General features: G+C 34.3%; 3 protein-coding genes across 4 annotated transcripts; 2 read left to right on the top strand and 1 right to left on the bottom strand.

Moving 5' to 3' along the window:
- Window positions 1-27,962: 27,962 nt before the first annotated feature.
- Window positions 27,963-32,324, top strand: LOC148779360 (uncharacterized). The gene is made up of 4 exons (XM_088852709.1): window positions 27,963-30,990; window positions 31,083-31,210; window positions 31,297-31,372; window positions 31,462-32,324. The coding sequence occupies exons 1-4, from the start codon at window positions 29,259-29,261 to the stop codon at window positions 32,226-32,228; spliced, it is 2,703 nt and encodes a 900-aa protein (XP_088708835.1). The 5' UTR covers window positions 27,963-29,258; the 3' UTR covers window positions 32,229-32,324.
- Window positions 32,325-41,816: 9,492 nt separating this feature from the next.
- On the top strand, window positions 41,817-44,998 carry LOC18433708 (trihelix transcription factor ENAP2). The gene has a single exon (XM_006843789.4). The coding sequence runs from the start codon at window positions 43,730-43,732 to the stop codon at window positions 44,726-44,728; it is 999 nt and encodes a 332-aa protein (XP_006843852.1). The 5' UTR covers window positions 41,817-43,729; the 3' UTR covers window positions 44,729-44,998.
- Window positions 44,999-46,344: 1,346 nt separating this feature from the next.
- On the bottom strand, window positions 46,345-55,367 carry LOC18433709 (uncharacterized). 2 transcript variants are annotated; one of them, XM_006843790.4, is made up of 8 exons: window positions 54,941-55,367; window positions 49,169-49,316; window positions 48,670-48,820; window positions 48,458-48,583; window positions 48,226-48,306; window positions 47,813-48,005; window positions 47,459-47,723; window positions 46,345-46,874 (listed from the first exon to the last, which is right to left on the bottom strand). In XM_006843790.4, exons 1-8 carry the CDS (start codon window positions 55,118-55,120, stop codon window positions 46,648-46,650), a joined length of 1,371 nt encoding a protein of 456 aa, XP_006843853.1. In that variant the 5' UTR covers window positions 55,121-55,367; the 3' UTR covers window positions 46,345-46,647. The 2 variants fall into 2 exon arrangements, with proteins under 2 accessions (XP_006843853.1, XP_020522504.1); XM_020666845.2 differs by having other exon boundaries at window positions 46,345-46,871.
- Between the last annotated feature and the right edge of the window lie 16,722 nt (window positions 55,368-72,089).

Here is a 72,089-nt window from a genome sequence, read left to right as displayed (position 1 = left end):
ACAAAACTTCCACTTCAGCTTCACAGGTATCCAACGATCCCATAAAATTCTAGTTGCACATCTCCACTTCGCCCACCCAGCTCTAATTCATATGCCACATCTTCCTCAATCTTTATCCAATCTATATAATTCTATCTTTTTTGTTTGATGCCCATGTTCAAGCATTGAGTTTGTTAGTCACAATTTTATAAATGCTCTTTACTATTAATTTAAAGTCAATTATTCTACAAAAACAAAAGAAAAAGTAGACATAACAGTACAGTTAACAACATCGTAAAAAAAAAAAAAAGAATAGATAGCAGCCTTGCTCATTCTAGAGGTGATAGTCCCAACCACTAGTGAATATTACTACTACTTTTCTGCTCAAATGGTCAATAGAGTTAGAATTTCCTTTACTCCCCGACATCTAAGCCTAACTCACAGCACCCCTATTAGCACTTTAAATTGGACGTCCATATCACATTCTTCGTGCTTCACAATTTAAGGGTGACGTTCTCTAGTAGCAAGCTCATCATTGAACATCTCAGACACCTCCTAGATCAAGTTCGCTCAAAGTTTAGTAGATGGAATGGTGAGTTCTTTTCCAATGGAGGAAGATTAACCCTCACTGGATCCATACGTTGCAAAAACACAATATTTTTATTTGTGCATTATTTGCTCTCTATGTTCCAAAGTAATATTGTCTACAATTGATACCAGTACGATCCATTCCTTCTAATCTTGTGTTAATGACCTCAAGAATGCCAAGAGGACTCCTGAGACAATGTGCCACTCTAAAGAGCAGGGCAGAATAGGTGTGTGGGAAACTAGTTGATGAGTATATCGATATGCTTAAATTGATCAGGGTTTTGCTCTTTAGAGATAGCCTGTTGGTGGAGTTCATCAAATTGAAGTATGTCAAAAACTGCTGCTTTATGGACTTCGAGTTCCATGCCTAGCTGCTAAAGATACCCTGTATCAACTACATTTTTTACACCTAGCACTGGCAGAATCCCTGCAAGTGGATGGAGATGGGTCATCAATCGCCCTTTCTAGGTAATTAGGGGTTCAAGGATCTGCATTTGTGTATTTTAGTCATTCTAAGGTTAGTTGCGAGCAATCCCAACTTTTTAATTTTATTGAAGGGGATGACCAAATTGGAGCTTTCTAATTCTCCCACACTATAGGAAGCCTTCAATAGGTTTGGAAGGATCCATCTCCCTGGACACGCTTCCCAGGATATTCTTACCTGGGAATTTGTTTCTCATTCATATAAGGTTGGGAACCATATAAGGTTGGAAGTATACTTCTGTCTGATCTACACAATGGTCAATCGTCATAAAGAGAACTAAATGAAAATGCGAAGTAAAGAAAAGGGTATATGAGGGAACATAACGAACATGAGAAAACCTCGATGAGAAGCGGGAAACTCAATGCCCGTATGATAAAGAGGATCATTTAAAAGTATAATGGGTTATGATCTAGAAGACACTACCCTTATGAGAGAGAAAGAGAGAGAGGACCAAAAAACTCAAGAAAATTGGGAAATAAGAGTGCCTTTCTACTCAAGGGCATAAATAAACAAATAAACCAACAGAAACACGACAAAACCTGTAGAAAAAAGGTTAACTACCAAGAAGAAAAATCTACAAAAATACTAATGGTATGCCTTGGAACAATTCTCCAATCAGTACTATTACGGAAGAAACCTTACTTTTACACTTGGAAATAAGATATTGAGGTTTCCTTAATGAAAGAAATATGGAAACCATTGTCTAAAGTTCTAAACCATGAGGGTATAATCCCAACCAACAAAAACTTACATGATTAGTTATAAGGACAAAGACAAAATTTCCTTACCATTAATGATGTCAATGGAACAGTACAAAACGAAAAAAAAAAAAAATTTGTCACGATAACAGCATCAAATGCATTCCTAATAAAATATTGATATTTGTTATCGCTTTCTAAGGCCTGAAGCATCTTCTATACGTTTCTCTCTCACTTCCCATAAGGCATAAGCTTTAAGAAAATTTTTCAGGTGCGTCCTTATCCCTTCTTTTATGGATAAACAACTAAAATTGTATTAATGCTGTAAACTTATACAATTTGGTTTTGTAAGACAAGAACCACCAATGAGTATAGGTAACTATAAAAATGGTGACAAAGAAGTAATGAGGGTCTGTTCAAGGGCTATAGAAAATTGTGGAAATGGTCTGAATGTGTGAAGGATTGTCGGTGACAATGATAGAGGTGAGAGCAGCCCTTGCATGAGCTCTGGAGTCTGCCTCGGGTTGGCTTCACATCAAGTGTGCTGAAAGGGCACCTCTTGTCGTTCACAAAGATGGAACATCTGCTCAAAAGATGTCGTTGAGCCTTCAAGGGCAGGGGGCAGCTTTAGAAGCCAATAGATAATGTTGAGGGAGTCTCCTTTAAAGAGGATCGAGAAACCCAGCCTCTATTGAAAAGAGATAAGCCACAAAGAAGTGTCAATGACTCTGCGAGTGAGGCTTCCACAATGCCAACCGGGGCTTGCTTCCTCCTCGGGACCACACGATGAACATTTATTCGCAAGATGAAAACCTCATTATTTGACCTTGTCCACTGCTAAACCTTTGCGCAAGATGGCAAGCGAAGAGAAAGCTTGCACCTCGGGTGGGCCAAGGGAAGCCATGCTCTATTTCTACCGATGGGTTGGTAGTGTTGTTTGTCAGGGACTTGAAGAAGGAAGAAACCAAGAAAGAGCCCTTTGAGGGGGGGTCCAAACAATTCTGTCAACCTGCAAAAGGTTAAGAAGAAGACTGCTAGCTGAGCTAGAACGAAGACATGCTTAGAAGCCAAGCTCATTAAATGTGGGATGTAGACTCGACGTGCTAGGGGGGTCTGATGTACTATGCATCTCATAGCAGACAAATCACTTCCAATGCGGCCAATAAATGTTAAAAAGTAAAAATTATAAAAGGGTGTGGTTTATATATGGTTGCAACCTTAATCTAATTAAGGCGCACCTCCAAATTTCATCATAACATGTAATTTTGGTGTAAAAAATTCTTAGAATTATCTGAAAATCCATTTCCATTTCTAATTATAAAATTTTACCTCCAAAAATGGTTAAATTCAAGTAGATCTATAAACATATGAAAATCTTGAAAATGGACGGTCTAGATAATGTGTTGCAAGATGCACTATTTTTGGGACTCAATATCTTTTTTGTTCATATTCATTCATCTTGATGTTGAGATGATCAATTAGAGGGTTTTACAACATTAAAACGAAGGAGCATCTTTAATTCTACATTTCAAGGTTGCAACTTTATATAAAAATTTTCCATCAAAAAAATGTAAAAAAAAAAATACAAAGATACACAAGAACATGTGATTTATAAGTCAATACGCATTTTATTTAGTATGTCTCTAATATATCCACTAAGTCGTTGATATCCTATTGCTAGAGTAACAGAGGAACTTTCTGTCACTATCCTCTAATGTTAGTAACATGTATAATGAAGTGATCCATTCCATTGCATTATTAATGGAAACTGAAAATGTCAGATACTAAAAAATCTAATTTCCTCAAATACAAAATATTTGATTTTGGTCTCAATATCAAACCCAAAATCAAAAGAGAATGTGATTCTCGATTTCAATCTTCCTGCTTCTAAAAAACCCTCAATTACTTGATAAATCTTTACACGAAATCCTTCAAAGCAAAGCACAAAATCAACTTGAATGATCGCCCAAAGATACCACAAAACTTTGTCAAAATCTTCAAATTCAGAGAGAAAGTTTCCTCACTTTAATCGCTTTAGAACCATGGAAACATGTTCTATGAGGCTTTTAGAGTGCCCCCCCCCCCCCCCCCCCCCAAAAAAAAAAAAAGAAAGCAAAAACCTCCCCTTTCCAGAGGGTAAAAATGATCACATTGTTCTGCTCATGGGCATTATTTCCACCCATGAGCAAGGCAGTACATATGCGGGCATATCACCCAACATCATGTGCCAATGTGAAAGCCATGCATCACCCGGCAGGCGCATCATGCTAACCTACATAGGTGGGCATGTGCAGTGTGGACAAGGGCACATAGACTATGATGTGGTAGCAAAAAGCAGTATAAGGCTGCACCTGATAACTATAACAAAAGCTGCAATCTCAGTGACGTCTTGATGTAGAAGAGGTATCCAAACTAGAGTTCCAGCCGCTCAAGTGGCATAGAAGGTGCGTTCTGATTCCTAAACATCGTCCCAGGTGTTTCCCAATACATCTTCTAATGTTCTGTAAACATTTCCTTATTTTCCATGTCCCCAAGCTCATTTGTGGGTTTGTTTCTAGCCTCTACTTTCCATTTCGCTTCCCAACTTTTTCTCCCACCAGTGACTACGGATTTAATGCACATATTAAAGCACATGATGAATCTTAAAAACATGAAAATAACCATGAAAGTGGTGTCAGTCCTGGTTGGACATGTGTAGCAAGATTGTATGCCCCTCGAGGTGCATGTTTCTGGCATGTTACTTAACATGAACACCATGACTCATCAAGAGAGAACAGCTCCATCAAATGAATGTAACTCACAATAATGTTTGAAGTTAAAGAAAACAAAGAAAAATAATCGCCACGAGACACTATTGGTTCCTCGAGGAACTCAACTGCCTGAATTTCTCAAACCAATCTTTGATGAACGGATTGACTATCCTTCCAAACCTAGTAATCTTCCAACCGGGCCTTCCAAAATTACCTCTTAGATTTATCAATTACAAACTTTGAACCAGAATTTAAAATTTAATTATTGCATAAGCATACTTAATTAGAGGGTTAGCGTTAATTGCCTAATTCATTGCAAAATATGAGCACCTTTTACTTTGGTATTGTACTATATGTTGTTTGGTGTAGAACCTGGCTCTATCCCAAGTGGTGCAACATGTTAGATACAGCTATGTCCCACCAACAAAACAACAACAGCCAAAAAGAAAAAACAAACAAAACCCTTATCTTCATTTCAGATGAAGATCAATCTAACAAATAATTTCAGTTTACAATCAAACCATGTTAACCATATGAGCACTAAAAACTTGCAATTTCCAACAAATGAAGACACTAAATTTCAATAGAACACGATAAACTGAACATAGAATTCATTTCCCCGTTACAAAAAAAAAAAAGGCAAAAATAATGAGACCAAAGAAAACAATAAACTCAATGAAGAAAGCACAGGAGCTACTCAAACCACGTTAACAATATGAGAACTAAAAACTTGCAATAGCCGACAAATGATGACACTACAATTCAATAGAACACGAGAAACAGAACATAGAATTCATTCCCTGTTTAAAAAAAAAAAAAAAAACAGAAAAAAAGGGAAAAAATAATGAGACCAAAGAAAACAATAAACTCAATGGAGAAAGCACAGGAGCTAAAACATCTAGCACTACTACTCAAACACTAACGAAATCACAGTGTGTATTGTATAATAGAATAAGACGTTCTCATTGTATTCATATTACTACAATTTAAAAGACACATTTATATACTTAGTTAGGCTCGGCATACAATGATCCACCATTAGTTGGAGAAAAGAATGACACAGCAGAGAAAAATAGGCACCTTGAAGCTCTGCGGACCATTACTTGAGATGACTCAGGAGGAACTCCCACACCGCCATTGCTCTGCTCTGGACCAAGATAACGAAGTCCCAGCCTGAACTTGTCCATGTAAAGAGTCAAAATCAAAAAACATAAAAGAGGAGGGGATTGAGTGCAGGCGAAGACTAGAAAAGAAGTGGTAATCAGACTTCGGACATGGAAGTTGCAGAGCAAGCTCCTCAATCTAATTTTTAGTTTGTTGAAGCAGTGAAAAGGGTTTTCAAGGGTTTTACAGCGTTGGCGCCCTGTCTATCTTTTTCTTTATAATGTGAAAACGGGCTTGGGCTTGGGCTTGGGCTTGGGCTTGGGCTTGGGCTTGGTTTGTGTTGTTTATGTTTCCAAGATTAATTTTTCCGCTGCCCTACAAATGAGGTGTGAAATAAACTTGTAAATAAAGTGATTGCTCAAAGAACATGGTTTCCATGAGTCCATGTAGAAATGACTCGAATGGGTCACCTCTTAAAAGTCTATTTCTTAGATGAATTTTTTTACTTAATGTTTAAAAACTATAATCTCTAACATGAAGATCATAAATATGAAAAAATAAATAAATTTTGAAAATTAAAAATAATAATTCTATTAAAAAAACATTTGAAGCGGTTAGTTTCAATTGTTTTTAAATGGACCACCAATTTACATCCATCTTTAAGATGGACTTTGTGTACTGGACCGTTTATTATAGAAATGCAGTCGAGCCCGCAAGAAACAATTTTCCTTGCTCAAAAAGGACCATTTTCTTTCCAAGGTTTTTTTTTTTTTATTAACTGTCGAGTTGAAAAAAACACAAAATATTTGAAATCTACGAACTTTTTTTTTATCAACTGTCGAGTTGAAAAATACACAAAAATATCATGCAATTTGGAATCTAAAAATGAGTTTGTAACTTAGCACTGCTGAGTAGCCCCAACCAATTGATATTTTCTAATTGAATATTGTTCGTGATTTGGAACTCGAAATAAGCCGTTGCAAAGTCCATCTCGCATGACATCAAATTGCTTGAATCCGGGGTTATCAAAGTGTAGCGCAGAAGGCCCAAAACATCATCCAAGAGCCTCATGACATTCAACTTTTAGTATTATTCCAGTCGCAAGATCTTAAAAAGGAATCACAGATATTTGAACCTTAGTCGTGATATCATACTTATATGGTTTCATTTGCATGACCTTAAAAGACATCATTATCACACATACTTTGCCCTAGTTGCATGACCTTGGAACGCAACCTACAAAAAGAAGAGGAGAGAATATGGAAGAAACAAAAAGAAAACAAATAAAAAAAATGAAAGATAGATGTGGTAAAATCGAAAAAGGCATCAAGTGAAAATATTAACAAACTGGCTGTAGCAAAAATCCACAAGGGTGCTATGGCTAAAAGTCGAAAGACAACATACATGGTGCAAAAACCATGGGTACAAGTACCGAAGTGAAAAAAATACCTGTGTGATCTTTTACTGAAGAATAATATTATTTTATTTTGTTTTATTTTATTTTTTATTTTACCTCTTTTGTTTTGACAAAATATCACTTACATGTGGTCTTATTACAATAAGAAATACTTCAAAATAAAATCCACATGGCAATAAAACCAATAACTTAAAACTTGATGCCATTGAAATAATTATACACTTTGCTTGAAAATAAAAATAAGATTGTAAAAAATAAAAGAGAAGAGTACCGGAGATTACCTCCGCCGAGTTTATTACACCCCACATTGAGTCACCATCATCCTATGACGCGGGATCGACGATCTTGCTTCAATCTCAAACCGGGAAAACAAGTTTAGGCCAAGCCACACTAATAGAACATGAACCCCTTTGATCACAATCTCAAACACTAAGTGAATTTCCTAGGCAACCTAGTTTGAGAGATGTGGATTCTCTTTTTACTAAACTCTAAAACCCTTAGCAATAAATCCATAGTTGAGAGATAGGATAGAGAAGAACTCAATAACTTAAACCCTTAGGTTCTTTCGCAATATGGGAGAGAGATAAACTTTTCTTAAAAAAGAGAGAAATTCTAAGTATGATATGAGAGAGAAATATGGAATTAGGTACAAGAGATAATGTGTAGAGATTTTAGGTAGAGACAATCCCTTTTTTATAGGCGTGAACAAGATTAAGGTTACTTAGGGTTTTCCTTGGCTTGCCTCTTCTTGTGAGATTAAACATAGACCGTCGATCAAGGGTGACTTGTGGGGTAAGAGATCTGAGTCATCCATTCCATAAATGGGTCATCAACAATATGAAAGGTGCATGAACCCTTATTCCCCTTTTCTAAACTATTTTTCCGTCAATAAAAAATAAGTTAAATTAATTTTAATTAAATTTTGTGCATTCCATAAAATAACACATCTCTACACATATTTTCCTTAAAATCGATCAAAAATATATCAAGTCAATATCTACTTCCATATTAAGTCAATATATGGTCAATACATACTCAATCCATAATTTGACCACATGTCACAATTTAAAGTTACCAAAACATAAGGTTACATGGACCACAAAACAAAACTTTCCATAAAGTAAAAAGTACTAAGAGGTGGGGCGTGCCACCCATGGGCGACACATGTGGGCCCCACCTTCTAGAAACATGGTGGGCCAATGTGGACAATGGGCCCCTATGATTATTATTTTTAGGCATTTAAAATTAACAAAATAATTTCTAGTGAATATGAAAACATTGTAAAATTCATATATTTAACTTTATAAATCCAAAAATTATACATAAAATATCCAAAAGTTCATAAAAATTCAAATAATAATTCTAAAATAATCATTATCATAAAACAAACGCAATTAAATCAATTTGATGGGAAATGAATTCATATGGTTTAGGAATTGAATCAACAATTATGGGGCACTCCACATTCAACTGTAGACTACAGACCACATTTGCTTTATCAAACCGACCCAGTGTTTTTCATGACCCACAGTCCAAGCAGGGGCTCATTAGTGGGCCACCAAAGTCTAGCCGATGAGCTAAGGGGTCACAATCTCAATCCATGGATTACAGGTCCTCCCCTAAAGAAAAGTCTAGGTCACTAAGGGCTGATGCGACCACAACTCTATGATATATAGGAGGATCTCTCGCACATACATACGTTTCACCATAAAAGGTGGATTTCTAGCTTTCCCGAACGATCCATCGATATGCATGTCGTGTGATGGCACAAAGATGAGGTTTTGGCCCCCGTCTCTATAGGCTACCATCACACACAAGGATCATACAGTCCCTCGGCTCACTCATCCAGGCATGTTCTCTGACCTCATCAAGGGCTAACCCATGAACCCTCATCGGTTTGTTCTTTATGCCCAGGTAACATGGGTTTTTCCCAACCGATTGGCCTAGATCGTCATGCACAGTCCGGTATCTACAAGCATCGTTTGCATGGTATGGTCCACAAGGGACCACACTCCCACTGAGTTCATGTTCCACTATATCATTTCATTTTACAAGCACTCATAAGGCCTTTAAAGGCCACATAAACCCAATATCTCCCACTTGGCATTTGAAGGCTTTACGTTTTCTCTGTCTCACTTTCTCTCATCTCCATCTCTCTCTCCCAATTACAATCTATCTCTCAAACATTTTTCACTTATTCTCTCTCAATACATTAAACATAGCTTTCTCCATCAATCCTTTTATAAAAGGATTTATAGAGGCAACGTCTTTCTCTCTTTGCTGCTCTGATCGTATCCCAAAAGTGGTCGTAACTCATCTTTCACATCGCATCGCGAATCATGGACCTATTGTCGCAGAAGACCATCACGTACCCTCATCATATGGGATCATATGTTTATGGGCTCAAAAAGTTCTTCAAATAAGTAGTGCCCTTTTGTAGCCATTCAACCAACAGCACACATCTAGGTTCCATGGGTGAACAACATTGTAGTCTGTTGTTCCATCTGGCTTGTCAAATACTAGCAGGTGCTCCTACTAAAATATTTCGTTTATCTAGATCTCGATCTTTCCTATTTTCACCTTATTCTTAATGTGATAAAAACATAGTTTCATATGCTTGGAGTTCTTATGGAATCGTGGCTCTTTTTACATGCATATCGCCGCTGTGTTGTCACAAAAAATCCTTACTGTCTCACAATGCACGGAGTCAAAGTCAAGTCGATTAAAAAATTTCTTGATCCATACGGCCTCCTTGGCCATCAAACAGCACGCCACGTAGTTTACCTCTATGGTGGATAATTCCACCAAATCATGTTTCTTTGATTTCCAAGAAATTGTACCCCGTCCAAGCATGAACACATATCCAGATGTAGAGTTCGCATCATCTGGATCCGTGAGATAGCTTGCACCTGTATATCTAAATATCCAAGCAGCTAAAAGAAACGTGAGACTATAGCAGCTCTCACTCAAGTATTGCACATATAACATATATATTCTCAACATTCTTATGCCTATATCATGGTGTAGCATAACAAGATTCATACAATATGTAATTCAATACCCGTTTGTTTCACAATATGTAAAACATTCATGAATCACAAAGGTTCAACCACACTAGCCATATTGGTAGTAAATCCATACAAACCAAGTTATTTAATCAACACATGTGTCAAGGAAGCCTAGCATGATGACATCCTTCAACATTCCATATGGTTTAAGGTTTTAGGTAATCGAGGATCTTAAATAACTAGAAATATGGGTCAAGACAAATGGGTATTTAAAAACTAGTGCATGACAGTTTTTTTCCAATTTTTTTTATAAATGCTGTCAAGACACAATGTCTTTCTCTTTAATAAAAAATATTGACTTGGTATATATATATATATATATATATATATATATATATATATATATATATATATATATATATGCATTCACAAGCAATAGTTATATAATAATATAACAATTTAAAATAATTTTCATAATGACTTAGTGGACCTGGCAAGACTAACAAAACCATATTCATATACTTAGGTTTTTTTCAAATCATCCAATTTTAATTTTAAAATACATGTTTAGCCTTCATAAATTATTTTACTGCATTCATCTTTAATTTCCTACCAAGTCAAATTCATGGTCACAAAAACAAATCATAAATACCATCTTATAATTTTGTCCAAAATAAAGGTTATTAAAGCATTGACAAAATATATATTTTTTGGGCAAATATGGAGACTTTATGAAGAGATCATCATCACATACAACACATCATACTATAGACATTATTAGGAGGTTAGTCGTGAAAACTGAGATCCATCATAACACTCCCTTTGTGCTTGTATATTTGAATAAGCCACACATATCTCTCGTGTTTCATACTTAGACTTAAAGCCCTCGATCAAACATCTACATGTGTATCACTACCTTAAGTAGTTCATACTCAAGCACAATGAGGCACAAAAAAAAACACAAGGTCTTCAAAAACGGCTCTTTCAAATTTGTTAGCACCTATCACTTAATGTCCATACACTCCATACATATTCATATAATAGTCAGCCAAAATATAACCAAAACATATAAAATAAAAAGATATTGAATCCCCTTTCCCTATAAGACCTTACCATGTAATGTGAGATAGATTTCATACCTCAAAACCATGTAATGTGGTACCTGGGCTTTCTTGATTCATTGTTTTTATTTGTTTGACGAGCTTTTATGATCTTGTAAGAGCACGCAATTAATGGAGAATAGATTGATCATCGGTTTTACATGTCATGAAGTGTCTATCTTTTTGACACTTGGATTCTCCCTGTCTCACACCATGAAGAAATAATCTTCTTCATCTCATGATTTCAAATATCACAATTTCGATTCTCCCATTGATATTTAGTATTTCTATGCTACTACCAAGTCTCTCTATATATCCCATTTCGGATAAACTAATATGTTTTTATAGGTATTGTTGTTTCTTTTTCTTTCTGTTATTCCCAAATCGAACATTCTTCACATAGAGTGTCCTATCTTGTCAACTCTATATTACATCTCTCTGAAGTTGTATTATAATAAACTATACTCATGACATACTATAAAACCATTTAAAATGAGCCTTAAAAAGGTATCTATAATTAAGAATCCAAAGACGTGCCTTAACATATCACATCTTTTAATTTACTGCAGCATAGAACATGAGTATCCCACAATGCAAAAATGATATCTCGCAACTTATAAAGAGCTTCTCTCTGAATCCTTTTGAGTACTGAAATAAACTCAAAAAATATAAAATAATATTCAATTTCATCCCTAAATCACACTATTTAGTGAGTCTACATTTTAGTGACTTTTAGGTCACAATGCAATTTTCTCAACAGAAAATCAGGTTGAGTACCTCTTAATAAAAATTTTGTTTCTCTCAATTCTCAAAGAATTTCTTCCTGAAATCTTTAGTGTTGAAAACTAGACTCAAAATTAAACTACAACATCATAGTTTGAATCCCAAATAATATTTTTCTTTAGATAAATAAGTGACATTCACGCCATAAAATAAATTATACTACAGAATTCCAAGATGAACATTATCCAGTAAAATTGTCTTTTCTCTCTACTCTCATGGAGTTTCCATTTCAAACAAATTTTGTTTGAAATTAGACATATATTGATAACACATATATTTCTATAAACCTCATATGACTTTGTTAAGTAGGCTTGATAAATATAGATATTCATGTCTCAATGAATAACATATCAAATTGCAGAAAATTTAGGATGACCTCTCTGCAATCCAAAATTTTATTCCTCTCTTCCCATAGATATTTCTCTTTCAAATAAATTTTATTAGAAAATAGACTTAGAATGAAAGTTTAAAAATTTAATGTGGATCGTAAAATATTATGTTAAGTATAAAAATAAAATCATGACTTCAAAGTCATGGAAATAATTTTCGTTGCAGAAAACAACACTTGCACATCCTTCAATAAATTGCTTATATCTTTCAAACCACAAGGACTTTATTGATGAAACCTTTTTTGTTTGAAAGTAGACTCAATTTTGAAAGACATAATAAAATTTCAGCTATAAATAAAATAATATGATTGGTGGAAAAAATCACGGAACTCAATTGACAGTTCTTAGATTTTATAAGGTCAAAACTGACATCCTTCATTGATGATGTCATAACCCTCACTTCCCTAAGGATCTCCTACTGAAATTTTGCAGCTAGATCCTAATCTCAAATACACACAATAACACTGAAGTATGCAATCAAAAAATACATTATTATATTCTTTATATCTCTGATCCAAAATAGCCCAAAATACTCATTATGCAGAGTGCCTTTTCAGTATTTGAATATTCCAATAATTATTTAACCGGGGGTGTATTACTTGACAACAAAAGTCATTAGCTTTCTCATATCTCATTCCCAAGCTTGATCTAGACTCAATAAATAGAAAATACAACTAATGGCATCAAGTATCAATTGCTCTAATACCAATGAAAGAAAGACCTATGTGATCTTTTACCGGAAAATAATAATATTTTTTTATTTTATTTTTTTCACCCCTTTTGTTTTGGCAAACGATCACTTATATGTGGTCTTATTACAACAACATATACTTCAAAATAATATCAACAGAGTAATAAAACCAAGATCTTAAAACTTGATGCCATTGAAATAATATGCACTGTGCTTAAAAATAAAAATAAGATTGCAAGAAATAAAAGAAAAGAGTGCTGGAGATTACCTCAATCGGACTTATTACACCCCACACCAAGTTACCACTATCCGATGGCGCAGGATCGACGATTTTGCTTCAATCTCAAATCGAGAAAGCAAGTTTAGGCAAAGTCGCTCCAATAAAATATGAATCCCTTTGATCACAATCTCAAACCCTAGGTGAATTCTCTTAGCAACCTAGTTTGAGAGAGGTTGATTCTCTTTTTACTAACCCCTAAACCCTTAGTCATAAATCAATAGTTGAGAGATATGAGAGAGAAAAACTTCATAACCTAAACTTTTAGGTTCTTTCACAATATGAGAGAGAGAGAGACTTTTTTTAAGAGAGAGAGAAATAAATTCTAAGTGGGATATGAGAGAAAAATATGGAATTAGGTACAAGAGATAAGGTGTAGAGATTTTGGGTGGAGATAATACATTTTCTATAGGCTTGAACAAGATTAGGGTTTCTTAGGGTTTTCCTTGACTTGTCTCTTCTTGTGAGATTGAACATGGACCGTCGATTAAGGGTGACTTGTGGGGTGAGAAATCTGAGCCATTTATTCCATAAATGGGCCATCAACATTATGAAAGATGCATGAACCCTTATCCCTCTTTCTTAAACCCTTTTCTCATCAATAAAAATAAGTTGAATTAAATTTAATTAAATATTGTTCATTCCATAAAATAGCATATCTTTACACATATTTTCCATAAAATATATTAAAGATATATCAAGTCAATATCTACTTCCATATTAAGTCAATATATGGTCAATACATACTCAATCCATAATTTAACCACATGTCACAATTTAAAAGTTACCAAAGGTTCATTAAAGTTACCAAAGGTTCATACTCAATCCAAAGGTTCACAAAAATTCAAATAAAATTTTTAAAATAATCATTATCATAAAACAAACACAATTAAATTAATTTGATGAGAAATGAATCCATATGATTTAGGAATTGAATCAACAATCAGGGGCACTCCACCATCAACTGTGGACTACAGACCACACTTGCTTTATCAAACCTACCTAGTGTTTCCCATGACCCATAGTCCAAGCATAGGCGCAATAGTGGCCGATGAGCCAATAGGTCGCAATCTCAGTCTGTGGATTACAGGTCATCCCTTAAAGATGAGCCAAGATCACCAAGACCTGATTTGAACATAGCTCTATGGCGCATAGGGGGATCTCTCGCACATGCATACGCTTCACCCTAAAAAGTAGATTTCTGGCTTTCCCGAACGATCTATCGATATGCATGGATAAGATTTTAGCTCCCGTCTCTGTAAGCCACTATCACACACAAGAGTCACACAGTCCCTCGGCTCACTCATTCTGGCATGTTCTCCGACCTCATCAAGGGCTAACGCATGAACCTTCATCGGTTTGTTCTTCATGCCCAGGTAACATGGGTTTTTTCCAATTGACTGGGCTAGATCGTTAAGCACAATCTAGTATCTGCAAACATTGTTTACATAGTATGATCCATGAGGGACCATACTCATACTGAGTTCATTTTCCACTATATCATTTCATTTTACAAGCACTCATAAGACCTTTAAAAGCCACATAAACCCAACACGAAGAAGATATTGGGTTATAGTGAAAACCATCAATGTCACGTAGCTATTAAATTCAAGTGAAAACCTGAATAAGCAACATAATGGTCTGGATCCTGCAAGGATCAACCTGAAGAAATAGACCGAGTGGAAAAGGGAGAAGAGTAAAAAGGAAGCAAACGAATATATATATATATATATATATATATAAGATACTAGAAAATGCCTATAGGCGAAAATGAACAGTGATTTCGCCTACCTTCATCACTATCCAAATTTCATCGCACGATCACAGTTGTTCAGTAGTGTTTCAATTTTTCATTTAATTTTTACTAATCGGAATGATCTGAAATTTGGGGCGTGAGTATATCTTAGTGAGGCGCACCGAATAAAAATATGAAAAATAATAATTAATAACATAAATTGATCAAAATACCCCTGTAAATTTTTGGGGGTATTGTGGTTAATTTTGAGAATTATATTTTTCATATTTTTGTTAGGTGCGTCTCATTAAGGTGTACATACGTTCCAAATTTCAAGTAATTTGGATTTGTAGAAAAAAAATAAAAATTGAAACACTACTAGACAACTATGACCGTACGATGAAATTGAATGGTGATGAGGGTAGGCGAAATCACTGGTTCATTTTCAGCTATAGGCATTGAGAAGAGTTTTCCTATATATATAAAATCTAAACTTCACGACCCTTCAAATTACAAATGTTAAACATAAAGAGAGTTGTGAATGGTGGATTTACTAATTATGTAGTCTATTTTTGAAAAACATTTCTTTTTGTACCATCGTCATTATTAGGTAAAAGCAATTTTGTAAATATCACTACAAGACAAGATGTACTTTTGTCTTCTCCATAAATGGTAAAGTTAAAATTTTTATTAAAAGACAATGATACTCTACAAATAAAATTCCAAAATACTAACTTCGAAAATGCCATTGTACTTTTGTAAAAAGTTCAAATTTTCTCTTGATTAATGGTTAACTTACTTATTAAAATAATTTTTTTAAAAAAAAGTAATGATCGTTTTGATAAATACACCAATCACAACCCCTTAGAACTTTAACCTTTGTATTTTGAGGGGTTGACAAACCTTATATATAGTAAGATACTAGGGTGAGCCCACTAGTTGATGGAATAGTATAAGCCTAATGGCCCAGATTGAATCTGGGCTGATCTGACAGTCGGGAATGTATATCGGTAATACAATTTTAACAATTTTTATATAAATCAAAATAGCACGAAATTTGGAACATAAACTCTTATCAACAATAAAAATATTTGAGGAATATTTTGGTCAATTTAATTTATAATAATTATGTTTTTAAAATTTTTATTAGATTCCACTGTTCTTGAAGAATAGATGCTCTAAAATCAATATGAGATATTGGGCTTACACTGTTCCATGAGTCCATGGGCTGATAGGAACTTTATATATATATATATATATATATATATATATATATATATATATATATATATATATATATATATATATATATATATATATATATATATATATATATATATATATATATATATATATATATATATATATGTGGAAAAATATGGGATTAGCCCACTAGCTTATATAAACATATGAGCTCAATGTCTCATATTGATTTGGGTCGATCATGGATGTCTAGTAGTGATTGAATTTTATTTATTTTTCTACAAATCTAAATCACTTGAAATTTTAGGCGTGTGTTTATAAAAAATAGTTGAATCTTCGAAGAATATCAAAAAAATATTTTACATGAAATAAATTGATCAAAATACCCCCAAAAAGTTTTGGAGGGTATTTTGGTTATTATTTTTCAAGAATAATTTTTTTTTATATTTTTATTAAGTGCTTCTTGATGAGAAGAACACACACCTAAAATTTCAAGCGATTTGGATTTGTAGAAAACAAAATAAAATTCAAGCACTACCGGACATCTGTGATCATCAGATCGACTTAGATTTAATCTGGACTGTTGGGCTCATATGTTCATATGAGCTAGTAGGTTAATCCCATCTTTTCCCTATATATATATATATATATATATATATATATATATATATATATATATATATAGCTCTTTGTCAAACAAAAATTCAATTCTTACGACATAATATATTCCAAGGCACAATCATTCCTATTGATAGAGCTATTGAATTTTCTAATAAATTTCCTGATGTAATCGTAACAAAAGCCGAATTACAACGCTTTTTAGGTTGTTTAAATTATATAGCAGACTTTATTCAAAACTTTGCTATTATTGCCAAACCATTATTTGATCGACTAAAGAAGAATTCTCCAAAATGGAGGGATCAACATACTAATGCTATTCGAATCCTGAAAACCAAATCAAAAGAACTACCTTGTTTAGTTTTAGCGGACCTTACTGCATTTAAGATTATTGAATGTGATGCTTCAGAACTTGGTTTAGGAGGAATTCTTAAACAACGAATTGACAATAAAGAACAATTAGTACGATACACGTCTAAAGCATGGAATTCTACACAACAAAATTATTCGACTATTAAAAAAGAAATTTAAGCTATCGTTCATTGTGTGAATAAATTTTAAAGCGATATTCTTAATACTTCTTTTCTTATTCCAACAGACTGTAAATCTGCTAAAGATATCTTGTAAAAAGATGTTCAAAATCTTGTTTCCAAACAAATTTTTGCTCGTTGGCAAGCTATTTTATCTGCCTTTGATTTTTCTATTGAACATCTTCACGGTTCTGCTAACGCTGTCCCTGATTTCCTCACCCGTGAATTTTTGCAGGGAGGGTCTAGATCTACCACCAACGTTTGAGTTTGAGTTTGAAGAAACCTTATTAGCAATACAGTTGTTCAATATGAATATTAATACTAATCAATGACCATGAAAGAATCTAAAGACTCTAATGGATCTTGTCCCTATAGTAACACCCGGTTCACCTATATCTAGGCACCCACCTTTATCACCAGCCGGATCTCTTAATTATCCTAAATAGTCTACCCAAATTCCAAGTCCAATATTTACTCCCGTACCTAACCAAAATAAACCAACCAGTTCTACCTCACAAAAGGCAGTTTTTGAAGAAACAACATTTTTAATAGATATTACTATCGATGATAAGCATATCCATATAGAACCAAATAAGCTGGCACCGTTGTATTTCCAAAATCATCTTAATCCCTCTAATGGAAACAAAATCCGAGAATGGTATGAAACCGTTCTCATGGAAACAGGCTCTATATCCCTTGTTCATTTCTTTAATCCTACTACAAAAGTTATTTCGTACTCTAAGATACAGATAAATAAAATATTATCGTGTGAAGATTGGGGATGTACCCCAACGCAAGGAAAAAAGCTGCAAGCACAAGAATTTCAATACAAATCTTATAGATATACAAAATATATGGATGCTTGGCACAAAATATTTGCCTATCAAAATATGAATAATTCTCATACGTGGTATATACAATTTAAGATGCATATTCTTAAAATATTCCCTAGTTGGTTTAGATATTGGTTCTTAATATGGGGTTCAGGAACCCAAATATTACCTGATGTATTTAAAAATGCTTAGGCTAAATTCGCTGAATATAATAATATAGATACTGATATAGATTATCATTTATATTTTATGGCGATACACCAAATACCTTGGATTCTCAAGTGGGAATACTAGCAATAATTATGAATATATCCCTCGATTGGGAAAACGAATATCTGTCAAATGGTGGGATGTATTCAGTATGGACCCAAACTCAATTAGACTGAAACGGATACCTCCTTCCCCTACCGAATATCAGACTAATAATACTCCTGAATTTGACCCAAATAAATTCGTCGAATATATCAGACAAATGCGTAAGCAAAACCCAAGAGCTACGAAAGAAGAACTTGAAACCCAACTGTTAAGAATAATTGAAGAAGAAGCTTCAGATGCTACCTCTCAGCCCGAACTAATAGAAGATGAGTTCAGCCAAAGGCCCAAATAAACCAAAGGCCCGCATAAAGCCACTTAGATTCTGTACAAAAACTAGTACAAAGATTTCCTATACAAAGAAAACCAGTACAAAGATTTCCTGTACAAAGATTTTCAAAAGCAAGTTGCTCCTGCCACCTCAAAAGATGCTGTCACCTCAAAAAGAAGCTCACCTCAAAAGGAGCTCCTGCCACCTCAAAAGAAGATGCCGCCAAAGATGACGTTGTATAAAAGAAAATGCTGCCGTACAAGAAAATGACAAAAGAAATACTGTTGAAGATGCCACTAACACTGTGCAAAATACCTTTAACCGACAAAGACACTGAGCAAGATACCTTTACTTTTTACTTTATGTCAAGTCTAGCTTTTCTTTTACGTCTTCTCTTCTTTTTTTCGTACCTTTCCTACTTTAAAAGGTCACATCCCTTCTTTTTATCCTTTTTTATTATTTTCGCGAATCTTCCACCTCAGCCTCTCCGCGTCTATCTCGACTTTATGTCATCTCCCTGTTTCTTTGAGCCTCATCGAATCTTCCACCTCAGCTGCTCCGCTCCTCTATAAAAGCCCCTCAAAACCTTCATTCAAGGTCAGGTCGAAATCTCCATCTCTGCGATCTCTTCTCTGCACTCTCTTCCCTACTTATTCAACACCTTCCTGAAAGCTCTGCCGACTTCTCTTCCTTGAGGTAAGCCCTTATTGAGTAAAATCTTTTCATACTCCTTTTGTTTATACGATGTACACAGATGTGTGATTGTACGTAAACTCTTTTCATACTTCTTTTGTTTATACGATGTACACAGATGTGTGATTGTAACTTACATAAAGTACCTTCGTTCTGTCCGGACGAATGGGTACTCTTTTCAAGTTACTGCATTTGTAAATTGTAAGTGATTTGTTATTGCCTTTGTTCCTGTACTTATTTGAACTATGTGAAATAAAGCTTGTTTATATGCAGTTTAAATTAATTTTTAGCATAAAGATTCGAAATAGTATCCATACTACTTGGATTATAGTAGACATTTATGTAATCTCTCTTATCATCATTCTGTGCTGCTATTTATATTATACTACAATTTTACGTTCACTACTAGACTACACTACAGTATTTTCAATGTTGTTAAGATAAAAGTGAAATTTAGATCTTGGTGCTCTATTGGTATCAGAGCCAGTACTTTTTTGTTGAACTATTACAATTAGCCTACTTTTTGCGGCCAATAGTCTTTTAGATGATAAGATTACAATAAAATTAGCTATTTATACGGAAGTCTGAGAGTTAAGACTCATTGTCGCCCAGTCCTCAAGGCCATTTAGGCCAAGAAGAGCCGTCCAGGTCGTTCAGACGTAAGAGATTGACTAGAGTCATTATCCATACCGATAAATAGACAATTTTATTAAAACCTTATCTATTAAAGCACTATCATCCTCAAAAAATACGCTAAGGGTAAAAAATAATGAAGAAGTAGTTATAGACAATGTTGAACAACACATCCAAAATTGGAACATACCAAAAGTCCCAATTTCAGATGTTTATAAAAAAGGAAATTTTAATTTAAAAATAAGATACGCTATTAAAACAGTAGAAGAAAGTTTACCTGTTCAAGAGAAACAAAAAAATCTGCAATTATTAAAAAATAAAATATTACAATCTCATAAAAATAAAGAATACCAATATCTTCATATAAGGTTAATTCAAGTAGCGGTAAAATCGCTAACAAGACTAGGATTAAATACTTCTATCCTATTATGCCTACGAGATGAACGGCACAATAATTTTTCTGATTCACTCTTAGGGATAATTGAGTCAAGTCTATGTAATGGACCAATTTATTTTAATTGTTTTCCAAATTATGCCATCTCTTTACAAGATCCTAACTTACTTAAAGTGTTAACTTTAAATATTAAAACACAAGGTTTTGATATGTTACAAGGATCTCAAAATATAGCTATAATTTATCGAATATATTATAAAGTAATGACTACTTTATGTCCGAATGTTATACAAATAGATACTAAAGGACAAGCAACTTTCTTTCAAACAAATTATGAAAGATCAAATATTATAATTCCTAAAACAATACAATGGTCTCAAATAAAACTCCCACAAGAATGGAAGATTGAAACATCTAATCATTCAATAAAAACTCTAAAAAATAATATTCCAAATCAAATCATTGAACATATAGATGGCGAAATAAAAATACAATTTAATAAACGATCTCCTTCTGTAATTAGTACGGATGATACTTATCTTCCTTCACCAAGACAATCTTTACCATCAACCTTCCTAGCCTCACGAAAATCTGTTTCTAGCATCACCAGACCAGAAACCTCTTCGTCCTTAGAACCTGACATACAAGGACTAGTAAGAACTCAGGAAAATATACTTAAACCAGTATACCAACCAATCTACAATGAATCACCAGATACTGATTTTCAATTATTAACATTACAAAAAGAAAATAAAGTAAATAGAGATTATATAAAATAAGACTATGTAAGTGAAACTAATAAAAATTTTCGAGATTGGTATTTAACGACTTTCTCAAAAGAATTAATTAACTTAACTCATAAACAATATAATAAATTTTTTAAAAAAGAAAAAATAACTTTAGGATTTTTTGAATGGCTTAAAACGACATTATTATTAAAAGGAATAAAAATTCCTGAATTCAAACTACATACCCTTGAAAATCAATATGAAACCTATAGTACGAGTCAACAGAAACATATTCGCGGTATTCATCCCCCCGAAGAAAGTATAAAGTAAATAGATAAAAAACATGAATTAGAAACTCTAGCTACTCCATATAAAACACTTCTTGGAGAAAATTATCTTTAAATAGAATTATTACCTCATTTAGTTGAACAAAATAATTATACAAATTTATACTTACAGACTATAGGAAAACAAACAACAAGAATAGAAAATAGTATACGACAACCACAATAAAAACTAGAGGAAAAGAAAAAAGCAATATTATTCAAACCTCCTCCTCAAATTAATAGAGAAAGATTTCAAATAAAAGAAGAACCCTCTGACTTAATGCAACAATTAATTAATAAATTAGCACAACTTGAACTAAAAGATAAAGCTAAAACTAAAGTAGAAACAACAATACAAATAACAGAACCATCAGCCATGATGTTACATGAAATACCAGAAATACCAAATAATATTACAAATATTGAAGATGCTTTTACACAATCATCCCAAGAAACTAATATTAATAGGATAGATTACGGTAAAAAATGGAGACTAGTATCCCTATCTAGAATGTATCATACAAGACCTACTCCCGTCGATATACAGTTTGAAGAAGATCTGTATCCCACACTCTTTCATATTTCGGACGAACAATTGTTAACTAGAATATAGATGGAATGTCTGACCACCAAATTCTAGATACAATGAAACACATGACTATGTATGCCACTGCATGTAAAGTCTCGGGGGCTCACGATCAAGATGTAGCTAAAGCTATTATTTGTGGCTTTACTAGTTAGCTCAGAGGATGGTGGGATTTCCACCTTAATGATATATCAAAACAACAAGTCTTAACTGCAACCAAACAATCTTATATTAAAAATGAAGCTAATCAAGATATCTTACAATCAGAAAGTGATGTAGTTAATACTTTAATCTATACAATCACTTTTCACTTTGTAGGAAGTACTGCCTTACTAGAAGCCAGATCCGAAGATCTGCTCAACAATCTTCGCTGTCCAACTCTTTTCTACTATAAATGGTATAAAGATGTCTTCTTTTCTCGTCTCTTAATACGTGAAGATAGTAGTGCCGATCATTGGAAAGAAAAATTCATCTCTGGCCTTCCCTATTTATTTGCTGAAAAAATTCGTAATCGCCTCAAAACAAAACATGGGGGTATTATTCACTATTCTCTCTTTACTTTAGGAGAATTATCAGCCGAAATATGTGCAGAAGGGTTATCTCTCTCCACCGATTTAAAATTGAAAAAACAACTTGATAAACAAAAAATGACTGGCAAAAAGGAACTAGGAGACTTTTGCGAACAATTCGGATATAGTTTAAATCTTTTCCAGAATAAACCTCATAAACATAGAAAGCTAGAAAAAAGACAAAATTCATACAAAAAACTCTATCATAAAAGAAAATCTAAATATAAAGACGAAAAACACGAGAAAAACCCAAAGAAGGAAAAAAATATAAAAGAAAAATACATAAGTGTTATAAATGTGGAAAATTATGACACTATAAAAATAACTGTAATGTTAAGAAAAAGATAGAATCCCTCATATTAGATGAAAATATACGAAATCAGTTATATGAAATAATTCAGCTCAATGAAAAGGAATTCAATACAACGTCTTCCGACTATATTACTAGTTCCGATGATGAGGAATCAAATATAGAACTACTAAAAGATAATGATTTTCTATATGAAACCGTTTCTTCATCTGAAAAAGATATGAACTGTTCTTGTAATGCTCTTACTAAAGAAGATACTTTAATTCTTGAAATTATAGATAAAATTCCTGACCCTGAAGATAAAAGAACAATAATTAGTCAATACATTCAAATCGCAAAAACACGTAATAAACCAACACCATTAATAAAACCTCTTGAAGAATATAGTTTCTCTGCAACGAGTTAGTCAAAAGAATAATATTAAAAAATAACCTACTACTGCTGAACTAAAACACGAAATTAATGAAGTAAAATCTGAACTAACTAAGTTAAAAAACAGAATTAAATTATTAGAATTAACCGAATTAATAGATAATCCTTCTGAAGATGAAGACGAAATAGAATTTGCTAACCTATTACATAACATGGAAGATAAACCTGAATCCTTTAACATTAAACAAGAACCTCAATTGAATTTAATCAATAAAATACTAAACCAAAAATGGTATACATTAGTTAAAATAATAGTCCAGAACGAATATAATTTCCAAAACCTTAGCCTTAATAGACTTAAGTGCTGATTTAAATTGTATAAACGAAGGATTAGTCCCCGCAAAATATTTTCATAAAACAACACAAATATTAAATACAGCCAATGGAAGTAAATTAAAAATAAATTATAAATTATCTAATGCTTCTATATGTAATAATGGTATTTGCTTAGAACTACCATTTATTATGGTAAAAGGACTAAACCAAGCTGTTATTTTAGGAATCCCATTTATCAGTATGTTATATCCTATTGTTATAGACCATACTAGATTAGAATCAACAATAGAAAGAATAAAAGTTAAATTTGAATTTATTGATAAACCAAAAATAAAAGAAATAAATAATGTAAAACAAAACATACAAAATAAAGAAACTTTCTTATATCAATTAAAAGCTGAAATAAAATATAAAACAATTGAAGAACAACTGTTACTACCTGAAATTCAAAACACGAAAAGTAAAAGAAAATAGCAAATTGAAAAAGAAATTTGTAGCGATTTATCAACTGCTTTTTGGAATCGACATAAACATATAATATCACTACCATATGAAGAAAGCTTTTCTGAATCTAAACTACCAACTAAAGCCCGACCAATTCAAATGAATACAAGAATGTTAGAAATATGTAAAAACGAAATAGATTCTCTCGTAGCTAAAGGATTAATTAGGCCTAGCTCATCACCATGGAGCTGTGCCGGCTTCTCCGTAGAAAATAATGCCGATGTATTTAATCCCTATCTTAAATTTATGATAGTCTACATTGATGATGTTCTTATTTTTTCTACTGACATACATCAACATTTTAAACATTTAACTATATTCCTTAATGCTGTCAAAACTGCGAGACTTGTAGTCTCTACTAAAAAATTAGCTCTTTGTCTTTTAATAGTCGAGTAATTTTGTTGTGTAGAATTTCATGCTTTACACGTGTATCGTACTAATTATTCTTTATTGTCAATTCGTTGTTTAAGAATTCCTCCTAAACCAAGTTCTGAAGCATCACATTCAATAATCCTAAATGCAGTAGGGTCGGCTAAAACTAAACAAGGTAGTTCTTTTGATTTGCTTTTCAGGATTCGAATAGCATTAGTATGTTGATTCGTCCATTTTGGAGGATTATTCTTTAGTCGATCAAATAATGGTTTGGCAATAATAGCAAAGTTTTGAATAAAGTCTGCTATATAATTTAAACAACCTAAAAAGCGCTGTAATTCTGCTTTTGTTAATATTACATCAGGAAATTTATTAGAAAATTCAATAGCTCTATCAATAGAAATGATTGTGCCTTGGAATACATTATGTTCTAAGAATCGAATTTTTGTTTGACAAAGAGCTAATTTTTTAGCAGAGACTACAAGTCCCGCAGTTTTGACAGCATTAATGAATATAGTTAAATGTCTAAAATATTGATGTATGTCAGTAGAAAGAACATCGTCAATGTAGACTATCATAAATTTAAGATAGGGATTAAATACATCATTCATAATTTTTTGGAATTTAGATGGGGTATTTTTTAATCCAAATGGCATAACGTTTCATTCATATTGTCCGAAGGGAACATTAAATGCCGTTTTATATCGGTCTTTTTCATTAATCTATATTTGCCAATATCCAGATTTTAAATCAAATTTTGAAAAAATACAGGCATTTAGAAGTCTATCTAATAAATCTTTTTTATTTGGAATTGGATATCGAATCCATTTTAAAACTTTGTTTAGTGGTTTATAATTGATGACTAGTCTGGGAACTCCTCGTTCCTTTTCGGCCTTATTTTCTACGTAGAAGGCGACACAGCTCCATGGTGATGAGCTAGGCCTAATTAATCCTTTAGCTACGAGAGAATCTATTTCGTTTTTATATATTTTTAACATTCTTGTATTCATTTGAATTGGTCGGGCTTTAGTTGGTATTTTAGATTCAGAAAAGCTTTCTTCATATGGTAGTGATACTATATGTTTATGTCGATTCTAAAAAGCAGTTGGTAAATCGCTACATATTTCTTTTTCAATTTGTTGTTTTATTTTACTTTTCGTGTTTTGAATTTCAGGTAGTAACAACTGTTCTTCAATTGTTTTATATTTTATTTCAGCTTTTAATTGATATAAGAAAGTTTCTTTATTTTGTATGTTTTGTTTTACATTATTTATTTCTTTTATTTTTGGTTTATCAATAAATTCAAATTTAACTTTTATTCCTTCTATTGTTGATTCTAATCCAGTATGGTCTATAACAATAGGATATAACATACTGATAAATGGGGTTCCTAAAATAACAGCTTGGTTTAGTCCTTTTACCATAATAAATGGTAGTTCTAAACAAATACCATTATTACATATAACAGCATTAGATAATTTATAATTTATTTTTAATTTACTTCCATCGGCTGTATTTAATATTTGTGTTGTTTTATGAAAATATTTTGTGGGGACTAATCCTTCGTTTATACAATTTAAATAAGCACCTGAGTCTATTAAGGCTAAGGTTTGGAAATTATATTCGTTTTAGACTATTATTTTAACTAATGTATACTATTTTTGGTTTAGTATTTTGTTGATTAAATTCAATTGAGGTTCCTGTTTAATGTTAAAGGATTCAGGTTTATCTTCCATGTTATGTAATAGGTTAGCAAATTCTATTTCGTCTTCATCTTCAGAAGGATTATCTATTAATTCGGTTAATTCTAATAATTTAATTCTGTTTTTTAACTTAGTTAGTTCAGATTTTACTTCATTAATTTCGTATTTTAGTTCAGCAATAGTAGGTTCTTTTTTAATATTGTTCTTTTGACTAACTCGTTTAAGTATGCCAAAGAAACTATATTCTTCAAGAGGTTTTATTAATGGTATTGGTTTATTACGTGTTTTTGCGATTTGAATATATTGACTAATTATTGTTCTTTTATCTTCAGGGTCAGGAATTTTATCTATAATTTCAAGAATTAAAGTATCTTCTTTGGTAAGAGCAGCGTTTTAAAAATCGCCGAGTCGAACCGGCCCGGTTCGACTCGGAATTCACGAAAAAGGGACCGGATCGGTTCAAAAACCGGGAATCGTCCGGTTCTAGAGAGAACCGGACGATTCCGCACAGTGACTCGCCGATTCACTGTGCGGAATCGGCGAGTCCGTGAAGAACACGGGTTGCACAGTGTTCTTCACGGATTTTTTTCAAATTTGTCATTTTTTGATCATTTTTTTTGTTTTTTTCGGCACGTGATCTGTTTTTCAGGCTGTAAACAGCTTTATTCAGCTTTTTTAACGATTTAATGGTGGAAAAATTGGTTGTTTTTGGATCAAGAAAAATTCGGGGTTTAGGGTTTCCGCCATTTTTGAAATTTCATGCCAAATAGGGCATGAATCTTTCAAAATTTGTAGGCATATTGATCTTAAAGCTGTGAATCAAAAGATTTTGTTACTAATTTGTGAAAATCGTTGAGAAAAACAGACTTTTTTGGAGATTGAAGGCTTCGGTTCACAAAAACAGGTAAGAACTTTGGGTTTTTTTGTTTTTCCGCCATTTGATTTATTTCATGGCATATTTTGAACAAAATGAGTTCAAGAATTAGGGTTTTTAATCTTTATTGTGTCTAGTATGATTTAAAATTTTTAATTTTACGTAATCTGGTCAATTACAGCAAGAAATTTGATATGAACAGTGAGATGTCAGGGGAAAAAAATTCCGCTGTTTTTTTTTTTTTTTTTCCGCCTTTTGATTTTGTTTTCATGATATATTAGAAATAATGTGTTAAAAAATTAGGTTTTTGATTCCTTATATTGTTGTTTATCAGAAAATATAGTCAATTGGATGTAATTTATTCACTTGGAGGTGAATTTTTGAGTTAAAATCGCTTATGTAAAACGACTCTGTGAAGAACAAATTTTTTTTTTTTTTTTTTTTTTTTTTTTTTTTTTTTTTTTGTAGCCCATGATAGAATTTTTTGTAATCTATGATCGAATTTTTTGTAATCCATGATCAAAATGTTTGTTTTTTTTTCTTGTAATCCATGATCGAATTTTATTTTTTATTTTTTATTTTTGTAACCCATGATAGAATTTTTTGTAATCCATGATCGAATGTTTTGTAATCCATGATCGAAATGTTTGTTTTTTTTTGTAATCCATGATCGAATTTTTTGTTTTTTGTTTTTTATGTAACCCATGATAGAGTTTTTTGTAATCTATGATTGAATTTTTTGTTATCCATGATGTAATTGTTTTTTTCTTTTTTAGTAATCCACGATCGAATTTTTTGTTTTTTTTTGTTTTTTTTTTTTGTAATGCATGATCGAATTTTATGTAATCCATGAACGAATTTCTTGTAATCCATGATAGAATTTTCTGTAATCCATGATCGACTTTTTTGTAATCCATGATCGAATTTTATGTAATCCATGATCGAATTTTTTGTAATCCATGATAGAATTTTCTGTAATCCATGATCAACTTTTTTGTAATCCATGATCAAAATGTTTGTTTTTTTTACTTGTAATCCTTGATCGAATTTTTTGTGTTTTTTTTTTTTTTGTAACCCATGATTGAATTTTTTGTAATCCATGATGGAATTGTTTTTTTTTGTTCTTGTAATCCACGATCGAATTTTTTGTTTTTTTATGTTTTTTTTTTTTTTTGTAATCCATGATCGAATTTTATGTAATCCATGATCGAATTTTATGTAATCCATGATCGAATTTTATGTAATCCATGATCGAATTTTTTGTAATCCATGATCGAATTTTTAGAAAATTTATGAATTTTTTTTTTTAATCCATGATCGAACTTTTTGAAAATTTGTTAATTTTTTTTTTAATCCATGATCGAATTTTTTGAAAATTTGCTGTACTTTTTTTTTTTATTTCTTTTTATCCATGATCGAATTTTTTGAAAAATGATGATTTTTCGAAAAGATGTGAAAATCGTGATAAAGTTTTGATTATCATGATGTATTAAACATTTAAACCTAATTTTTAATTTTTATTGTTTGAGTTTGCTGTAATTTTTTTTTTTTTTTTTTTCATGATCGAATTTTTTGAAAATTGATGATTTTCCGAAAAGATGTGAAAATCGTGACAAGGTTTTAATTATCATGAGGTATTAAACCATATTTTAAATTTTTATTGTTAAAGTTTTTGTTGAAAAAATTGTATGTTGATGGATTATTTATGCAAAAAAATGCATGTTATTATATTTTCAATACAAAACTGTATTTTTTTTATTTGTTGTTCATGGATTTTTAAGTTGGAATGACTGATGTTAGCCGGCTCTTTGAAGAATTGTTTTTATTATTAATTTTTTAATGCAAAAAATGTATGTTCTTGATAATTGAGTTGTACCCATGTTTGGAGCTTGCATTTTGTATTATTCTAAATGTTTGTAATTGATATGTACGAAATATTATTGTCAAAAAAGGTATTTTGCAATAACAAATAACAACGAATATGACTACATGAACTACCGCAACATATTATCACTACATATTGTGATTATTTTTCTTTTTGAACTGTCAGGTTAATTTAAACTTTTTACATCTTAAAACAGTTGAATCATGTCAAGATCTATAGAAGACCCTGCATGGCAACATGGGGTCAGACTTGATCTCAACAAGAAAGACAAAATTATTTGTAATTACTGTCAAAGAGTGATAAGTAGTGGGGTACATAGGTTCAAGCAACACTTGGCAGGGGTTAAGGGAGAAGTTTCTGCATGCACTAGTGTCCCTAGTAATGTAAAAAAACAGATGGTGGCAATTCTTAATGCTAGCAAAGGTAAAAAAATTGCCAAACATAGGATGAATGAGGAGATAGCTAGTTTATATACACCATCAAGCAGGAATGATACAGAAGAGCAATATAATTATGACCTAAAAGAGCAATATAATAATGAGCTGGACATGGCCACAAGATTGAGTTTATATGAACAATATCAGAGGGAATGTGGGTTTAGAATGCCTGGTGGGTCTAGCTCAGACATGCATGGTGAGCCTAGCTCCGATATGCATGGTGGGCCTAGTTCAGATATGCATGGCGGGTCCAGCTCGAGCATGTATGGCGGGCCCAGCTCAAATATGTATGGAGAGGTTGGTGGCAATATGTATCAAGAAGAATCAGTTGTTGAAGAAATTGTTTCTAAGTTACCTAGGAGTGCCAGTATTGCAGGTCATGGTCGTAAAGACCCATTTCTCTCAAAGCCTAAGTCACAACAGATGACCTTAAAAGGCATGGTTAAAGATACAAGAAACATGTTAGGGAGATATGTTGGTAAATGGTTCTACGATAAAGGGATTCCCTTTGATGCAGCCAATAGCCCATATTTTCCACCTATGGTTAGTGCAATCCAGAGAGCCGGGCCCGGGGTAAAACCCCCGACGGCATATGAGCTCAGTGGGCCAATATTAGACGAAGAGGTAGAGGAAGTTAAAAAGTGGATTGAAGAATATAAACAGAGTTGGCCAAGGACAAGAATTACTCTCATGAGTGATGGTTGGTTGAATAAAGTTAGCAAAAAGGAGTTTTTAAACTTCTTGGCCTATTCCCCAAAAGGTACAGCTTTTTTGTCTAGCAAAGACGTATCAGGGACGAAGAAGGATGCAAATTTCTACGTACGACTATATGATCAGATAGTGGAGGAGGTGGGGGATAAGCATGTAGTCCAGTTTATTACGGACAATGCGCGTGCATGTGTTTCTGCGGGCAGCAAGTTGATGGATAAGAGGAAGCATCTAGTATGGACCCCGTGTGCTGCACACAGCATCGATCTTATGTTAGAGGAAATCGGTGAGATCAAAATTGTGAAGGAGACTCTAGATGAAGCAAGGTTGGTGTCGAGATTTATATACAACCACTCGAAAATATTATTTCTGTTTAGAGAACACTCTAAGAAAAAAGAGATAATCAGGCCTGCCATAACCCGCTTTGCGACCGATTACTTAGCTGTGGACTCCATTCGACAATCTGAAGGTGCATTAAAGAGATTGTTTACTTGTGAAGAGTGGTTAAATGACCGCCTCTCGAAGTCCAGTACCGGTATAAAAGTGGACAACATAATCTCAAATAGGCTGTTCTGGTCTCGATGTTCCAGTGTTGTAGAGGCCACTGCCCCTTTGGTCACGGTGTTAAGAATGGTGGATGCTGATAAGAAAGCTACCATGGGTATCCTTTATGAAGGTATTGAGAGGGCGAAATCAGCTATTGGGGAGAAGTGTAATTTTGCTAGCAAAGTGATCGAGATTATAGAAAAGAGGTGGAACACCAAATTCGGACGTCCAATTCATTATGCTGGTAAATATATATTTATATCATTACAATGTTTCAGTTTAAATCATTTTTTTATGAAATTGTAAATGACATTTTTCTACCTATATATTTTTTAGGTTACTACTTCAACCCAAAATTTTTCTATTTGACACCTGAACAACCCCACAAGATTATGGAAGGGGTCAGATACATTATTGCAAGGTTGGAGAGAAGCCATCGAAACCAAGTAGCAGCAATACAAGAGGTATTATTTAATGTTCGGGTAAGAACTTCATTGAGTTGTTATATTTGTGAGGAATAATGCACTAAAACGTAATATATTTGTTTTAGCTTGCTATGTATAGGGATGCTATAGGATCCTTCGGAACTAGACTTGCCAGAAATTCTCGAACTATGATGGATCCAGGTTATCCCCTCGCTAATATTTTGTTTATTCATATATTTAATCTTATGAATTGTTCTTGCCCTTACAATGCTTTTTACATTTTAATCCAGCTGAATGGTGGGAGATATATGGTACTGATGCACCTCACCTAAAGAGGATAGCAATCAAGGTGCTCTCCCAAACATGTTCTGCTACTGGCTGTGAGCGCAACTGGAGTACGTTCCAATGGTTGCACACTACTAGAAGGAATCGACTCGCTTCTGAGAAGCTTCATAAACTAGTCTACGTTCATTATAATTTAAACCTCAGAGAGCGACAAATAAGAAGGAAGCTTGAAGACTATGGGCCGATAGACTTAGACACAATATTTGTCACAGACACAGCAGACCGATGGGTAGTCGAAGAGGAGGAGCCAGTGTTGCACAAGAGAGCGTTCCTTGAGGCTATCGGTGATGAAGATATTGAAGAAACTGATGAGCGGCATGAAAAAGGAAGCAGCCAGCCAATGTATCCACAATATGTCGATGATATTGCACCTAATGAGGGAGAGTGGGAAGGGGGTCTAAGAGAAAATGAGAGAGATGATGATTCTGAGGCCACCCTATCCCAGCCATATTATTCACATATCGAGTCCCAACAGCAACAGTGTAGGGATGAGCACGACAGTGCAGGTGAGCATGAAGGATGGACAAGCTTCGGGGATTTTGGACTGGGAACACAACAAAACACTAACACTCAGGGATTTGGGAATAGTCAGACGCCCGCTAATATCGATGATTCGTTTTTAGATCGAATCAATGAATTGTCAAACGAATTCAATCAATGGCACCAGCGTGACCAAGAAGAACAACAACGTCGTCTATCATTTTATTTTTAGATCGTATGTTATTAATTTTATGCTTTATTGTAGTCCATGTATGTTGATATACTTATTCCAAGATAATTCTATGTTTATCCTTTTGTGTGATGTAAATTAAATGTTGAATGGCAGTTCATGCAGGGAAAGAACATATCAATATTCGCATATTCATCCAAAAACATGAAAATTCTTAATGGAGTACCCTCATTTTTTATTGAATTCCTAAAAAACAATATTTATAATGAATTTTAATAATTTTTTCGGATTTTTTTGAAGCTTTATTCTGACCGATTCACCCGATTCCGATCCGGACCGCCGATTCGCCGATCCGGATCGCCGATTCGCCGATTCGGATCGGTTTTTGAAAAGCCCGATCCGGGTCACCGATCCAGTTTTTAAACCATTGGGTAAGAGTATTACAAGAACAGTTCATATCTTTTTCAGATGAAGAAACGGTTTCATATAGAAAATCGTTATCTGTTAGTAGTTCTATATTTGATTCCTCATCATCAGAATTAGTAATATAGTCGGAAGACGTTGTACTGAATTCCTTTTCATTGAGCTGAATTATTTCTTATAATTGATTTCGTATATTTTCATCTAATATAAGGGATTCTATCTTTTTCTTAACATTACAGTTATTTTTATAGTGTCCTAATTTTCCACATTTATAACACCTAGGTATTTTTCTTTTATATATTTTTCCTTCTTTGGGTTTTTTCTCGTATTTTTCGTCTTTATATTTAGATTTTCTTTTATGATAGAGTTTTTTGTATGATTTTTGTCTTTTTTCGAGCTTTCTATGTTTATGAGGTTTATTCTGGGAAAGATTTATACTATATCCGAATTGCTCGCAAAAGTCTACCCTTAGCGTATTTTTTGAGGATGATAGTGTTTTAATAGATAAGGTTTTAATAAAATTTTCCATTTACCGGTATGGATAATGACTCTAGTCAACCTCTTACGTCTGAACGACCTGGACGGCTCTTCTTGGCCTAAATGGTCTTGAGGACTGGGCGACAATGAGTCTTAACTCTCAGACTTCCGTATAAATGGCTAATTTTGTTACAATCTTATCATCTAAAAGACTATCGGCCTCAAAAAGTAGGCTAATTGTAATAGTTCAACGAAGTAGTACTAGCTCTGATATCAATAGAGCGCCAAGATCTAAATTTCACTTTTATCTTAATAACATTGAAAATATTGTAGTGTAGTCTAGTAGTGAACGTAAAATTGTAGTATAATATAAAAAGCAGCACAGAATGATGATAAAAGAGATTACAGAAATGTTTACTATAATCCAAGTAGTATGGATATTATTTCGAATCTTTATGCTAAAAATTAATTTAAACTGCATATAAACAAGCTTTATTTCACAGAGTTCAAATAGGTACAAGAACAAAGGCAATAACAAATCACTTACAATTTACAAATGTAGTAACTTGAAAAGAGTGCCCATTCTTCCGGACAGAACGAAGGTACTTTGTGTAAGTTACAATCACACATCTGTGTACATCGTATAAACAAAAGAAGTATGAAAAGAGTTTATGTACAATCACACATCTGTATACATGGTATAAACAAAAGGAGTATGAAAAGATTTTACTCAATAAGGGCTTGCCTCAAGGAAGAGAAGTTGGCGGAGCTTTCAGGAAGGTGTTGAGTAAGTAAGGAAGAGAGTGCAGAGAAGATATCGTAGAGATGGAGATTTCGACCTGACCTCGAATGAAGGTTTTGAGGGGCTTTTATAAAGGAGCGGAGCAGCTGAGGTGGGAGATTCGATGAGGCTCAAAGAAACAGGGAGATGACATAAAGTCGAGATAGACGCGGAGAGGCTGAGGTGGAAGATTCGCGAAGATAATAAAAAAGGATAAAAAGAAGGGATGTGACCTTTTAAAATAGGAAAGGTACGAGAAAAAGAAGAGAAGACGTAAAAGAAAAGCTAGACTTGACATAAAGTAAAAAGTAAAGGTATCTTGCACAGTATCTTTGTCGGTTAAAGGTATTTTGCACAGTGTCAGTGGCATCTTCAACAGTATTTCTTGTCATTTTCTTATACGACAACATCTTCTTTTATACAGCGGCATCTTCCTTTGAGGTGGCAGGAGCTCCTTTTGAGGTGAGCTTCTTTTTGAAGTGACAACATCTTTTGAGGTGGCAAGAGCATCTTGCTTTTGAAAATCTTTGTACAGGAAATCTTTGTACTGGTTTTCTTTGTATAGGAAATCTTTGTACTGGTTTTCTTTGTATAGGAAATCTTTGTACTAGTTTCTGTACAGAATCTTAGTGGCTTTATTCGGGCCTTTGGTTGAACTCATCTTCTATTGGTTCAGGCTGAGAGGTAGCATCTGAAGCTTCTTCTTCAATTATTCTTAACAGTTGGGTTTCAAGTTCTTCTTTTGTAGCTCTTGGGTTTTGCTTACGTATTTGTCTGATATATTCGACGAATTTATTTGGGTCAAATTCAGGAGTATTATTAGTTTGATATTCGGTAGGGGAAGGAGGTATCTGTTTCAGTCTAATTGAGTTTGGGTCCATACTGAATACATCCCACCATTTGACAGATATTCGTTTTTCCAATCGAGGGATATACTCATAATTATTGCTGGTATTTTCAGAAATGCCATATTCCCACTTGAGAATCCAAGGTATTGTGTATCGCCATAAAATATAAATGATAATCTATATCAATATCTATACTATTATATTAAGTGAATTTAGCCTGAGCATTTTTAAATGCATCAGGTAATATTTGGGTTCCTGAACCCCATATTAAGAACCAATATCTAAACCAACTAGGGAATATTTCAAGAATAGGCATCTTAAATTGTATATACCACGTATGAGAATTATTCATATTTTGATAGGCAAATATTTTGTGCCAAGCATCCATATATTCTGTATATCTATAAGATTTGTATTGAAATTCTTGTACTTGCAGCTTTTTTCCTTGCGTTGGGGTACATCCCCAATCTTCATACGATAATATTTTATTTATCTGTATCTTAGAGTACGTAATAACTTTTGTAATAGGATTAAAGAAATGAACAAGGGATATAAAGCCTGTTTCCATGAGAACGGTTTCATACCATTCTCGGATTTGTTTCCATTAGAGGGATTAAGATGATTTTGGAAATACAACGGTGCCAGCTTATTTGGGTCTATATGGATATGCTTATCATCAATAGTAATATCTATTAAAAATGTTGTTTCTTCAAAAACTGCCTTTTGTGAGGTAGAACTGGTTGGTTTATTTTGGTTAGGTACAAGAGTATATATATATATATATATATATATATATATGGGTGCGGTTTGTACAGAGCCTAGGCTCTAAACAATCAAATCAGAGCCTACCTTCAAATAGTGTCGAGAAATGTGGTTTTACTACTGTAAATCTTTGTGATAAGCTTAAAATATATTTTCATATTTATTTATAAAGTTCAAAGCTTCAAAATAGTGTAGATCGATAGATCTATAAAAACCTAAAAAACTTGAAATTTGACGGTCTAAAAATGAGTTACAAAATGCACTATTTCCAAAATTTGAAATCAATTTTTTTTCTTATGCCTTTGCATCTTGATGTCGAGATGATCAATTTGAACATATTTGGGCATCAAAACAACCTCTTCTAGTGAACTTTTTGAGGTAGGTTTAAATTTGATTGTTTGAAGCCTCGTTTCTATATAAACCTTTCTCTCTCTCTTTCTCTCTCTCTATATATATATATATATATATATATATATATATATATATATATATATATATATATATATATATATATTATTCACATAATAAAATATTCTAGTTCATTAAAAGGAGGAAGGGTTTATAAAGCAGGGCATGAATCTATACATACATGTAAATAAAAAATAAAAAATAAAAGAAAGAAAGAAAAAAGCCTAGAAATTAAATTTAACTATAGCTGCTTTGAATTATTCTTCCATGACATGGGCTTGACTGACTGAGGCTGCCAACTGTTCATATAAAGTTAGACCTTTCTCTCTAATTTAGCATCAGTCCTCTCTTGTAACTTAGCCTCCCTTTCTTGTTCCTTTCCTTGACACCTTCTTGCTTCCGCCATAGAATCATGAAATCTTGATTATGAAGGCCCTCACATCACCAAGGCCTTGCTCCTGAATTACTCTCTCACGACTGGGTATTCTGATTCCAATGAGAGGCAAGAATTTTCTGAGTCATCTCGAGCTCACTCGAAGGTCTCGCACTCCTTTGAACAACTTGGCAAGTAGGACCTTTTCCGTATGAACCTCTTCTCTCACCTACAAAGCCGCTCTGGCACGATTCTCATTCTGCTTCAAGCTGTTAGCATCAACACCCATTAGAGCAGAAGATTCAATCTAAGGCTTGAAATCCTCTTCCACAAAAGAGAAGACTCAAAAGTCCTCCAAGGCCATGCATCCCATTCAAATGCTAATAATCTGAATGAAAGGTTGGGTGGTCCTTGAAGAGGAACAACAGGTTGTTGCAACAGGACAACTAGGGCAATACTTTCCTCAGCTTGGAAGCAACCTTGTTTACCCACAAATTTGAGATGGAAATCAAGGTCTAACCCATCTTGATCTGTGTTCAAACTTGTTATTTAAGAATATCGGTAAAGAATGGGTCAAGGTCTTGAAAGGCTACAACTCCAACAAATATGTACGACCGTACAATAGGGACCAGCTTGATTATAGGGGTGTATAATCATCTTAAAAATATACTTTTTTTTACTTAGGGGATATGCGTAAAAATAAATAATATTTAGGTTAATTATATGGTTTAAAAAGTAGTTGGCGAGCAAAGTTAACTTTAGTCAAAAAAAAAAAAAAAAAAAGTAAGAAAAGTTGGCGAGCATGCCTAGAAAGTCGCGTTTAGGGGCTATCTATAATTTTCTCCAAAAAAAAAAAAAAAAAAAAAAAAGAAAAGAAGAAGAAGAATAGAAGTTGGCGAGCATGCCAAGAAAGTCACGTTTAGGGGCGGCTATCTATAATTTTTCAAAAAAAAAAAAAAAAAAAAAAAGAAAAAAAAAAAAAAAGAAGAAGGAAGATTATAAAAAATATTACAAAAAATCCCAAGACTAAACTTTTCGATACGACTTGCAACCCAAGATAGCTTTTTCTCTCAATTTTTTTCCTTAAAATATACTTTCTATACAAATACCCCCAACCAAGTAAAAAATAAAAAAAAAATGCCTAAATTACCTTCCCTTACTTTTACCTAACCCAAGCCACTCCCTCCTCTATCTCACAAAATAGGACCACTCTCTCCTCTATCTCACAAAATAGGGCTATGTCATTATGTGAGTGCGGTCCGACAGTAGCAGAAGGTGGTCCGACCGTAGATGTTTGCGGTTCGGCAATAGATATTAGTGGATTCCAGGGCTCCGGCATTAGGTAAAGGGCGGTGCAGCCGTACTCATTTTCAATTTGGTAGTTGTCTTAGGCGGTCTGATACTTAAGTTTCTGTAAATGGTGGTATGGTAATGTGATGGTGTGCTCCGACAATGTGCTATTAGGTCCAAAAGTCAACATCAAATCTGGCCAAAATGATTTTTGTATATGGGAAATGTATTTTCGTCTAAAAAAATAAACTTTTTTCCTTAGAAAGGTATTTACGTAGAAAGTTTGTTTTGGATAAAGAAGTGAGATAAAAAGTTTGAGTTTGTTTTTTTTGTAATTTTCCCAAAATTTTACTGGCACTTCCCTTGAAAGTGCAAGAGAGCAAGTGTGAAGGTGAAAGTTCTCACTTCGAGGAAAAAGACACAGCAAATGGTGAGATTTTCAATATCGATGGTAACATGCTCACTTCCTTAATCAACTCCCTCTCCTCAAACCTCTAATCTTAATAATATTTGATCTAGAATCTATGTCTTCATACCCTCAACACAAGAATTATGTTCAAAGTTAAAACCACAATGCAAGATTGTCTCTAATCATAATTAAAATGCAAGGACGACCAAGGAAAACTCCGCTTCTAAGGCGGTCAAGTGGTTTGGCCCGGCCTGGTTGGCCCACCCTGAAAAAATAGGGCATGGGCCAAACAATGTGGCCGAGGGCTGGGCCTAGGTCTAGCGTGGGGTTAAGTCACAACATGGCTGGCCCAGATTGGCCCTTTTCTCCTTATCTTTTTATCCTTTCTTTTGGGTCTATTAGGCCTTGTCCTACCCAGATAGGGCTAGGTCCTCTTCGCCCATGGTTTGGTCCAAGCAATGCTTGAGCAGGCCCTATAGACACTAAAGCCAGGGGTGGCCCCACTACTGTAGGGAAAATCGATCCGGAATGGTTAACTGTACATGGGCCGGGAAGTGGTCCAACGGGGTTAATCGATAAATTGGACGGTTCTACCATTCTAACCAGACAAATCCTGGGCAGTCAAAAAAATGCTAAAAAATAAAAAAAATACAAAACAATCTAATAAAAAGACGAAAAATATGTTTAAAAAATAATTAAATAAACAACAACCAAATGAAGCTGAAATGCAAAAAAAAGATTTTAAGGAATCTATTTGTGTCTACGGGTATTTTTGAAATTTTCTAAAAGAGATGTGAAAATATAAAAATAAGTATTAATAAGCAAAATAATTTTCAATATTTGCCATAATTAATGAAAAACATTAAAAATACATTACAAATAAAATCCTTTAATTTTTGGGAGTTTATATATATATATATATATATATATATATATATATATATATATATATATATATATTAAAAAATACTTGATTGGGCACCAAAACCGCTAAAACTGAAACCAGCCAATTCCGATCTAACCGAGCAGTTACCTGTTAGCCTTAGGGGGTACACTTTTCCCACTCTTAAAGAAAGCAAAAAATAAATAATTAATTAACCAAAGAATTGCTTGCTATGAGCTTATTGTGCATTCACTTTGCTATCTATGACGACTTTTTGTGCCTCAAATGTCCGAGATGTAACTTCTCAACCAAAGGACCAACCGTAAAGAAAAAGAAATAAAAAAGACAGAAATCGTTAAAAAATTTAATATCTGAAGATGACAAAGAGTCACTAATTTTGGACGATTAAATTTAAGTGGGAAAATCCCTGACAAAATTATTAGTAAGGGCTCTAAAATATCCATTTTATTTATATTTTATTTGTGTACTTTCTCAAAAAATAGTTTTAAAATTATCTAAATTATTCTTGTTTAAGATTAGGAACCCTAAAAAAAATATGGGTATTTCAGTAATTTATCATTTTGGGCAAACAAAAGCTCTTGTCATTTGGTTGGGGCTTTTTAGATTACTAACATCTCCCTTCTTGTTCCTAAATAGGGACCATTTAGGTATTTTAAAGGTATTTTTGAGGAGGCACCAAAGTAAAATGAAAATTAAAAATTGTACCCTTTAATGTTAATAGAAATCTTTCCGTCCCTTTAGTATTTAGCAAGAAGGTATGATATAAGGGAAAAATTTATATAAGGGTGAAGCTCTAAACAATACCTCAAAAATTTAGTTAGAAAATGTTGTTTAGATGTTGAAAAAACCCTCAATCTGATCATCTCGACCTCAAGATGTATGGACATGACAAAAAATAGATTTTAAATTTTCGTAAAAGTGCATCTTACAATATACTATCTATACCATTAATTTTTTAAGATTTTTAAGTATTCATTGATCTGATCAATTTGCATTATTTTTTAACTTTATATTTTATGATTAAAAATTTAGCTTCATATTTTATAATTAAAGATTTAAATAAATTTGGAGGCCATCCTAAACATAAAGATTTATGATGTTGAAATAACATATTTCGACATTAATTGAAGGTGCACCCTACTTTGATTGTTTAGGCCTCGTACTTATATAAACCACACCATGTCGGTATTCAACAAATTCAAAATCTAATTTAGTTTATATGATACTAGGGATTCTAAAATGGAAGCAATCCGTAGACATAGGGAGTACACATTTGTATTTCACTATGTCTTCGTCATGTATTATTGTAGTTATGGAACTCGGCTCCTTTTTATTAAGGGTGCGGGTTTGTATAGAGCCTGGGCTTTAAATAATCAAATTAGAACCTATCTTCAAATAGTATCGTAAAATGTGGATTCAATCTCAAAAATCTTTGTAATAGCATTAAAGTATATTTTTATCTTTATTTAAAGCTTAAAAAATAATATAGATCGACGTGTTTATGAAAACTTGAAAATCTTGAAAATTGAAAGTGTAAAAAATGCCTTATGAAATAGACTATTTTTAATACTTGAAATCCATTTGTTTTCTCTTGTTAATGCATCTTGATGTCGAGATAATCAAACTGAGATATTTGAGCATTAAAACAACCTCTTATAGTGAGATTTTTGAGGTAGGCTCAAATTTATTGTTTAGAGCCTCGGCTCTATATAAACTTTTCCCTTTTATTAATGAAATTTATGGTGAAGGATATTTTTTTATTAAGGAAATTTAGTGTGAACGAGCCCAAAAAAGGTCATAACGATAAATAGAACTTTTTGCCAAGCCAGGAAGTATGGAGTGTGATCCGCGGGACTACTTTATACTCGAAAAAAGCTAGCCCAATGGCCTACAGTCAACTTCCCATTCCACAGAAGTTAGTGGGAGAGTATGCTCCTGCAGGAGCACAATCTAATTGCATTCATATTGTGACCGCAGTAAAGTCCACACGGAAGCATAATGCCTCGATGAAGTCGCGTGACGGAAATATGACATCATCCGCCGTGACAACGGACGGCTAACTGACGCCGTCTGGCGGCCGTCCGAGGCATCACCGTCAGCCCCTGGAGCAGGCCCTAGACCTGACACCCACATGGGAGCCGTAAAATTTTGCCAAGTGTCAAACCGGTTGCCGGTTGCCGGAAAACGACTGCCGGTATCGCCGGTTGCGTGCGCCTGAGAAACGGTCGAGTGGTGGGCCCCGCTACTGCTGTTACCGGCGCGTGGCCGCGGGGATAAAATTTCACCAATGCCCCTTCGGCTTGTCCTTTGGCGTAGTGAAAGATCGACCGTCCATCTGGATGAATCTGAAAATCAAGGATCAATCGTCCATCTGTACTGCATCTGGAAATCAAGGCCAGGTGGGCCCATCTGCAAATGTACGGCATCACGTGGGGCAGAGTAATGTGTCTCGAACGTAAATAGGTCCGAAACTTTGGACTTAATTTCGGGGCGAAATCGAGCGAAAGTGAAGTGATTTTGGCCAAATATGGAGAATATAAACTCAGATTCTTCCACACGTCTGCAACGTCCACTGAAATGACGTAATCACACGCATGTGAATGCTTAGTATACACACATTCCTTGCAATGTCTAAACAGCGCTATTTGTACCCCACACTAATCTCAGAAACGATGATTATTAGAGGGAGAGAGGGTAAAGAAAAACTTTTCCTTTCATTTATCGTTTCCATCTTATACACAAGTAGGGTTTTAGACAAGGACACCGTTTCTATGAGTCCCTCGACTTGCGAGCTCTCTTAATAATTATTTTTTAAATAAAATTTTGAACTTCGTTTTAAGGAATATACAATTCTTAAGTCCCTCATTAATGTGTAGAAGAAAAAAAAATTAAAACTAAACATCATATCTTTTTTTTAGAAAGAAAAATTTGAGCCATGGATTTTACCTGTTTTTTTTTTTAGAAAAGTTTATATAAAGCCAAGGTTCTAAACAATCAAATTAGAACCTACTTAAAAAATTTCACTAGAAGAGGCTGTTTTGATATCCCAAATATCTTCAAATTGATCATCTCGATAACAAGATACATGGTAGATTTTAAGTTTTGAAAATAGTGTATTTTATGATGCGTTTTTGGACCATCAATTTTTCAAAATTTCAAGTTTTCATAGATTTGTCGATCTATACTATTTTTTATGCTTTAAACTTTATAAATAAAGATAAAAATATATTTTAAAGTTATTACAAAAAATTTCAATATTGAAACCATATTTCTTGAAACTAGTTGAAGGTAAGCTCTAATTTGATTATTTAGAGCCAATGCAAACCGCACCCTTTCTTTTGAGGGACCATCACTTAAATCCATAAACAAATTTTCTTTGAGAAAAAAAAAAAAAAAAAAAAAAATAATCGGCCTGTGAAACCAGCCGATTTATATGGATCAGCTAATTTGACAATAAAAAAAATAATAGAACATAAAAGATAATGGAATTCAAGCAATTTAAAAGATCTTAAAAACCAGATCAGCCACCCACCAGCTCCGATGCGAATCAGAACCGAGTACAAGTATAATAGAGAAACAGGGGTCCACATTGTATCTAAGAGAGCATCACAGAAGAGGGACTTCAGCTTCATTCAGTTATACGAATCCGAACGTCGAGCCGTCCATCCCTAGAGAACCGAGAACACTCTGTTCAGCACGTGCAATAGCCACTCGATCCCCATACATGTACGATAATTGAGAATTAAACAGACAGCCGCGATTATTTCTACGGAGACATGCCATAAACTTGAACGGATGGCTACGATTCTCCAAAGCAAGTCCCCACAATAACGTCGTCTGTAACGTGCCGCCGATACACATGTAAAAATTCCAGAAAATTGAAGCCGAGTTGATACGCAGCCGAGCCGATTCGGTGGGCTTTTGGCGCGCAGCCGGGAACGGCAAAAGGGGCCAGTGCCGGTGATCAGTTGCCGCACGAACCAATCGACATGCACCACGTGTCACACTTCACGCCAACGGCGCTCACCACCTGCCACGCGATGTCTCGATGACGACGTCAAGTTCTGCACATGCGAAGCGTCAATCCGTCGGAAAGAGGCGTCAAAAGGAAAATGGGTGTGAGGAACAAATATTGAGAGAGAGAAAGCAGGCCACTCTGCCGATGAGTGGCGTCGGGCCGGCAGTATTTCAACGCCAACGCGTCGTTTCTCTCGCTAAAAAATAATACACGTTCGCCAGTTTTCTCTCTTCTGCTTACCTTCCCGGCCGGAAGAGTAAGAACACGGGTGGTTTTCTGGTAGCCAAGATCTCAACTCTTGGTCACCGAGCATCATTTCCGGCCAACCAGCTGGTATTCCGGCAACAATGTCCCATTTTACTTCCAAAAATAGGAAGCGCACTGATTTCCCGGCGAAGAGGTCCCATTTTCCGGCCAAATTCAGAAACCCGCATATGTTACGGCGACGAGGGTCTCACTTTCAGGGGAAGAAATAGAAACCCCTTAATTTTCGGGCACCGAAGGTCCCATTTTCCGGCCAACCTACTGATTTTTCCGGCTACTAAGGTCCTGTTTTTCTGGCTTCCCAAGTCTGGTTTTTGACACGAAGAACCCATTCTCTGGCCAAAACTCAGGAACTTGTTGCTTTCCCGGGGGCGAAGTTCCCATGTTCCGGCCAGAAAATTACTGACCCTTCCATTTTCTGGTGAACAATCCAAAGAGAATCACCGGCGAAGCATCTGATCAGATTCAGAGCCCCAATAGAACCCCAAAGTAAACAAGGAAAATAACAGAATAAGAGTTTATATTTTCCCCTCTCTACGCCCATAAACCTTACAAAAGTGAAAGAAAGAGCCCAAACTCCTCTTCCATGGGGGTGGCGCCTCCTCCTACTCCCACAAACGAGGCAGACGCGCAGCCGTTACAAGCAGCTTCGGGTCCGCCAACAGCAGTGGCAATCGCTTCAATTAACCATGCCTCGGCCAACGGTGGCAGCAGCCGCACCATCACATCGGCAACGCCTATCCCAACGGCCATACTGGCCGCACCGCCGCCACATACCCTCACCCTGGCGCTGCCCATCCAGCAGCAGCCTCACACTCGCTCCGGCAGAGAAGACTGTTGGAGTGAGGGTGCCACGGCCACCTTGATCGATGCTTGGGGGGAGCGATACATCGAACTGAACCGAGGGAATTTGAAGCAAAAGCATTGGAAGGATGTTGCAGCGGCGGTGAGTTGCAGGGAAGATTGCACAAAAACACCCAAGACCGACGTCCAGTGCAAGAACCGGCTCGACACTCTGAAGAAGAAGTATAAGATTGAGAAGGCAAAGATTCTGAATGGAGCCACTTCAAGCAAATGGCCCTTCTTTCACCGTTTAGATCAACTCATTGGTCCCTCCAAGAAACACTCTGCCATTGCTAATGCTGCTGCCATTACGAATGCCCCTTCTCTTAATACTGGTCCAATGACGATGGGGCCCGAGGTTGAGATCCAACAGCACGGCTCGTCGGATGGGTCGACGGACAGCTACCCACCGGAGATCACCGGGAGGAAGCGGAAGGCCCCCGAGGGCATGTTCCATAAGACTCCAGAAGGCGGGGCCGCAGCGCTGCGGGAGCTGACGAGGGCGATCGTGAAGTTTGGGGAGGTTTACGAGAGGGTAGAGGGGTTGAAGCTTCAGCAGATGGTGGAGATGGAGAGGCAGAGGATGGGTTTGGTGAAGGACTTGGAGTTGCAGAGAATGCATTTATTTGCCAAAGCGCAGGTGGAGCTTGAGCAGATGAAGAGGGGGGGGAGACACAGCAGGGGGACCACCAATGGCATGGGGAACCATCACCATAGTAACAACAATAACAACACAGGTTAGTCAGCTTCAGGTCTCTCTCTCTCTCTAAATTGTATTTAGAGAGAGAGAGACTGTGGACGGGTTTAGGTTTGTAGTGCCCCATAAATTGTAGAGAGGGAATTAGTTTGTTAGTGTGTCCCTTTGTAGAGAGAGAGAGAGAGAGAGAGAGAGGAGAGTGATCATTGGGATCAGGGTTTGATCATGTATGTGTTGTATGAATTAATTTATGCCCAACCAGAACATAGATGTGCTGCTATCAAAGGGCTCATATGCACGTTAGTGTACCCAAAATTGCCTTTTGTCATCAGTCTTCCTCTCTGTGCAACCTCTAGTAATTCACGTCTAACTCTCTCCCAGCAATCAAAATTAGGGGTTTGTTGGTTTATGCACGTCCGGATTTGCCTCCGCATTCCGGCTTCTTCAAGTTCTCGTATCAGAGTAAAAAAAGGTAGAGAAAAAAGAGATCACTTTTCCTCTTTCTAGCAAAATTTCTCTGTTTTTTAATCTGGTGCAATAAGTTTCTTTTTTTTTTTTATCGAGAATGCAAGGGTGGGCGCATGGTAGGGCTGGCAAATGGCCGGGCCCTAGTCTAGCCCTAGGCTCCATGGGACCAGCTCTAAACAAGCCCTGGCTAGGACTATGCCCTATCAAGGCAAGCTGGGCAGAATACAAATAAAACAAGAAAAAGAGAGTCTGACCGAGCCAAAACCAGACCTTCCATGGCCCAGGCCTACCCTCATTTTGTAGTCCAAGTCCTAATTTTTCAGGGCTAGGCTGACCGACATGGGCGGGCCGATTGCCACCCCAGTACACGTGCCGTTATAACAAAATCTGGCCAATCGAACGCTTGAATATAGTAATAACTAGGGGTGCTGGGTTAGTAGGTTTATTATACATTAAAGGAAAAAGTAAAAGGTTGCAAGCTAAAAATGTAGAACTACGGTTACAACTCAAAAATCCGCCGGAAAAAATTGTATTAATATTGAAAAACCCTCTAATTGATCATTTAATATTGAAAAACCTTCTAGTCGATAATCTTTGACATCAAGATGAATGACTATAAAAAAAAAAAAAAAAATTGATTCTATCTTACAATGTCCATTTTCAAGATTTTCATATATTTATAAACCTACTTGATTTTAATTATTTTTGAAGTTTAAAATTTTATAATTAAATATGAAAATAGATTTTGAGATAATCTTTGAGAATATTTTAAATCAAAATTATATGTTATGATAAAAATTAAAGGTGCACCTTAAATGGATTGTTTATGGTTAAGCCACACCCTTAAAATACATTAAAAAGTAGGACAACGTTAAAAAGAAAGTGCTCGTCAACAACCTGCCGGAATTATATAGAAACCTCTGCAGAAAACACTGGACTTGTTTAGATGTGGACTGTTGATCGAGATAATTAGTTGCAAAGTACGCACAATTTTTAGAGCTTGAAAAATCTTTATTTCTTCAATAGGCATAATTCTCCAGATTCAAATGATCAAGTTAAAAGTTCTCCGGCACAATAACAAACATTTTCCTGCTAGGATTTGTGTGCGATTTTAATATTTTTCATAAAGCCTTGCAAACTTTTTCCACATCACCTAAAAATAAAAAGTGATTCAAGTCATTGTTGTCAGGGTCTCTCAGAACTTTCCCAGTCCTTTGTTGATTACAAAAAATGGTGGGGCTTACAAATTACAAATCACGCCTAAACCCAAAACATAAACACACCCCCATGCCAAGCACTCCAGAAAAAAAAAAGAAAAAAAAAGAAAAACACACGCAACACTAAATTCCTGAACTTTTACTATGTTTGGGTTAACAAATGGAGTAACCTCTCCACCAAAATAGAAGAAGAAAGAACAATAACCATGTGACATCTATATTTTTATAATAGATTACAAAGGAAGAGAGATTTTTTGGGTGAGAGGCCATTAAGTTTAATTAATTAGACCAGACATGTATCAGGCCTTGCTTGTTACCGGTGTAAATCTCATTCCTATCCTCATCGTAAAAGAGGGCGGTAACATCTTCTAAGGCCTCCCGCACGGTGCTTCGGATCTTTGATCTACCCTCCATCCTGGGCCTCACCTGAAGGGCGGGATCAGATGCACAAATCTTTGAAATGCACTTCCCTGTCAAGATGTTACTCATGTTGATAGACCCCACTGCTGAAAGTGCAAAAGATTGGAGTTATTTCTACGAGAATACAGCATGGTAGCACAAACATGGACAACTCTCTCTCTCTCTCTCTCTCATGCATGCGCTCGCGCACACACTGGGTATGAGAAGCACAGCATGGAAACACAAACATAGACCTCTTTCTTTGAAATAACAAGTGTGATACTTACTAATGATAACATCACACAGTAAACACTCTCCATTAGCCAACTCTCCCAAGCTAATACTGCTATCTTTATTTCTCAAAATTAACTTATATACTTTTATGTTAAACTCCAAGTAACTTTGGCCCATTTTAAGATTTGATCATATCCAGCCAACTTCAAATAGAAGCCACATGGCATTTATGGTCTCTTTCTATTTCAAAATTAATTAAACTACCATTCATTATCTTCAAACAAAATTAACTATGGGACAAATGAGAGAGAATTAGTAAAATCTATGAATAATGAGAAGTAATTTGTCAATATCTGTTAGTGGATGTTTCTATCTCTATGTTCATTTATATGTGCTTTGTGACAAAAACTGGTTAAGATTTATACCACTAACTGGGTAAGATTATACTAAAACATACCGTCTCCCTCGCATTCTGATTCCTCCGCTTTACAGTAGGAGATGATCAAGTCCTGGTCGCTGGTGATATATATGTTATTTGTGTTACAGTCGCGGTGCCATAACAAATGATCTTCAAATGAGGTGACCAGCTCCCCACGGAAGTTCCAAACTGCTACTGTTCTGTTCCGGAATGTCAAGAAGAGGTGGTTCTCATAAAGAAAAATGAAGGCAGATGGGGTCATAAACTCTGTGCGGCTCACTTCTATCAGCTCCGAATTGCGCACCTGCTCAAACAGTTAAAGAAGCTTATGCAAAATAAATGATTGGAGAGAGAGAGAGAGAGAGAGAGAGAGAGTGTTTAGGGGGCACCTACATCAAGGATTTGCAAGTTCTCGTTCTCTTGTTTCACCAGAAGCTTTTCATTAAACTGCTCAATGAAGTCTACTTTCTTATTACGGTGAAGCAAGTGGTGGAAGGATTTCAAGACAGTCCCATCCTCGATGGAAATTATCTTTAATGGTACGTGAGAAGCAGATCGGTTATATATTAACAGCATGATGCCAGGGCTGTTTGCAGCATCAAACCATCAATCAATTATATAAAAAGTCAAATGAAACCATCTTAATGTCCACTCATGTACGAGTGCATGTGCTTGTAATTGTGTGTATGTGTGAGAGAGAGAGAGAGAGAGATACTCATATGTGTGTGCATGTGCTTGTGTGCACAAGAGAAAAGGGTGGAGTGTTTTGAGGGAGGGGTGGGGGGGGGGGTGATGTAGATGATAACCTGATTTTAATCTCCTGAACATTTCTATCGGATATAGAGTATAGAAAAGAATAGTTCTTAAGATCAAAAACCTTGTAAATCCTGCAAGTGAAGAGAATGTAGAAAAGGGAGTGTTAGATTGATGCCAAAAACTAAATGTCAGACTTGTGTCAAAATAAGATTGCATGATTCTTAGAGAGAGAGAGAGAGTAAATTTTGATTGCAAGTATAACATGGAAAGGATTTTAACTACCCATCCTGAGCTGAATATGTTAATACTTTTCCATTTACATCATCGAATTCCACAAAACCAGGCCACTTCAATGATTCTGTCTCAAACAAAGCAAACCCAGCATCCAACTGATTCCTCCTAATATATCTGCGGAGTCCCAGACAAAAATGGATATCAGTAAAGGAGATTCAAGGAATGAAAATCTCAGAGATCAAATGGATGTAGTATCTCACTCTATGGGTGTGGTCCTGCATTTTAGTGAACTAAAACAATCTGAAGCATAGACTGATACTGTAATAAGTGACTCGTTGTTCTTGTTATAGAAAAGGCTTCTGATGACTTCATCCGGGCTTATATTCAAGAAGCATATCCTTTCATTAGTAGCTGCATTGAGAAAAAGTGGAGATGAGACAATCCAGTTCATTATGCGTAAAGCTGCAGTAGTCTTCTAATCAAGGGAAACAGTACCATGCACACCAGGAGTGTATGGTATACCATATAAACCATGGGGACATCCACAGCCCATTCCAAATGATGGGCAGCATTGTCTGGCTGTGAATGCCCATCATCACAATCCAGAATTAATCCCTACCACCTGTTCTAGGAAAAGATAGTCAATGTCCCCAAGGTGTACCATATACCATAAATTGGTCAATTTTTTTCTTTTTTGAAACTCATAAATCGGTCATTAATCTCATAAGATATGAGAAATCACGAGGGGAAAGTCCTTACTCCGACTAAATGCAGCACATAGACCAGATTGGGCCAGGGCAAATATCACATCCTTAGCTGCAACAATCTCTATGATCTTCGATCTTTTCTTGAGAAACTGTAATATCAGAAAGAACTGAACTTTTGGATCATGTGTGTCAAACTCTTCCTGCAATTCCAGAGACAAGAAAGATTAATAACTTGCAGGTTTTATAACAATTTACTAATTCAACAGAGCAAACTCAAGCTCAAAAGACAATGCATGCAACACGAGACCCAAATACACATTGGATACTGAAATTTGTCATCAAGTTATGAGCCCAGTGTCCTGTTTAGAAACAAAGAGTATGCCATATGCCACTCATTTATTGTCATCAGAGTGACGACCGTAGTCTGTTCCCAATGACAGGTGGCAGAGATTGACCGCAGTTCTTAGTGACATTCACTTGAGTAAGGTTAATCATAACTACCTATTGAGAATAGCCTTGGAGATCCTTGTAGTGATTCATATACCATACACCACCTGTCAGTGGCATACTTTCATATTTGGAAATGCCCCCCCCTTTCACTATAGCATCTATGATTGTCAACTTCCATAAAATAAGTTATAAAAGAAAAGGATTTCTAAAGCGCAGGTCTCAGAATGTTGTTCAATGATTAAAAGGAAAAGATAGTTCACATTTTTGTTAGGTAGAATGACCATCTTAATGCGTAAGACAGTTTCGATACTTAAAATTCCAAGTTTCCAGATGAAAATGACAACTGTATGAATGCATTCCCATGGTTATATAAGTACCATACGCCTATAAGGTCAGCAGCAAGGATAATGATAAAGGATAACAGTTACACTGGTAAAAAAGGGAGCTCCATGGATGCATAAATTAGCAAATTATCACAGCTTGCAAGTCATAATCTAGCCCCACCTGAGGACCAAATGAAGACATGGAATAGACATTCATCAAAAGGTTGGATCTCCACTTAAGTCAACCAAAAGAGGAAACAAACCAAATAGTTTCTGCAAAGGGCCAATTATACCCTGACATGTCCATTCTGGGATGTTCACCTTGACATGGGCCAACAAGTGGTCCATATGCGTTGCATGTAACGCGTTTTAGAAAAGGAGTGCTCACAGACCTAATAGACATGCTGACTTTTGAAATATGGATACTTCTTTTCCTCTTAGAAGATATAAATACAGGGTAGACCGTTTCAAAATTAAACAATTTATAGTATTTCTGGATCAACTTAAAATGGTAAATAAACCTGATATGTTTTGGGGGGACAAACTTCAAGAATCAAACCCTTGACCTCCTGGTTACAAAACAGTCGTCTCTGGCACTAGGCAAAAGCCCAAGACCGAAACATAAATAGGAAGAAATAATTAACTAAAGAGGAGTACAGGGGAAACATAGTCACAATCATCAGAAAGGAATTCTGATAGCATGCTATCAGGTGGGTCCTTTTTATCAGGAAATTTTCAGAAGTTTACTGAGTCCAATACATAAACTTTATACATTACTTCTTTAGTGAAATAACATTTTTTATCCAATATAGGTAAATTACCAAAATTATCTTAAAATGAACATCATTTAGACCACTGACTGGGCTCTGGGCTCAGGTCTCAGCCAGGTTCCAAGCCGAGTCATATAAACTCTGCTTCATTGAGTCTAATTACAACTCCGTGACTGTATAGAAAGATGGGTATAAAATTGACCAAGTCAGGCAAGTCTCGAGATAAACCATGAGACTGTGAAGTTCCCAGTCGACAAGGATGAGTCCCATGTTTAAACACCAAAATTTAAAAAACTGATCAATATATCAAAAAGGATTCATTTTTTATTGGTGTCAGTCTTTGTTACAACGACATATGTCTCGGGCACGTTTCAGCATGGCTGAAACGCACAAATGCCTGCCATGCAGCTTGATACATCAGACACCATCAGACACGGCTTAAATGTATGAGGCTCTTTCTTAAAGAAAATCATGTTACACAATTGGCATGTGTACCACCACCCATGTGTCAGACATCCAAATCTCGGCGTGCCTGCAATAGACATGCCTTTTTATAACTCAAGACACATGTGTCTATCACTAAGACATGCATGTCGATAACTCTGGACACATATTCATCACAAAGACATGCATGTCGATAACTCTGGACACATATTCGTCACAAAGACATGCCATGTCCACAATTCCGGATACACATCTATGGACACATGAGTCTTTTTTTTCAAGTTAATTTTATTATTACAGTTACAGAGTAATTTTTTTACATAAATATAATATCGATAGATAGGCATTTGCATCAACACGTTGGGTCTGACACACTGCACTAAGGAGAGCTGCATCAGATTGTGTCTGAGGCACATGCAGACATGCATGTCTATGTCCTTGAACACGGGTACTGATGAGTTTATTAAAAAAAAAAAAAATGAGATTCTGAGTTTAACTAGGGGGGGGGTTGTGGGCTCAAGGAGATGCCAAGGCAGCATCATACAGGATCGTAAAATTCATACTTCCTATGTCTTGAATCTCGTTAAAGATCGTCGTCAAGCCCCAAGGAGGATCAGCCTCCCCCTTGGCCCCCATAAATAACATTCAAGCCTATCAGCTTCCATGACAATGAGCCTCCTAAGATTTGACAACCAACCCAGAACCCCATAATTGGGGCTCTCAAGTATCTAAAGAGGAGTCACAATGCTCAAGGGACACCAAACGGAAAACTGGCGTCATCGAATCAACACCCATTAACAGTCCTACCATCCCTCTACCCCCATATTGCCCTTTGAGTTACCGTTACGTATGAAACAATAATAGGTCAAAGGCATCATATATCAAAACAGCATCTGCCTTGATTACATTCTTTATCTAGGATTTCTTTATCCACTCACAGCACACACCTGCTAACCTAAATTTCTTTTCAAATTATTCTCAAAAATTATTTTCCAATCATGGGGGCACCCCAAATACTATTTGATGACATGATGAATCTTGATTTCCATGAACATTTATTTGCTTAAGCAACTTAGCCACCAACCAATAATCTTAAGTAATCCATATCCATGAGCTAAACCGTCAGTGTTGCAGATGCCAGGAGACCAATGACGAACTCTTTCTTTTCCTTAACTCTATAACTCTGTCACAGGACCTGGCTTGCTCAATGTAACAGATGTTTAAATTTCTAGTGCTGGTATAATTCCATTATCAAACGATTAACCATCCCCTCCCCCCCCTTCGTTCTTCTTCTCTTGTGTGCAGGATGATTCATGTAAACGTGCATACATGAGGATGCATGCATGTATAGATTTAGCTTTGTCATGGCCAAGTGCATGCATGTATACAATACAGGCACAAATGTGATGGTGAGCATTCATGCATACATCCATCCAAATATCCACATACAAAGTTATGTGAACATACACACATGACCAGAAGCGCGTAAACTTACACTTATATAAGTCGGTACAACTCATCTTCTAACATTTCAAGTAAAAGGAATACATCAGTATGAGTGAAGGGCGCAGGTAGGTAAATTCACATGACATGAATCAAACAGCATCAGATTCTTTAGATGTCAGAGCATATAGTAACTGACATGAAAGGAGTAGTTATCATCTCAAAGATTATACACGCACTTGTAAGCATGCTAAGTAAAGAAACATTATAGAGGATATTTATCCAAAAACCTGTAAGATATAATAGCAAGAGTCATTAAATATGGAGGGTTTTTTCTTCAAAAATTGATGAATTTGTCTTCCTAGCCTACATGCAAATCAACAAATGAAATAAGAGTCCAATAAAAGTGCATGTAATCACTTCCAAAGCAATTAAAATCTTTCAAATAAAGTAAATGACCACATGAACTAACTGCAAATTAATAGTGTAAAAAGGCACTTCTGTAGTCTACAATAAGTGAAATAAGTCAACAGACTAAGTGATAGACAAATATTCAACAAGGTCGCATATATTATTCAAGTAAATCAAGAGAACCTCCATCTTATTATTATAAAAAAACCAACTCCAAAATTCTGAAGTCAAAATAATAGAAGTTCATCCAAGCATGCTGCCACAACTTTTTTCCTGATTGATACAAGCTTTGAAATTTTCTGATCCCTACGAAATCCTTTAGACATTCATGGACGTAGATTCCCTTGCCAAAGAAGGCGTATCAAGATCCAATCTTCTTATTACCAGACCACTCTCAGTGCCACCATCTTGAAGATAAAATTTTGTTCCACACTTTTTACACGAAAATCGACACATACACCAGATATTTTGTTTCTTGACATTTACACATGGAAAATTGCATCTTTCTCATCATTAATACAAAGAATTATTCATTAAAAAAAAAGGATGTCCAGAAGAAAACAAGAAAAAATGCAGAACCAACAAAAAAGAGGATGGAAACCCAAAAGGTGCCTCAACAAAGTCCTTTTCATCAGCAAGAAGATCCCAATAACTTTAAAGTTTCACATGATAGTATTAGACAATTTTCTTTTAAAATTACATCTCGTAGTCAACACCTCACAAGAACTCAGTGAGCTTATCGCCCTGACCATCCATAATCTAATGCAAGACAATGATGTCCAGAAAACACATAAATAATAGTCAAATATCAAAGGAGAAAATGTCATCCTTTCAACATAAACCGGTCGAACTTCCTCATGCCATCAAACACCGATGCCTTTTTCCTTTTCCATTTATATATATTTTTATACCATCAAAGATTCTGCATGTGAAACTACTAAAACAAATGCCTTATATAATCATAGAAGGAAGCAGATAGAAAAGCAACACTATACTCATGCAAATTAATAACAGCAATGAAACACATGCATTCTATCAGAACCATATTAATCAAAACTCAACATGAAACAGAAGAAGAGCCCTAGTCAAACAACACAAAACAGGAAAGCATATAACAATTTAAAAATCAAATGGACCACCAATAACCACCAATCAGAGACTACAAGGAAAAGAAGATTCCTGATGAAAAACTGTCGACCCAAATCCTAATTTCAAACCAAACAGAGGACATGAAATGCTCTGAAATGAACAAAGTAAACTCAACAACTTACAGTAAGTCTTTATCATTGATGGAAATAAAAAACTAACTTAATGTAGTACAACTCTAACCAAAATGATGCCGAATACAAAAACAAGTAATGCATTTGATGGGACAATAAACTGCACAAGGTCCCATATTCATGAAATGAAGGCCTACTTATGGAACCACATAATGCTTCTATTAACAAGTTCAATTACAAATTAGAAAACCCTATCCAAGAAGAATAAACCCTAACACTAAATATAAATACCAAGGGGGACAACATTAATGTTTCCTTCAACCCACTCAATCAGAAGTTTAAAAAACGCTAAAAAATTATCCAATCCAACAGAAATCAAAGCGGAAAGCCACCAATACTTTCATTAAAAAATTGACCAGAAATCATAAAATCCCTACAAACAAGATTAAACCCTAATCCCTATGAGGTTGTACAATCAAGAATAATAATTCAAAATCCATCGCCTTCAAAGTAATTTCATTACATGCAGAAAAAGCTAACAAAACTTCAAATTTTAAAGCAAGTGTTCAAATGAAAAAAATAAAAAAGAAATTCCAACAAGCAATATCAAATCCTAAACCCAATCAAAATTTCTCATAAAAAAAAAACCAACAATGATCCCAAACCCATAGAGAACATGCATTATATGCACAGAAATACTAAGAAAACACTCAAATCAAAGTGATCATTCAATGTAAAAGAAAACTCAGTGGAGAGAGAAAACCTGGAGTTGGAAGTTCCTAAACTTCTCTTGAACATTCGAAGCACTGGACCTAATACCCCTGAATCCTCCAATTTCTCGACGCTGAAGCTTCCTCACAGAGTTGAGAAAACTGCTAGGGCGCTGTTGCCTCTCTGCCGTTACCCTAAGGCGAGGCCTTGCAGGAATCTTCTTCTTCTCCATAATTGCCCAAAAACAAGGGCACCTAAAAAGCTAGAAACTCACTAACACAGGAACCAGAAACCAATGACAATTACGCCAGTGGAAAGTAAAAACCCTACGAAGAACAGGATAATTAGGGCAGGTGAAAACTATTGAAAATTAGGGCCCACGAGAAGAGGAACGGATTGCTGGTTCTCCCTTCGCCATTAAAGTGGTCTAATGGAGAGAGCGGAAGAGACAGCAGCGGGAGGAGGGAAATCAAGAACACGAACGAAAGAGACAAACGCGCGATTAAATAGTTCAGTCCCAGGTGTAAGAATTTTCACTTATGGGGAGAATAAATTGGGTTGGCAAATGTTTTCGTAGGGCTGCAGCCCTATCAAAACAAGTAAAGCCTCGCATCGAAACTCGCATAAAATTACACATGTAGTGTTCAAAAGACCTTCCAATCGATAATATCAACCTTAATCATTATAAAAATATATATATTTCAAGCTCTAAAAGTAGTATATATATTGTAAGACTATCGTTTATTTCTGGGCGCAGTTTGGATACGGATGCATCCCTTGATGTAGAGGTAAGGTGCATCTTCAAATTTTATCATGGTAAATAATTTTGATGTGAAATGTTTTTAAGATTATCTCAAAATCTATTTTTATATCTAGTTATAAAATTTTAAATTTAAAAAATGGTTAAAATCAAGTAGATCTATAAATATATGAAAATTTTGAAAATGGACGGTGTAGATAACATGTTGTAAAATACACTAGTTTTTAGACTCTTTTTGTTTTTCATAGTCATACATTTCGATGTCGAGATGATCAATCAAAGGGTTTTTCAACATTAAAACTACCTTTTTCGATGGATTTTTATTCTACGTTATAAGGTAGCATCCTTATATAAACTTTTTCCTTTATTTCGTCTTAAAAATAAGTGTTCATAAATACATAAGATCTACACCATTTTTAGAGCTTCAAATTTTTGAAATTAATTTTAGTATTATCATGAAGATTTCCAATGTCCAAAGTGCTTTTCCGATAAAGACTCAAGGTGGGGATTTACTTTATTTTATAAAGCACTTAAAAACTGCATCCAAAGATATCATACTCCTTTAGGAGTATATTGTCTATTTATTCCCTTAGATAAAATCCTACCTTAGATTAATTTTAGTTTCCTAAATTCTAGAGATATAATCTTTTCAACTCATAGATTAACCTCAATAAGGAAATTTTTCTAATTGTGCTATCTACCCACTTGAAAAAAAAACATAGTATCTCAAAATTTTTTCTTAATTATGATGTTATCTACCCACTTGGAAAAAAAGAAAAAGTATCTCAGGATTGAATCGAGACTGTCCAATTTTTACAGGATTAGATCTAAGTGTTAAAAAACTCCAATTTTATTTTTTCTTTTAATAATAATCATTTAGCGATTCTTAAGTGAATTCCACGATTTGAAATTGAAAAACAAATCTCTCAAGTGAGTCTTCTAGCGAGGGAGTAAATATAGACTATGCTCCCAAGGGAGCATAATATAAGGTGCCCATAAGTGATCCCACTAATGTAAGTGGCTTGGCCATTTATTTAATTGAGATTATCAAGCATGCATCCACATGACCATGTAGTAAGAAATTGGGAAATCACGCATCACTGGGAAAGGATAATGACCAAAAAAAAAAAAAAAAAAAAATGCAATAGCAAATGACAATTATTTCCAATCGTTGGATGGGAAATCCATGGATAGGGCTGTGCCTTTCACTAGAAAATTTTCTTCATCAGTCCGATTTTATATCGGACTAGCTTGGGGTGTTTGTCACCTTTATATAAACTGTAAAATTTTAATCAGAGCAAATTACGCTAATATCCGTTATAGTTTCCTTTATTATGGTTACACCAAATAGTTTCTGTTATTACATCCCTTTACATTTTTTTCATCTCATAATAGAATGTTTTTTAGAAAGATTACTTTACCCTTTTTCGGGTGTTGAACAACCGAATTCAAAGGTTTTTTGGTTGCTCAACAACCGAAAAAGGGATTAGCTCGTTTAAACTTCCCGCTATGGTTTTATCGAAATATTTTGAATTCAGGTTTTCAACAACCGAAATTACAACTTTCGGTTGTTGAACAACCAAATTTACAATTTTCAGTTGTTCAACAAATGAAATTATGCAGGGCTCGTTTAAAATTCCTGGATTTGTTTCTTTTGCTTCATCGGTCTCATTCCCCCCATTTCTGACTGTCTCTTACCTTTCTGACAATCAAAACAACATATTTAGATTTGGATACAAGTATTTGGACGGATCATAACTGCATTTGATGCATTTTGAGGGCATTTGACGGATTTCTAATATGTAGTAAAGGTATGTATAATCTGATTTCTTGTTCGATTTTTAGAAGTTAACATTGTATATGATTATGCTTTAGGGTTTCATAGTTGAGTAGAAGCAGTCGATTTAGGGTCTATTTGATGGATTTTATAGATTCTTTAATGACAATTTGTTTGAGTTATAGTTGGGATTTTTAAAAAGTTCAATTATTTGGGGTTTGTAATAACTGTAAATTTGTGGTTATTTTTAGTTCTTGAATATTATACATGACTTATTGAGTTATGTTTATTTTTTATTTATTGTTTAAGAATTTTTAAATATGGGGCTACTGAGAACTACAAATTTGGAGGTTTTATTATAACTCAAAATAAAATAACCTGCAATTTGAAATCAATAGCTTAAGATAGCTAAATGTGTTGTTGAATGTTGCCTTTGTATTTGAAATCGTATAACTTATGCTATATTGGATTTGCAATTTGAAATGAGTAGTATATAACTGAAAATTTTGGGGTTTATATGTAGTTGAATGGGTTTGTGTTTTGTGACTGTATATAAATGAATCCATCTATAATTTGAAATCTGTAGCTTTATATCACACCCTATGTTATTGGATGTTGCATTTGTCTTTGAAAATGTGTGAGTTATGCTATGTTGGACTTGTAATTTGAAATGAGTAGCTTAATACAGATTGTTGGATGTTACTCTTGGTTGTTGAATGTTGTTGTCTGTATTTTGTTGTAATTAACATTTGGGTTATAATAAATGCAAAAAATAGTAGTTGTCTTAATTCTTCCCCTTTGAACCAATATCTTAGTTGTCTGAAACGGTGCCTCAGTTGCTAATTTCTTTGATTTCTCATAGTGGTACGGGCTTATAATGAATGGGTGTGGGTTGTGTAAGTTGAAATTTCTTATAGCATATATTTTGAATAGGTACATAGATGGTACATAGATGAATAGGTACATAGATGGTATAGAACACTGTTTTGGTTATCATATAAGAACACAATTTTTGCATTCATTACTTCATGCCCATTCCATTGTTAGTGATATATGATTTACTGATATATGGATTACATACGAGTTGCAAATGTGTTAGTAACTCCATTTATAGTTTGGCTTTCTATTTACCTTGAACATTTTGCAAATGCTTGTGGGTTTAGTAGGTAATAAATAACTTTATGCATACTATATGTAAATATGAGTCATATTTGATATGTAAATTTATTATCATATTCTTTTATTAGAGTAATATTCTATATGCAAATGCATGATGAGTTATTTTTGTCTCGATTTCAGTGAATTGAGTCGTGTCCATCCAGAGGGGGGATACCCAGGAGATCATCAGGACCCTAGTTTGCTATAGCTTCACCCAAAATATTCATATATTTCATATGGGAAGGACATGTATATGCATATATTCGTCTGCTCTTTCCATTAGTTTGTTATTTTTGAATAAATTGTAGTTTGTTTCAACATCATATGAGGATTACATGTGTATATTTATTGTGACTCATATGTTTTCTATTTGTTGTATTCCAGGAAAAACAGAAAATTAGAATCAATGAGAAGACTTTTCAATTGAATGATTGACATCTAACAAATGACCAAGTTCAATCAGTGAACGCGTCTGGGTTGGGTGCTCTATCTATCATCCAACTAGGTCGAATTGATCATCCTTAGGTTGCAACCAATGCAGAGAGGTGGCATTCCGAGACAAATTCATTCCATTAATACATTCAAATTGGTGAGATGATACGAACTTTATTTGATGTATATGAGCTTTTAGGACTGGCTGTAGATGATGAGCCTATTACATGTCGTCTTATTACTGACCTCCGGGAGTTCATAGAAAACAATTTGGGTATAGTCCTCACTGGAGCCAACCTGATAACCATGAAGTATTCATGGTTGAAGGAAAATTTTAGGCAATTGCCACCTGATGCAACCCCTGTGGAAGTACTCAAATATACTTGAGCCTATCTGCTCTTCCTTATCAGCGTTACTATTTTCGTTCATGCGTCAGTTGAAACAGTGCCAATGAGATACTTGCAATTCTTTGAAGATAATGACGAAGCTGGGAGATATACTTGGGGTGCTGCGGCCCTCGCATTTATTTATCGATCCCTTGGAAACTTGCACTTTCAAGCGAAGATATTTTAATGGTTCAGCCAATCTTATGCAGGTAAATTTAATTTTTGTGTAGACATAAGCATAATCGTTTAGATTACTTAGAAATAATATTTATTACTTATCATATCTTGATATAATGCATTGTTGGTCTTATGAGCATATTATGCATATGAGGCCCATACCGCATAGTATCTCTCCAAATATGCCTAGGGCAAAAAGATGGGAGCCACCAAAGAACTATTATAGCAATCCACATAACCTGATGCCTCCCATTAGACAAGAATTCGATAACCTCCTACCTAATGAGGTTAGTGTGTACTTTAACATTAATTACTTTCAATTGTATTAAAGTATTTATAGTTTTTATTGTTGATTGATTGTCGTATGTGTGATTACATATAATATAATAGGTAATATGGAATCCCTATTTCAACCCTGATGAAACCATTTCAGAAGATAGACATCAGGCATTCGAAACTGCAAAGTACATAACAAAGCTTATCTTTGACGATATTGCCGAGCTGTACATGTCATATCGTGTTTGTCGACAATTTGGAGCTAAACAGGGCATTCCAAGAAATCTCACTTCTGTTGGTAAGAGGTCTAGTAGACATATTGGGCAGCAAGATTAACGAAATGTCAATTCAGATAAAATTCATAATTAGTTGTTTCGCCATGATTACATGATAGCATACATTGAAATCGATACTGTCAATGGGTTGCCCTCAGAGGAGTACAAGGCCTGTTACAGCCGAGTGTCTCATCATATCATACATAATGTCTTTAATCCACCAAAAGACATATTACAACCTTAGGACCAAGAAGAAGAAGAGGTGGTTCATGCACATGAATCACAGTATATAATGAGACCTCGAGGATATGAAGATCAGTTGTTATGTTTATATTAACCTAGAATTATTTTCGCTTTGTACTTGCCTATCAGTTGGTATGTTTATATTAACCTACAAATTGTTTTTTTAGGTTAGTGTAGTTCAGGCCAGTACAACCATGTTAGCAGAGGCACTTACACTTAGACAGAAGTGGTATCCTGAAGTTTATAATCGCGTTAACAACACATTTGAAATGTTGTCTAAGTTTGTGCCTGTCGGCATGGTTGATATTGAAGCCATGATGGAAATTTTACAACGTCAAGTTAATAATGAAGCTGTACAAGAAGAGGGCGGAAAAAGATGTAGTGGGTGAAAGTAGTTGGCCTGCAGAAGACTTGGCTCCATCCACACAACCTACAATTGAAGAGCCCAAAAGACATAACACATGAAAGAAGCAGTATCAGCTGAAGAGAAGGCCGCCAGTGTAAATGTCTTATTTGGCAATGTAATGGTCAATGAATATATTTGTAATGTTATGAAAAGATAATGTATTGGCCATTGAATGTAATGGTCATTGAATACATTTGTAATGTATTGAATACATTTGGTAATCTATTTGGACTGCTTCATGGTTCCTTGTGATCAGATTCATAAGTAATTGAATGAGTTTGCACCAGCATTGCTAAATATACTTCAAAATTCCATTCCAAGGTGACTTTCATACTTGTGCTGAAATTAATTTATGTAGTTCATTATTTGGGTGCTCCAACTAGAGCCAAGACATTGATAGGTTTTGATATTTTAACATTTTACATATGTTGCATGAACAATCTAAAGCAACAAATTTACATTCAAATTGAATGTGACGAAGATAACATTCAGAAGCCCGTTAAGCATATTCAATAGCCAGCTCCAAAACGCTATGATTGATTGTTTATGGATCATTTTGGTTTGATTCGGTAGTTCTTTGATAATCTAGGGTTCCATTTTATTGATCCTTTATTCTCTGATAATATAGGGCTTCATAATATTGTTGTATGAATCTCTCTTTTTCATTGTTTCATTGTTAATCTCTGTTGGGGTTCCATTTTAGCCACGTTTCTATATCCTTTATAATGCCCCCAGGGTTTAAAAAAATACCGAGTAATCAGGACTCGCCCGGTTCGACTCGAAAATCACCATAGAACGAGTCGGTTCCACACATAAAACGGGCACCGCCCGTGTCTAGAGAGAATTGGGCGGTTTTAAACGATTTTAAACAGTAAACCGCCCGATGACATCATCAACCGGCGGTTCTGACGTCATCACTCCGATTCTACACAAACACGTGTAGATGTCACCACTCCGACATGGACACGTGTAACAAATCACGTGCCACATATCACGTGTGAGGTTGCCCCAATGTTTCCGCGAGCATGCCTTATTTCATATTACATAGGTATTTATATAGCAAAGTTGAATACCCATCATTCGAAGTGGGATAATTTCTAAACATCATTAAATGAAAACGGAATGTAAATATATTATATTAATCAATAACTTATAATCACATGTGGCGAGGTGACGTGATGGTTATGACCTCTGCTATTTCCTTTGATGTCCCAAGGTCGAATCCCCTTGGGCGTTACATATTTTTGTAAATAATATAAAAGGCATAAAAAAATGAAAAATAAAAAAGTTATTTTTTTGTATAGCAGTTAATTTTTGTTGTATATAGTGGTATAATTATTTTTGTAAATAATATAAAAGGCATAAAAAAATAAAAAATAAAATCATGTAATGTACGCATTTTATTAATTTTTACATTGATAACCAAATCTTTTATTTTATTTATTAATTTTTACATTATAAATCATATAATGTACTATTTTTTTTACAGTTGTCAATAATACATTTTAAATTAGATAATATTATAACATATTTTTAATTTGTTATTATTTGTCTAATAAAATAATTATAAAATATAAACTAATAATTATAATTTCAGTATATAATATTATAATTAGTTAGGTTGTAATAATTTTGGATTATAGTTAGTTAGGCTGTAATAATTTGGGTTTTTTTAGCGGATTAGGGTTTTTCACCAAAACGAGATTTTAATGGCCATTGTTCATTGATTTAGTCTACTCTTTATAATAGTCCATGTATAATTATATATTTTATCCATGATAATTCTATGATTTTTCTTTTATGTGATGCAAATTTAATGGTTAACATAAGTTTATACAGGGAAAGAGCATCTCAATATTCACAAATTGATGAAAAAAATGAAAGTTAATAAAGTAGTACCCTCATTTCTTATTGGATTCTTAAAAGACAATATTTATAACGAATTTTAATACTTTTTTTGGAATTGTTTTAAAGCTTAATCCGACTGATTCAGACGATTCCCGATCTGGATCGTCGATTCGCCGATCTGGATGAGTTTTTGAGATGCCCGATCCGGGTCACCGATCCGCTTTTTAAACCACTGACTATCCCAATAAAGCCATGTTTATATATCCTTTGTTCTTGTTTCTCTCTTTCTCTCTGCCCTTGTTTCATGTTTTATTAGCTTTTAGATTTTTCACTCTAGCATTGATTACTGTTTTGTTTGTGTTTTATTTGAGGAAAAAGTTTATAGAAGGTTGCAACCTCAAAAATCCATCGAAAAGGTTTTTTCAATGTTAAAAACCCTTTAATTAATCATCTCCACGTCGAGATCTATGAATATGAAAAAGGAAAAAGATTTTAAGTCTTAAAAATAGTGCATCTTGCAACACATTATCTAGACTGTCTATTTTCAAGATTTTCATATGTTTATAGATCTACTTGATTTAACCATTTTTAGAGTTTAAAATTTTATAATTAGATATGAAAAGAGATTTTGGATAATCATAAGAATTTTTTAAACCAAAATCACATGTTATAATAAAATTTGGAGGTACACCTTAATTGGATTGTTTAAGATTGCAACCTTATAGAAACCACACCCTTTATATAATGGGTTTTTGTTTTCACTTTTAACCGAATTGTTCCTTTCATGTTTTTGATGATGCTCTAGTGATCAGGTTTTATGATGAATTATCTTATCGGAAATGTTAGATAATTGTTCCTTTCATTTTTCACTCTAGCATCTCTTACCTCAAAGATGTTTGTTTGAATTATCTAAGAATTTTTATAGACAAGTTTTATGATGAGAGAGAACCTATTAACAGGTCGAGAAGAAACTAATGAAACAGTGCTTGTTTTTTTTCAATTGGCGTGCTTTGTTGCTGATGCTCATTGCATGGTTTGCTACTAGAAGATTGGTACTTAAATTTAATTCTTTTGATATTTTCTTTGAGATATTCACTTCAGCGGGCATCAATACATTCACTTCTTCTTCTTCTTTATTTTTTAGGAAATGGGAAAGTTGTTGGGATTTTTTTGGTTGAGGATAAAATTCACTTCTTTCTTTATCAGTCACAAAGAAATATTTGAAGCATTGTGTCGGCATAGGGAATTAAAGGCAATTTGGCGTACAAAATGTGAAAATTTATGAGAAAAACTTGTTATCATCGAGTTCATACTTTCGTAATTAGTTAACGTAGATTGCTTGAGCAAAAATTGCTGGTTATTTGTGTCAATGGAAAACCCATGATTGCTTATGCTTGAAAATTACAACTTAGGTCCAAGGCACTTTTTATGAGAATTAATTTGATCGAATGTTGTTTGATTTGGGTGGACAATAAAAATGGATTCATAACCACTATGCAAGGTGGAGACCCCTTGCTTATGAGGGAGATGTAATTTTGTGTTAGCTGAGAAGTTAACCTATTGCAATGGAAGGGTGGAGACCATGTCTAGTATGTCTTATCTTGGCACTGAGGATTTTCTTTCTGGGGTCAGTATATTCTCAACAAAAAACATGAAGCATGTAATGGATTGGTACAACCTATTTTGGATGAAGAGGTATTGAGAGAAAGAATCATAATTCAACCTATAAAAAGTACCGAAATATATGATCTGAACTGTCTAATATATTTCTTACATTACAGATAACGTATTTCCAAAAATATATTTTATTGGTCATGTATTAATATGGAATCATCAACTTATTGAATCAAGGGCTAAACTGCATTAATCGCAAACAACCAAAACCTGGTTTTCATCTTCATGGTGCGAAACAGGATAAAATACTAGCTTTTTTAATATACTGGGTCCCTTCAATAGCCTGCCAAACAGCATTGTGCTCAAAACCATCTTTTATATATACTAGAATCATCAAAACCAGGTATTGAAAAAAACTAGGATTTTTATATACAAGATCCCAAACGACCCATAAAGGCACTAGAGCAGTACTTGAAAGATTAGTCCCGTTCAAGTCATTCATATAATGACTTGATAAAAAGATCCCCATTACTGGAGAGCTCCCATGTGATTGTATAAGGTTTGTTAGGAAGGAAAAAGAAGTATCTGAGATGATAAAGCAAGTCCTCGCATTGATGCCCCATTACCTCATGTTACTCTCCAATGTCAAAATCTTATATTCCATGAGGTATTCCAACCCAAGGACCTCCTTAACCATTATTATTTTCACAAGCAGCTTGGAACGATCAAGAGAACTGTAATTCACCAACAACATGTATATTTGTGTGTGTATACAAGTGGAGAACAATAAATAAACAGGCAAGTAAGCACCAAACATAAAGATTTAATGGAACAAAGCATTTTGGGTGGCTTTTTGTAACAAAATCCAAACAGTCATACAAGTCAAGGAATGACCATATGGTTCCGAATGAGTAATAAAATTGGATATGACTTTGAAATAGTGAGGTAATCTTATACTCCAAGAATCACATAGTATGGAGTCTGTTATGTTGCATTACCAAAGTTCACTACAACTTTAGGCTTGTGTATAGAAGCCTCATGGAATTTTGGAAAGTTGGACCAAATGGAAACCAATTTTTCTTAAATTTGGGGAGAAATCTAATAACATCATTTCAATAGTGCCTGAAAACAATCATTTAGTTTATGTGTTTTCAATGGACAATCAAAGTTTATCGCGATCCTAGTTTAGGCGTAGGAACCTCTTGTAGCGAACTTCTGATTAGTGTTCTTAAGGATGTTCAAATGTCCCAAAATTAGGAAGGATGTTTAATGATAATGTTTTAAGTGGTTCTTTATGGTGAATCCTCAGTTCCTAATCATACAAAACTAGAATTAAATACTGTGGAAAACTTTCTAATCATATTTAGGGGTAAGAAACCCAATCTCCCACTTCTAATCAAATTAGGAGTCCCAGATCTATCATCGCACAAATTTGAGATCAAGTCGATTTAGGACACATCGGCCACCGCAGTTCTCATTGACATCAACACAAGCTGCATTAGCATAGACACTTTCCACGTTGACATATATGTGGTCCACATTAATGTCAAGGCGGTCCTCATTGCTGAGCAAACAAGGACTCCACTTGAATCAAGTTTTTTGTGGAGTACTTATGCCTAATCAAACTGGGTCTCTCATATTTTGAACAAAAATTTTCCAAAAATTTGACTGAGCTAAAATTGCTTGTCCTCAGATTTAAGTAATTGAAGAGTGGGAGATGTCATCATTTGCAGGTAGTTGATCCAAATTCTTTATTTAACAAAACTCAGTTTTTTGAGAAAATTTTTGGAATGAGAGGGAGTTTTATTAGAGAGACTAACACATACTGATTTTGGGATTTAATTTAAAAATTGAAAATTTCAAAATTAAAACATAAAAAATAGATTATTTTAATTTCAAAATTACATTTTAATATTTAATTTAGAAAAAGGTTTTTTCACCCGCTTATCATGGTGACTTTCTAATATCTAGAAGATAGGAAGTCAACTTTTACAGAGAACTTTTTCGTTGGCTTTTGATCTATGTCAATAGAATACCCACGTCCAATTGATCTCATGCTTTTGATAGTCCCTTTAGTACTTAATGTCTAGTATGTTCATGGTTGAAAAATGCCTATAAATATACCTCATCCCTTTGAATTGCTCATTGCTTCTTTTATTCATCCCTCTGTCCTATTTTCTAGTTAGAATTTCTTTTAGTTCTCCTTTAATCTCTTTCCTTCATTCTGTTTTCTAGAGCACTGTCAGTTTCTATCTACTAATGACTAAAAATAAGAGTCAAGAGTCCAAAAGTTATGCATCTTCAAAAGTAAAGGCTCCTATCTCATCAACTAGACCAGAAGGAATTTCTCTGTCAGTTTCTATCTACTAATGGCTAAAAACAAGAGTCAAGAGTCCAAAAGTCATGCATCTTCAAAAGTCAAGGCTCCTATCTCATCAACTAGACCAGAAGAACAAATTCCTTTGTTGATTAGGTTTGTTGGTTCCTTTTAATCCTTCAAACTATTGGAGTTATGGCCTGGCCTCGACTCCATTTTTTTTATTATATTTCTTGGTCATAGTGGGAGTGATCCAGAACACTAGACTCATCAATTCTTTTTGAATTGGTATATGACAAGTCCCAAAACCCCAAGTCATGATGCTCAGTGAAGGGCTTTAACCAAAACCAAAAGGTTTGATGGTCTTCTCTTGTCAGGGTAGTATAGTACGCCTCATGACTGTGTGAGCTTGGTATAGGTCAGAAAAATCTAAGAATATGTTGGTTATAGAGAACAAGTGAGTACAACCCTGTTTGAGAGGCCTAAGCTTAAAAGGACATGAGCCAAATACAGTCACAAAATGAGAAGTTGCTTTGACTCGATATGATTTGCTTGTCAAAGTTATACATATGTGCAAGAGAGCGGGCCCTGCATCCACGAAAGAGCATGTACTTGGGAGTGAACCTGTAATCCACTGTTGATCAGGAAACCAGTCCACATATTAGGTCAGCTTTGATAAACCAAACATGTGCCCCCGCCAAAAATTGTTAGACACGGGTTTGTTGGGCCAACTTGAAAAAATATCTTGTGGTTCCAGGTCTAGCCTAGTGGAGTACTAAATTACCCAATCGATCTTTTGAAGATCTTAATTTTTTTATTTGTATTTTATTTAGATGCTAAACTGGACCATTAGGAAAATGACTGATAATGATTTATTATGATTTTTAAATATTTTTACAAATTTGTATTTGAGCAAAACTAGATTTCAAATTTTGTTTTCACAAAATTTCACCTAAGAACAAGCAGCACATGTGGGGGGCATCACACACATGGCCAATGTATATCATGTTGCCCTACGTGGCTACGACATCACTCCACACGGCTGGAGATGAAGTGGGCTGCCATGGGGTGCCATGCCCTCATGGTGTTTGGATGGGTGATTTATCTTGGTTATATATAATACAAATAAATTTTGGTATGTGTGAATGTTTGCACATCTATGTGTGACTTTTAAATTATTTTCTTTGAAATAAAGTATATTTATCCAATGGGATTTGAGATCAAATTAGATTTTTTTTAGTCACATGTAGGAACTATAATACCAAGTGTGTGAGTATGACACCACATGTGTGGAGTTTGACATTTTGAAAATTGGTTGTTTTCGATTTAAATTTCAAACTTTATAAAAAAGCAAGAGGGAGACCTATGTGAGTGGGATACCCCACATGTGTGCTTGTTTGATGAAATCATCATCATTGTTTTTAAAATTGGATGGTGATGATAAGTCATCTAAAATTAGGGTTTGGGAAATGAAAAGAATTCAAATTCAGTAGTGGGAAATTTGGAGATAATTAGGGTTGATTTGGTTATAGCTGAAATGGCTTAAGGTTGCAAAGAAATGGTTCGAGTTTAATCTTGTAGATGGTTTAGACTTGCGGGGAAGGTTTCTATACTTCCCCTACATCGTAGAAAATTTATGCTTCTCGTATTTTAGTCATTTTATTTTCTTGAAAATATTTTTTTATATTTTTCGCTAGTGCAAGTTTAATATAGGATTAGACATCCAAAATTTAGCGTCAAAATAGTTTATAGAAAAAAAGTTTAAAATAAAATAGTGTAGAGATGTGACATTGTGATTGGGGTAATCTTAGCTCTCTGTTCAGAATGGAGGGTTGGATAAGAGGAAGTACATAAGGTTTATGCTGTAGGGGAAGCATAGAAAGCTTTCCCTAGACTTGCACCACCAACCTATGCCACGGCCAGATCTAGATGCATGTCCTAGAGCAGTTTACGATGCCAACAACCATGAACTCCCACGAATGTGAGATTTGGATGTGCCCATTTTCAATAGGGTGCAGTTGGCATACAGATGCATCCGTAGGTGTAGAGGTAAGGTGCACGTTCAAATTTTATCATGGTATATAATTTGGTTGTAAAATGTTTTTAGGATTATCTCAAAATCTATTTTTATATCTAATTATAAAATTTTAAATTGTAAAAATGGTTAAAATCAAGTAGATATATAAACATATGAAAATCTTGAAAATGGATAATGTAAATAATATGTTGTAAAATGCACTATTTTTTAGACTTAAAATCTTTTTATTTCTCATAATCATACATCTCTCGATGTTGAGATAATCAATCAAAAGGCTTTTCAACATTAAAACTACCTTGTTTTAAGCCTTTGATCATTTTAGAAAGATGGTTTGCTTATGCGGGTTTCTATGAGCCAAACTTTGGTAGTTTCAAATGTTGCCTCTAAAGGATGGCCAGCAACATGCACATCTTCTTTTCCATCCCCTAGTTCCTTGAAGGCAACAAGGTCAAAGCCCTTGCTAGTGTTTTCCAATGATGAGAGTGACTATGCGTATTCCATGGATAAGGACAAGTGAATGTAATATTTGATGGTTCAAATCGAAACCGGCCACTGGCGGATTTCGGTTTTGGCTCGTTTGAGCGATCCTGCGAGGTATTTAAAAAAAAATTATATAAAATCTCAAAAAATATTTATTTATAATGCATTTTGACAAATAAGGATCAAATCATATTTAAAAAAATATTTATTGCCAAGACCGTATTTCTATAATATGCAGGCCGATCGTATAGAAATCATATCCTTTTTTTACATTTATTTTTTTCACTAATTTTCCCTTTTTATAGATGTGCTTTGTTCAATCATGTTTTAAATATACATTTCATATTTAAAAAAAAAATTTATTTTTTTAAACATTTTTTTACCAACCGAAACTTACCCGGTTAGGCTAGTTTGCGTGATCCTACGGGACATTTAAAAATATTTATATAAAATCTCAAAAACTAAGAGATTTATTTGTAATGCATTTTTAAATTTTTTTCTTATTATTTGGACAAAGATTAAAATGTGTTTGGGCTATGAATACTTATTTGTACATTTTTTTCCATCTTTTTTGAAAAATATAAAAATGGCCATAGGCATAAATCGATTTTTTACCGAAAATTGTTTCATGCGGGCCGAATCGCATTTTTAATACATGTGGTCCAAAACTATAAAACATCCATCTTAAAGATGGATGCAAATAGGTGGTCCATCTAAAAACAGGTGTAACTAACGGTCCAAATGTTTTCTTAATAATACTTATTATTTCTAGTTTTCAAAAAATCATTTTTTTGCATATTCATGATCTCTATGTTAAAGATTATATATTCTCTAAAAATTAGGATCAAATTATATTTTAAAACTATATTTATTGCCAAGCCCGCATTTCTACAATATGCAGGCCAACCGCATAGAAACCCTGTCCTTTTTTTACATCCATTTTTTTCACTAGTTTCTGCTTTTTTTTTTGATGTGCTTTGTTCAATCATGTTTTAACTATACTTTTCATATATTTTTTACATGTTTTTGAGTTTTTTTAACACTTTTTTTGCCAGTCGGGTCTTGCTCGGTTAGGCTAGTTTGTGCGATCCTCCGGGGTATTTAAAAAACATTTATATAAAATCCTTGAAAAGAAGAGATTTATTTGTAATACATTTTTAAATGTTTTTTTTATTATTTTGACAAAGATTAAAAAGTGTTTGGGCTATGAATACTTAGTTCATTTTTTTCCATCTTTTTTGAAAAAAATTAAAAATGCCCCTAGGCTTACGAAAAATTGTTTTATGCATACTAGCGGTCCAAAAGTATAAAGCATCCATCTTAAAGAAGGATGCAAATAGGTGGTCCATCTAGAAACAAGTGCAACTAATTGTCCAAATATTTTCTTAATATACTTATTATTTTTAGTTTTCAAAAAATAATTTTTTATGCATATTCATGATCTCTATATTAAAGATTATATATTTTCTGAAAATTAGGATTGAATTATATTTTAAAAATATATTTATTGCCAGGCCGGCATTTCTATATTATGCAGGTCGACCGCATAGACACCGTGTCCTTTTTTTACATCAATTTTTTTCACTAATTTTCCCTTTTTTTGAATGTTCTTTCTTCAATCATGTTTTAAATATACTTTTCATATTTTTTTACATTTTTTTTAAATTTTATTTATATCTTTTTAATATTTTTTTTACCAGTCGGGACTTGCCCGATTAGACTATTTTGAGCGATCCTGCGGGCTATTTAACAAAAATTATGAAAAATCCCAAAAAAATAAGAGATTTATTTGTAATGCTTTTTTAAATGTTTTTTTTTTATTATTTTGACAAAGATTAAAAAGTGTTTGGGCTATGAATACCTTTTTGTAATATTGTTTCCATCTGTTTTTTGAAAAATATAAAAAATGCCCCTAGGCATAAATCAATATTTTATGAAAAATTGTTTCATGCGGTCTGCAATGCATTTCTACAATATGTGATCCAAAAGTATAAAGCATCCATCTTAAAGATGGATGCAAATAGGTGGTCCATCTAAAAAAACAGGTGTAACTAACGGTCCAAATGTTTTCTTAATATACTTATTATCTTTATTTTTCAAAAAATATTTTTTTTTGCATATTCATGATCTCCATGTTAAAGATTATATATTCTCTAAAAATTAGGATCAAATTATATTTTAAATATATATTTATTACCAAGGCCATATTTCTATAATATGCAGGTCGACCGCATAGAAACCATGTCCTTTTTTTACATCCATTTTTTTCACAAATTTTCCCTTTTTTGGATGTGCTTTGTTCAATCAAGTTTTAAATATACTTTTATATTTTACTAAAAAAAATTTGTATTATTTTTAACACTTTTTTTACCAGTCGGGACTTGCCTGGTTAGGCCGGTTTGAGCGATCTTGTGAGGAATTAAAAAATATATATATATATATAATGCTAAAAAATAGGAGATTTATTTATAATGTATTTTTAAATGTTTTTTTTTATTATTTTGATACAGATTAAAAAGTGTTTGGGCTATGAATACTTAATTGTACGTTTCTTTCCATCTTTTTTGAAAAAATATCAAATATGCCCCTAGGCATAAATCGATTTTGTAAGGAAAATTTTTTACATGCGGACTGGATCGCATTTCTACAATATGCGGTCTAAAGGTATAAAGCATCCATCTTAAAGATGGATGCAAATAGGTGGTCCATCTAAAAACAAGTATAACAAATGGTCCAAATGTTTTCTGAATATACTTATTATTTCTAGTTTTCAAAAAATAATTTTTTTTGCATATTCATGATCTCCATGTTAAAGATTATATATTCTCTAAACACTATGATCAAATTATATTTAAAAAGTATATTTATTGCCAAGCCGGCATTTCTACAACATGCAGGCTAGCCGCATAGAAACTTTGTCATATTTTTACATCCATTTTTTTCACTAATTTTCACTTTTTTTGGATATGTTTCTTCAATCATTTTACAAATAAACTTTTCAAATTTTTTTAATT

This window comes from Amborella trichopoda, chromosome 12 (assembly GCF_054954075.1).
Source record: "Amborella trichopoda isolate Santa Cruz 75 chromosome 12, AtrichopodaSantaCruz75HAP2 v2.0, whole genome shotgun sequence".
In the NCBI taxonomy this organism is placed as follows: Eukaryota; Viridiplantae; Streptophyta; class Magnoliopsida; order Amborellales; family Amborellaceae; genus Amborella; species Amborella trichopoda.
Note: the sequence above shows the minus strand (reverse complement) of the source record. Positions and strands in the feature narration are given on the sequence as shown.

Bases quoted from the DNA above. Each gene is read 5' to 3' on its own strand.
- LOC18433709 (XM_006843790.4), bottom strand. From the start codon at position 55,120: ATGGAGAAGAAGAAGATTCCTGCAAGGCCTCGCCTTAGGGTAACGGCA. The intron at 49,317-54,940 runs GTTTTCTCTCTC...CTGGAATTGCAG, and splicing joins TTAGGAACTTCCAACTCCAG to GAAGAGTTTGACACACATGA. The intron at 48,006-48,225 runs GTTATCATCTAC...TGCTGCAAACAG, and splicing joins GTTCAGGAGATTAAAATCAG to CCCTGGCATCATGCTGTTAA.
- LOC18433708 (XM_006843789.4), top strand. From the start codon at position 43,730: ATGGGGGTGGCGCCTCCTCCTACTCCCACAAACGAGGCAGACGCGCAG.
- LOC148779360 (XM_088852709.1), top strand. From the start codon at position 29,259: ATGTCAAGATCTATAGAAGACCCTGCATGGCAACATGGGGTCAGACTT. The intron at 30,991-31,082 runs GTAAATATATAT...TATATTTTTTAG, and splicing joins ACGTCCAATTCATTATGCTG to GTTACTACTTCAACCCAAAA. The intron at 31,373-31,461 runs GTTATCCCCTCG...ATTTTAATCCAG, and splicing joins TCGAACTATGATGGATCCAG to CTGAATGGTGGGAGATATAT.